The following is a 72,089-nucleotide window of genomic DNA, read 5'->3' as shown; positions in this document are numbered from 1 at the left end:
GTAGAGAGAGAAGAAGAAGGCTCCCTGCTGAACAGGGAACCCAGTGACTCAGGGCTCAGCTTGGGGCTCGATCCCAGGACCCCAGGATCACAACCTGAGCTGAAGGCAGATACTTAACTGACTGAGTCACGTAGGCAGCTCTGTAAAAGTTTATTCTTTTATATTTGTCTTCTTACCATGTTAAAATAGTAGCCTAAAATCACACTCCTCTACTTGCAATAAAAATAAAATCTTACATTAATAAGCTAAAACTACATGAATTATAAACTGTACATAAAGATGGACTAGTAGATTCATCTTTTAGAGAATGATGCTCAGTCAGTATTAAACGTACCATAGCAAATAGCCCAAACTGATCATCTCATTGTATAAAGCCCCCCTTTTTTTTTAAAGATTTTATTTATTTATTTATTTGAGAGAGAGAGAATGAGAGACAGAGAGCATGAAAGGGAAGAGGGTCAGAGGGAGAAGCAGACCCCCAGCTGAGCAGGGAGCCCGATGTGGGACTCGATCCTGGGACTCCAGGATCATGACCGGAGCTGAAGGCAGTTGCTTAACCAACTGAGCCACCCAGGCGCCCCAAAGCCCCTTTTTCTTTTAAGCAATATTTCAAGTATAATTTACCTTTGTATATCAATACAGTATTACCTTTCCAAAAACAGCTATGAAAATAATTATTGATACCACTATTTGTTCTAAATGTGGAAGACACACTGTATCATGCTATTTATTATATATTGTTTTTAAAAATACCTGCAATATTTTCCTGGAAAATATTCTACATACTGACAAGAATAAGCAGCAAATATCTATGTTCAAGGAAAGAAAAACATTGATGACTGGAATCTATTTGAATGAAGCAAAACTTCTCTTCAAAGTATGAATAATTAATCCATTTGATTACTCCCCAAACACCAGGGAGTTAACATTCCCAAGGCCCAAAGAAGACTATTTGCTTTGAATCTCACTCTTATTCTGCTCGTTTATCTGGGCATCCGGCTTAAACATTAAGAAGGATTTCAGGAGTTTAGGAGCAGATCTAATAAAAAGCAAAAGATTCTCAAAATGACACCTTGGAAAAAACTGTGCTCCCTGGCCTTACTTGGTTATGTCTGGCACCCTCGTCTTTTGCATTCCAGAGGCTTTGCATTAGCTCTGTGGGGCACATGTGTGTGCCTCTGTGTGTGTCCATGTCCACGTTTATTAGCATACACTAAAGAAAGGACAAGTAGAGGAAGATAACTTTACACCTGGTGTGTACAGCATCCAGGTCTATGGGTTTGTAACATCACGTATGTCTGTGAAATTGAAATTTTCCGCACCTAAGTACACTTTCACTGCATCAAATGTTGGTACGTGAGAGTAAGCTTCGCAGGTTTGCCTTTTGATGTAAGGGAAACGCAAACATTGAATATTCTGGCAGGAGTGAGGCAAACCATCCCCTTACTTTGTCTTCAGAGATATTTCTTTAGATCCTCCTTTTATGGTTGAAGGTTTTGTTCAACAATTAACAATTTGGCAGTGCTAGTCTGGGCGTACACGGACTATCTATTAGCCAAGAGTCAGGCGGAGGCACAGACTTCAGAGACTTGTAGATTTCAGGAACTAGATCCTTCACCTATGTTCTTTTGCCTTTCCATTCTCCAAGTTATTTTTGCTTTTGGATGGCTCTGATGGGTGCATGGAGCCAAAATCATACAAAGGGTAGATAAATGAAAGCATTCTGGTATATAATCTGAGGAGTTCTCTGATCTGTAAAAGAATCTCAACTATCTCCAGAAGAAAATAGAGATGCAAAGCCAAGTTCTTTGGTTAAAAAAGATTTAGTCTAAAAACTACAAAAAGAAAATTATTACTCTATGCTGATACAAGTGTTGCTAATTCATCCCCTTGGCCATATTAGTTTTAGTGACAGATGACTGCTCATCAGCCAATATGACACAGGTGGCTTCAGGCAGGACTGAAGGTGGTGTTGGTAGGAGTGAATGAGCGGGCAAGGCGATTATTGATTGGATAGTGTGGGCTGAGTGGTGGGTAGCCCACAGCATGCTGAGATTCAGTATGGAGTCGGGGTATAGGGCACAGACCTCTCGCTTCCTGTGCATAATCTCTAACCAATATAGCCTCTCTTTTTTTGCCTCTTTTGGACACTGTGGTATTTCTGGACTCTCTCTGTGTCTCTCTTGCAAAGTCTCAAGGACACTGAGATCAGGGAGGTCTATATGTCCCTTTACTATTTAGCTGTGTGGGAAGAAAAGTCATGGGCATGTGTTTCACTAGTGAGCACCATTCTTCCTTCTGTAGCTCAGAAGAAGGGCCTGTCCCAGATGTGGTTGAGAGGATGACTGCACTTGCATTCATTCAGAAATACAGTAAAAATGGTGAACAGTCAGTAGTTCCTGGTACCATGAAACCAGAAGAAAAAGCTGTGGCTCTTACCCAGGAAACTGGTTTGGCCAGAGGGAATATTTATTAGTGTTACCACTAAGACAGGGAGTGTCTACTTCTGACTCCCTTTTCCACTTTCATTCCCTTAGGCTTTCCACCATGTGGGTGCCTGTGGGTCTGCCTCCAATACAGGAATAAAAGTCTCTTCTTTTTTCCCCATTTCACTGGAATATTGAGGAGTACTGCACTAAAGGGCTTACTATTTCTGTCCTCCTAATAGTTTCCCTGGTAAGACTTGACCATTTTCCCTGTGGGGATGGAGAGAGGCCATTAACCCAATGTTAGTATACAAAAAAACATTTCAGGTTGGACTGTAGGAATCTCAGACTGAATCCAGCCTTCAGGCTTCTGCACATTATTTAGGAAACCTATGACCCTTTCGTTATATAACTCCACTACCAAGCAGAATAGAGCCCATCACCCAGGAAAATTCTAGGCCAATCCATTTCCCACTGAATATTAGAATAATACTCTGTGCATATTTCAATCATTGCCTTTGCAATGTTGGATTGTAACTGTCTCTTATCTGTTATTCCTGAAAACAGGAACTGAGACTTGCTTTTTATACCTTTGTAGCTGCATGCACACAGTCAATACTCCTTAGTTGAAAAATTGGAGGTGGAAAGTAGACATTGGCCCAGGGCATTGTTCCACCGGTAATGCAAAATACCTCCTAACTAATGGCTTAAATCATCTGAATAAAGCTTTTATTGACCCTTTATTTCTATTTTGCTCTGAAAAGATCATTCACAAATGATATATTTTAATCATTGAGTTGGATCCCTGCATCTTAGTATCCTTCATTTTTGCTTTCCACATAATTCATAGAAATAATTAAAAAAAAACAGTAATAGGCAATATTTATGCAATACTTGTTATACCCCAGGTGGTGTTTTAAGTGTTTTATACATATAAATTTCTTTAAGTCATACAACACACACTATGGAGTAGATTCATATAGTTCTATTTTATATAATGAAAATTAAGTCTGGTGGGGGGGCTACATTGACAGTTTTGGTATTTTTTAACAATACAGTGGCATTAGAGTTGCCTTCAGCTAATTAAACCTTACCTTCCTGATTATAGACCTCTGATCTCCCTTTTCCTAGAAAACTTAAAATTGTTAATTCTTTCTCTGTCCCCCTGAGATGGAAATCTTCTACCAGCCTCTTGCCAGTTTTATAACCAAGAGTGTTTTTTTCAAGGACCTGGGATCTATTCTTCTAAAGTGCAATCATCAAGAGAGATAGCACCCCATCTCCAAGTCTCTGTGAGAAGGCAGGGGCCGATCTTCATAAGCAACAATTTGCCAACACAGATGGCCATTGACCAACCTCCCCCTAACATCCTCCAGTACTTTTTCTACTAGTTCACCCCAACCTTTAAAAACTTCCCACCTTTTGTTTCAGCAGAGTTGAGTCCAGTCTCTCTCCCCTATTGCAATAGTCTTGACTCTTAACTGTAATGGTGCTGAATAAAGTCTTCCTTGCCTATTTATCTCTGTACAGTGTAATTTTTCTTTGACACTTTCAAATTTATTTTCAGCTTCCCACAGACATTTTACACAATCTTTCTTTTCCTCTTTGATTCTCATAACCAAGTATTTGCCTTACTGACAGCTATACCTCTCTAGAAATTATATATTCTTACCATCTTCCTTTCTGTCCATTCCAAGAGGGCAATTCTAACAGTCCTTCATTTATTCCTATGTCCCCAGCAGTCTTTTCTGCATCTTCTTTACAAAATCACTTCGACCAACTTCACAGAATGTAATTTTGCTCAATGTACTGTTCTTCGGTCTGCTTTTTTTTTCCTTCTAGAATTTTCCTCCCACCATGACCACTTAATCTTTCCCCACCCTCCATAAATGTATCTCCCATATTCTCAGCCACATGAACCTAGTTTTTGTTCTGAATCATCAAAGTGAAATAGACGAAAGGAACAAAAAAGAAACGATTTCAAAGCAGAAGTTTCCTAAAGCTCTGGATTGCATAAAAATCCAAGCTCTTGACTGCATTTATTTTTACCATTTTGAGAATAATTTTTGAGGATAAAATCTTTAGAAATGTTCACAGAGAAAGGAAATAAAGAGAGTTAATCTGTGTTCAACAAGTGGGAGAGAGGGATGGACGAAGGCTCACGTGACTGCCCTATTGCTCCAGCAGCAGCAGGCTTTCTTTCCTACAACAGGGGGTAGCCAGGCTGCTTACCCTTTTCTCCCGTGATGGATGCATCCTGTAAACACCTTGTATTCCTAAGAGAATTCTTGGTATTCATGACGTTGTTAATAATAATAACAGATGTAAGAAACCGATGAGTCCCCTGCCTCTTCCACATGAGAAGAACAAAGCAGCCCTAATTATCTACCACTAGGAAGTCGGTGCCAGGGTGGATTTATTTCCTTTCCAAACTAGCATATAGCATCACAATTGATTTTCTTTTTCCAATTCTAATTTTCCAGACCTATTAAAATGACTCTAAACCAAACTGCTTTGAAAGAAATAATATTGGCTTTCCCCCATTATTCCTTTCTTTTCTCCCTTGTCTCCTTTTCTACTAAATCAAATTAATCTGCTTTAAAAATAGAAAAGATAAGTGATTATATAATCTTCTAAGGGAGGCAGGAAGCTGTGGGACATAAGGCACAAATGAAATGCTCACACATCAGGCATATTTAGACAATACGCATGTCAATCCAAGCCTTTTGTGGCCCAGTACTGTGGGGATGCGGCAAATGGAGGTGGGGAGACTCTCCCCATCTGAGGCCCTCGGCGATGAAAAGTGCCTTCCGAGGGAAAAGAAATGTTTCCACGAGGCCAGAGAAAAATGCTACGACGCACTCTGAGCTCATGTAGTTCAGAATTACAGCCTGGAGGCAGTAAGAGCCCCTGTGACTTAATCCTGACACAGGAGAGAAAAGGGGAGTTCTTATCAGCCCCGCTCGCACTGTCACTGTGGCTTTAAAAATCTTACTTGGGTCTTGCTTTTAATTTATATGGGGGAAAAAAGAAACACCCCATACACAACTCAATGAGAAAGCAATAGAATCATTTCAGGTTAACAGCGAAGCTTTACTGTAACAGAGACGGAGACCACTCAGCCCCTAACTCCATTCCTGAAAACTCAAGCTACAGTCCTGCCCATCCTGAAAACACCAGACTTTGTCCAAAGAAAAGTCAGCTGAGGCGAAGGACGATATTCTGGGTGAACAGAGTTATTTTAAGAAGCTACCAGCATTTGCATTTCTGAACTATTAGGAGATAAAATGGAGGGAAATTTTTAAAATACATATACATATATATATGTTTTAAAATCTAATTTGGGGTCACAGCTGTAATTGCAAAAGCTTCGGATTGTGTGTCATGCTGGAATAATGTCGTGTTAGTGAGTGTAAAGCATTCAGCATTACTTTATGCCTCATTGCATCCTAAGTGCGATGCTATTTCAATACAACACCTACCACTTTTAGGTCTTTATGCTTAAGTGTGTCTTGCTGGATGAAATCAAGCTACAAATTGGATGAAATTGGGTCCTCCCAGTTGATTCTACTGCTACGAGCTCCAAAACCCAATTGTTTTCTAAGTCCAATTCCATGAATTCAGAATTCAAATTATCGTGATTTCTTGCACTGAAAAATAAATACAAAAGCTCAACTTGCTGCAGAGATGAAAAAGCCGTTTTTTTGGCCATAAAAATAAAGTTGACTTTTGTTCACACAGGCTCAGAAATGGAGCAAGAAATGATAGAGAAAACATAACTCACAGAAATCTGAGACATAGTGTATCCATTGCTTAGGCAAAAGAGGTCTTTCGTTCAATTTCACCCAAAATACTTCACAGAAAAACTGCTCTGTGTTCAGTTTCCTTTCATCCATGCATGATAGATCAAGTCATTTCACTGCCACCCACATTTGTGGTTGCAACAAATTTACCAATTTCTAAAGATCACAATGTCCGTCCACATGGCAGGTAAAGATGCATTTGAGAATATGACCATATCCATTAGGTCTGTCCACTCCACCCTCAGAGGACTTATGTTTCACTAAATCGTACAGAGCATGGTGAAATGGGATACAGATTTTTAATGGAGCAGAGAAAATTAAAATTGAACCTAACTGGAATCGGATCTAGGTTTCAAACGGTAATTATTACTACTGCTGATTTTGAAGATCCTTAAATTAATTCTCACAAATCCTTTTCGTTGTAGAAACAAAAGCATCTTCAAAACAGTAGTATTTTGGCTGGCGATACTTTTCGGGGTAACTCCAATAAGCCAAATTGCTAAAAACAGTCAGACGTTTTTATTCTACACACATATTTTAATTATGCTAAGTGATGGCTATATTTTTGAGAGAAAAAAAATAACTAACTGAAGAAAACTATTGTACTATCCACTGGTGGATATTTTAATAACTTATACAAACTCATGCTTGATTCTAGTTATCAAAAATAATTAAACTTGCCAATAGCTACCTTAAGGGGAGAAAAACAGACTAAAATATGACATTATAAGTGGATGCATTTGTTTTCTTCCTTTTTTTGTTTAAAGATTTTATTTATTTATTTATTTATTTTTAAAAAGATTTTATTTATTTATTTATCTGACAGAGAGAGACAGTGAGAGAGGGAACACAAGCAGGCAGAGTGGGAGAGGGAGAAGCAGGCTTCCCGTGGAGCAGGGAGCCCGATGCGGGGCTCGATCCCAGGACCCTGGGATCATGACCTGAGCCGAAGGCAGACGCTTAACTGACTGAGCCACCCAGGCGCCCTATTTATTTATTTTAGAGAAGAGAGAGGGAGCAGGAGCAGGGGAGGACAGGGAGGAGCAGAGGGGAGGGGAAAAGGGGGAATGAATCTCAAGCAGACTCTGTGTTGAGCTCCACTCGGGGCTCTATCCCACAACCCTGAGATCAAGACATGAGCCAAAACCAAGAGTCAGATACTCAACCGAATGAGACGCCCAGGTGCCCCCATCTGCTTTTTTTTTTTTTTTTCAATGGAAGAGAAAGTAGATTGATAATGTAGTAGGTAAAGGTATTCTGGTAAATGACAGGAGCATTATGTAGAGATTATCCTGTCTCAGATCACACGTTAGGATTCTCTGACATAGGCCTCATCTGTCTTAAGAGAACTTAATAATTCAGACCATGTGATCTTGGGAAAACTAGACTGACTTAAACTAGACTATAAGAAGACTCAGTGTCATCAACACCAGATAAAGACAACTCATAAACAATAATACCATCCATTGTTCTGAAGCACTGAAGAATTACAATGGTAAGGAAAGCCACAGGCACAAATATTTCTGAGGGCTGGAAGAAGGCACTGATAAGATGCAGTTCTCCCCCAACTCATACACCCAAAAGCTATCCCAGTTGATGTTTGGGATCGTGGGGGGTAGTTTATGATTCTTCCTTTATGCGGTTCTGATTTCTGTTCACAGACTATAACTAGCTGTTCAGCTTTTCTCCTTGATGATCTCTGGTCATAATCTAGGAACTAGTTCCAGGCCTATCTTCCCTGTCTTATACTTACATTATCTCAGTCACTGCTGCCAAGCACTTGACCTAGAATCCTCCACACCTAAATGGGATAATCTGTCTTGATGACTTCCCTTACTGATTTAATCTACTTGTCCAGACAACTAACATGGTCTGTTGACCTCCCACACCCAACTCTCAAACCCCCCCCCCCAAAAAAAATTACTTGGGAAAATTAGAGGTGTGAGAGGGAATCACAATTCTGAGGGGCAGGGGAGAGAGAAATGTATGTATTTCTACATACACTTCATACATACAGTCAGTTCTCATTATTTATTCGTGGACTCCGTATTTGCAAATTTCCCAACTTGTTAAAATTTATTTGTAATCTCCCAAATCAATTCTTGCAGCATGTTCACAGTGATTTGTGGTCATGGGTAGAGCAGTGAATTATGTGAGTACCTGATGGGCTGAAGTCCAACAAGGCAATGCTCTGCCTTCCTGTTTCAGCTCTCATACTGCAAACAAGTGTCCCTTCTGTGGATTTTTTTAGCGTCACCATTTCCATATTTTTGCGCCTTTGTTGGTGATTTCGCTGTTTAATATGGCCACCGAGTGTAGCGCTCAAGTGCTGGCTGTCCAGGGTTCCTAAATGCGGGCAGCCTATGATCTGCCAGACAGAGATAAGCTTTATTCAGTCATGACGTACAGTGCTATTTATAACTAAATGATAATAAAAACAGTGCATGCCAAACTTTGTGAAATGCAACCAAAAGGAAAAAAGAACATTGATTAAAAAGTAGAGCTTTAAATACGTACATCTAGAAATTAGATTGAAACCAGTATTCTGTAACTATAATGAAGGAAACTTTAAAACCAATGACATAAACATGGTCTGAATAAATGGAAAGAAAATTTATTTTTTGAATAGGACAACTTAATATTATAAAAATATAAAATAAAAATTAATATATAAATTAAATGCAAGCCCACTCACTTTCAGCTAGATGGTTTGATAAATATATTTAAATTTACACAGAAAATAAAGACCACGAACCTCTGTTAGATTAAAAAAAAAAACAAACAATAGAAAGGACACTTTTCCAACCAGATACGGCATTAGCACAAGAACAGACAAATGGATTAAGAGAGAGTACTCAGAGATAAATGTGTATCTGGGAACTTAATATATAATTTAACCCAAAACAGAAAGGACAGTTTGTTCTTAAATGGTGTGGGGGACAGTGGCTCATTTTGTGGAGTACAATAAAACTGGCTCACAACACTGCACACAAAGTTGAACTCTAAATCAATTAAAAACCTATCAATTTAATGGGAAAAATGTAGAAAAATATCACTGTGAATGAGACGGATAAAGAGGTACCTCTTAAACACAATATAAAAATACAAATCAAAAGCCAAATAATTATAAATGGATAAAAATAAGAGACATATGATAGATTGAGGGAAGATATTTGCACGGTTTAAAAAGAGTACATTTTTTTAAATTTCTTTAAGCCAACAAGAAAAAGATAGGAAACTCCAATGGAAGAATATAAAGGAAATGAATAAGCAGTCTAGAGAAGAGGAAATTAAAAGCAAAAACACTGACAAACATAGAAAAATGCTTGAATTCATTAGTAACTAGAAAATGAAAATTAAAACAACAATATAATACCAACAAGCCACTTCTTTAAACTGGTAAAAATTAGAAACCTAGAAAACACCAAATGTTGGTGAGAATGTGAAGGTGTAGTCATTCTGAAGAGCATTCTGGCATAATTTGTCAAATTCAGTATATTCACACCCCCTGGTACAGAAATCTCCAAAATCTTATACAGGGTTGGGGAAGTTCACCACACTGTAATTTGCTATGTCAGGGCTTTGGAGACAGTCAGCATATCCATCACTGGGAGAGCAGACAGGTTAATTTGGATAAATGCACACCCCAAAGTTCTATGTAGCAGTTAGGAGCAACAGACTAAATATCCACCTACCTACATAGATCTTCTAAAAAACAGTACTGAACAAGGGGGAAAAACAAAACAAAACACCGTACACAATACCACACATTATAAATGCATGCAAGACAAAACAATACACACTTGAAAAGACCAACAATGACAAAGTCCTATGACCTGCAGGGCATAATTCATTTGATCCTCTCCAACTGATTTACACATAATTAAGTAATTTAAAAATTATATTAGAAACAATGATATCATGATAGACCTCTATCCTCCGACGACATGGCATTTTAGTGAGCCAGATAGTTCTTGATAAAAAGAACGTCTGGTCAGAGAAAATCCCTCATTATGTTTCTCACAGATCAGACTCGGATGGAAGTACTTAGTCCAGATCTGAGGCTCTCACTTTATGCAGAACCTTGATGAATGGAAAGCACATCTTGTTTAAAGAGCTTGGTGGCTGAGAGGACTACAAATTACCTAATATGAAGAACAGGGAGGTAAAGCAGAACCATTTTACCTTGAAGTACAGAGCATATATGTATCTCTTTTCAATTAATTTATGAGCTCTCATGTAGAAGAGAGACAAGACATTGCATATCGCTTGAGGATGGGGTGGTCAAAGCAACAGGTGTTCCCCACAGACAAGTAGATTTAAGGGAAGAATAAAAAGGACATTTCTACCAGTGAGAAAAGCCCAAAATGGGCATTGTGACAGAATGAGTTCCTTGCCTGGAGTTTTTCAAGCAAAAGGTATACATCATTTGTCAGGAATGCAGAGAGATCCTTGTCTTTGAAGGGAAGGCAAAGGAGCCTCTAATGCCCCTTCTACCTTTTAAAATTTGGCAAATCTGAAGACCTTAAAAGGCTCAAGTTTGGATCAAGCAATGACTCGCAGCTAAATGAGCTACTGAATTTTTAAAAACAGAGAATAACTGGAAGGTTTTCTTTCTCCCTGGACTATTTGTAATGATGGTGTGTCATCCTTCTTCAACAGTTCCCAATGAAGTTAGTAAAGAGACACTTTGAAGGTTCCAAGTATTTATTCATACAGGAATCTATTTTCATACCTCTGATTACAAGGTCTCCAAAGCCATGATCATGTACCACAGGCATCTGTTTTTCTCCACTGGGTTGGGAAGAACAACCCAAGGTGTGAAATATTCATAGGTGGAAACTCCCCATATCCGCATATGATTCAAGTTTCCATAAAATTAACCACCATGCTTGCAGCATGAGTTCCCTCAGGAACTCTTATCATTGCTCGCATCCCTGGCATTTGAACTATTCCAATGGTAGATTCTCACACTGTGCCTGAAAGACAAGTTTAGCTCATTTTTTTCCTCCTTTCTAAGTCTTATTCCTATTTTCTTTTCCCTTCCCTCAATCAAACTCAAACTGTTCCTTCAGGTATCGAAGGCACAGGTTGAAGCAATTATAACAGGACTGAAATGGCTGAAGTTTAAAATTTGATTTTCTAAATGAAATGAGTAACGGTGAACTTTATGTCTCCATCCTGTATACTCCCTAGAAAGTATACTCATCCATTCTTATTTAGTATTAATGTGATTCCATAGTGAAAACAACTCAAGACCAGAGACATTGTTCTTTCTTCATTTACCGGTCATTCAAAAACACTGCATTACACTTAGGTCTTTTTCACTGCAGGTATAACATTCTTACCCACACAACAGCACTTCCCATTTTCCAAACTTAATGAAAGGATCAGAAACCTATCTGTTAAGGATTTTAAGAAGAAGAAAATAATGATATCACTAAAACCAGATCTATGACATTAGATGCCTAAGCTATGTACACATTCATGAACTCAGAGCTGTTCTAGCAGGTAACCAGCACAAAACTTGGCTGGTTGTCAGGGGTCAGCAAACAATAGATCTCAGGCCAAATCCAACCTATCGCTTATTTTACTAAGTATTATTGGAACATAACCATGCCCCTTTGTTTACATATTGTCTAAGGCTGTTTTTGCACTACAGAGTTGTTGACTAGTTGTGCCTGTGACCATACGGCCTGTAAAGCCTAAAATAGTTACTATCTGGCCCTTGCAGAAAAACATTGTTGACCTCTGTGCCCTAGGTCCTCCAAAGTTCTCGGAAGCAGACTGTGAGATCCCCAGTTAATCCTCAAATAATAAGCCTTAGTAAACTTAGGTAAATAAAAGGTGTCACAGAGCTTGATGGAAAGGAAAGACACCACAGCAGGACAGGGAACTCATCCAGAGGAATAGTCTTAATTAGGATTTTATTAATTCATTTATTAAACATACATGTTTCGAGGGTCTACTATGTGTTAGGCACCTTCCCAGGCCCTGGGGACACAAATGAGAAAACAAGAAGATATAATTCCTATCCTCCTAAAACTTAGTATAGAATTCCCATATTAAATCAACTTTGAAATACATCTAAGACTGCAGACTGTAATGAGTGCTATTACTAACCACAGGGTGTTGTGAGAAATAAAAGCTAACAAGTTTAAGGTGGACGTCTGCTTTATTTTTTCCTGAATTTATTTCTCCCTTCTGGTAACGGTAATCCTCTTTCTTTAGGGAACTATGTCTCCCCAGTCTAAAGCGGGATTTCTGGAGAGGCTTGCAAGACCACCCTTGCTCTACCTGCAGGGTTGGAAACAGGATACCAGCTTGGTTAAATGGAGTAGCCCATGTTTGCAGTTACAGTGATTGGTGCGGGAATAGTTCGGTGACTCAAGTCTAGCCAATCACAGCCCTCCTCGGTATTTATTTATAGCAGAGAAGGGAAGTTATCATTCTTCTTTCCTCTTTGGTCATAAAGCAATAAAGATGTCAGCCCAAAGCTGCCAGAGGTCTTATCCGCCTTCATGTGAACTTGTAGAAAGACATGGACAGACAGAATAAATACACACACACACACACACACACACACACACACACACACACATATTAGAGAGACAGAGACAGAGAGACAGACAGAGGGTAAACTCATAGCATTTGAGATCCGGGATTCAATTGTCCCTGGAGCCAAAGATAAACCACAAATTATCAGAAAAGTGGGATTTCCATGTAAGATCTCAGGATAAACTTCCCCAGATGCTCATAAAAAGGAAAGAGTTGTTCTGAGATTGATGATATTTTGAAAGCAGAAAAAGGGCAAAGAGCTGCTGATGGTATTTGCCAAGTGTGATTAAAAACAAGGACAGTGCATATGTGTTTGTGTGTGTGGTGGGGGGTAAGTATCAGGGGAGAGGTATATAAGAAAAGGAGAAGGGAAGTGAAATGTAATAAAAATTCAAATAGTAGGTAAGTGTACCTGTCTTTTGACAGGACAATGTCAGATATCACTTAGAAATTAAAGACTATATGCATACAAATGTAAACACGGGCATTTCTATTGCTGTGCACCTTTGGATTCTGGGACCCCTCACTGTTCTTGTTTTCCTTAAACTTTTTCAATACATTTCCCATCTTCTTTGTAAGACTAAGTCTCTGTATGCAGCTACTTAATGTCAGAGTTCCTCAGACTGGGTCCCAAGTCCACTTGCTCCCATTCAGTAATCTTGCCCCTATCCACAATGTTAATTACATTCAGTATATGGAGAACTCCAAAATTCCCATCGTTACTTCAGAGTACTCTTCCAAATTCCAGGCACATATATCCATCACCCTATTGACATTTTCTCTTGTGGGTCTTGAACGAACTTCAAACTCATCAGATAAATCAAGGACTCACAAATGCCTCCTCTAAAATTTCAGTTCCTTCTAACCTAGTAAAGGACACCAACATGGTTCAAGCCCGAAATCTAGAAATCATTTTTTTTTTTAAACTACTTTCTCCTTCATTCCCAACATTCAATCTACTAGAAATCCTATGAATTTAAAATAGTGTTTCTTGAAGTGTAATCCCCTGGACAGTAACATAAACACCACCTGGAAACTTGTCAGAAATGTAAATTCTCAGTGTTCACTCTAGACCTTCTACATCAGAAACTGACTTTAAGGCCCAGCAATATGCAAGTCATGCTGCAGTTTGAGAATTCCTGAATTAACCTTTTAAACAACTCTGGAATTCGTTAATTTTTCTCAATGTCACTGTCATCTACCTAGTCAAAATGTCACTATCCCTAGTCGGGACTTCAGAGTAGAATCCTAACTGATGTCTATAAATAGAAACATTACCTCCACTGCATTTTATTTTTCACAGAGAAAATTATCTCTGCTACCTCCATTTTAATTAATGACCAGATCCATCCTCTGTCACCTGGCATATGTGAAGATCCATTCAGAAATGCTGTGCCCTACTCTTGAAGACAGCCTGAAGCTCTCCAATGTTCGAAATCCCTCCAAACACTGGCACAAGTTTCTCAGGAGGATTCTCTGGCTTGCTTGGTCTGTTTTAGCTGCTACTGGTTAGGTTAGCAGCCAGCACAACATTCATTCATTCATTCATTCATTCATTAACAAATATTTAGCACCTACTACATGGCACACATGATGTTCAGTTCTTGGAGTCCAGAGGTAACACAGATATGAGACTTGCCTACACCAAGTTTCTAGTCTCACTGAAGGAGATGGTAAACTGGTGCTAAGAGCTAAGTGGATAAGTGATATGTGAATAAGTCTTCTGAGGGAAACAAACCCATCTACAGTATCATAGGGGGTGCATCATTACATAGAGCAATGCGAAAGGCCTCAAAAAGATGGGACCAGCTATGTGAACCGCAAGGGAAGAAAGGTAGGAAAATAGGTGCAAATGTCCTGAGGCACTTTAAAACCTGATGCAATGAACCACTAAAGGCCAGGGAGGCCGGTAAGAAGCAAAGCAGGAGAAAGAGATGAGATGACGCTGGAGAGCATGGTAGGGCCAGATCACGAGGGCCTCCTAAATCAGTGTAGGCAGTTTAGATTTTATTCAAAAAGCAATAGCTACATTGCACTAAGTGCTCTTCAAGAGAACAGGCATGAAGGAGGCAAGGGTGGTAACAGATAACCCAACTGAATTCCAAGGTCAGAAATCAGAAAACACAGTTTTGTTTTATCGGGTCAGTACATCAGTTCAGGCATATTAGCAATCTAGGAGGGTTTTGTGGGCTAACCTATTAAAGTTATCATAGTTTCTAATCTTCTTTCTATAGTAAAACACATTCCAGAATTTAAAAAATTAAGAAAAAACTTTAGAAACACAATGCATAAAGTTGGGGAGCATCCCGGCAATTCTAAGCATATTTACAAATTACTTGATATCAATACTGTTACCTCTGAAGTTAAAAGTTAAACATTTCTTTAAGTGTTTTTTAAGCCTGTGATCTTCTATCATTCAAAGAATCAATTACCAATGGTTTTTAATCCCACTGTTGGTTCCAGCATGTCAACCACATATTGTTTTTATTTCTATTTTATTTTAAGCTTTATTTAGCTTTTCCCTTGTTCTCTTTCTTTAAATGTGAATATGCTCAGTGGGCAGGTGGTTGTATTTGTCAAGCCTCCCCCTGGTTTGCTAGAAATAAATAAATAAAATAGCTCTTATGTGATGGAAAAATAAATTGTATAAATTAATTAATGCAGTATTTTCTTCCTATGAAATGTCCTTTCCCAGATTTTCTGCCTACTTGTTGGGTACATTTTTGCTGCCTGGAAGGGGAACCGAGAGGTGTAAGTGATATGCACACCCGGTGACTGGTGCAATTTACAGGTCACTAGGTTAACTGCAGCACCCGGTCCCATTTCCTGTTTCCCTGTATGCGCTGAAGGAACCAGATTAGATGCTCACGATCTGTCCGCACACGGGCAGATCTCTGGCTTCAACGTGCTGCAAGTCACTGGCAAGGCCATGACAGAGTCCCAAATTCCACAAAGAAGCATGTTCAATAGGCATTTTCTAACTCACTCGCAGCTATTTCAGCTGTACCATTGTTTCCAATTCAGGAAATGTTTTCCAATGCAAGAGAAGAAGAAAAAAAGTTATTTTTAACAACTCTGCAGAGAGAAACCTTGCTTTTAAACTTTGTTCTGCTCCTGATGTCAAAGCAGATTGCCCAACTAATTAGGGCCCTAAATTCTCAGTTCAGAGCCCTAAGCTTTCCTGGAGACTTTGCCTTGACCTTGTTTACAATCAGCTCAATCTATGAAGATATTCTAATTATCAACTAGGATAATTCTCAGCTAAATTTCTTCACTCTGACCCAAATGGTCGGTCTCTCTTTAAAATCATATGTAATCAACAAACCATGGAGGTTAAGATTTGGGTCTCTGTGGGTCATGCACAGGGTTTGAAACCTGGCTTCTGTGTCATTTTAGATAAGTTACTTAGCCTCTCTGGGCTGCATTGCCAGATAAAATACAGCATGTCCAGTTAAGTGAATTTCAAATCAAAAACTAATACTGTTGTCTGAGAATATCCTATGCCACATTTGGCAAACCTCAAGGTAGCAACCCTACTTTGGGCCTCAGTTTTCCCAAGTGTACAATTCATATAATAATGGAGGAGTTGTGATTACATAAATTAATCCAGTTAAAGCATTTATTATGGTTCCTGGCACACGGTAGGTCCTCACTAATCCCTTAGCTGCTGTGTTGTTGTTGTTATCTTGTTCTCTAGGAAATAAACTAAAGCAACACAATAATGTGTAAATAGAATTTCCTATATTCTGGGCAAAGAGGGACCTAAATATGAGGAAGATACAAACTCACCCAACAGAGACCTTATTAGATGCAAACATGGGCCAGGGATTACGTGTTCTCATTTAGCGATATAATCTCATATGCTCTAGCTGTTTCCAGACCCATTTACAGAGAAAGAAACTGGACTCTGAGAAATCCCATAACTTGCGATCAGATATATGTGTAGTAGCTAGACTTGGTTTTGTGAGACTCTAACACACAGGCTCTCTTCTCTCGTGACCATTGTCCCAGAATAAAATAAAAGTGTTATTACTCAAAATAAAAAAAAAAAAAGACTTAAAGAAATCTTTGAATTTAAATCTAAAAAATCAGACCAATTCCTATTTAGCGAACATCATTATGAGAAAGGTAACCAGAAATAAGTACGTAACTCTTTAAAAGGTACAATGCACCACCACATATTTGTGACCTATCTCACAATGACCTCTTGAGGTGGGACTTTTGAGTTACCTTCTTTTCACAAATGAGGCAGTGAAATTCAGAAGCAGACGTCTCCCCTGTCAGTGTTAAAATCAGGACTAAAACCCAGGTCTACCAGGGTGGCCATAACAACATACCAGACTAGAGGCTTCAACAAAAGAAACTTATTTTCTCACGGTTCTCGAGACTAAAACTCCAAGATCAAGGTGACAGCTCATTAGGTTTCTTCTGAGGCCTCTACTCGGGGTGCGGGTGGCTGCCATTTAGCTGTGTTCTCACAGCTTTTCTCTGTGTACAGCCCTAGTGTCTCTTCCTCTTCTTATAAGGACCTCAGTCATATTCGATTCAGGCCTCCCCCTTGTGACCTAATTTAACCTATATCACTTCTTTGAAGACCCCATTTCCAAATACACTCACAGTGTGGATATGATTTCCACATATGAATTCAGTTCACTGATACTAGGCTTTCTCATTTTGGTCCTATTGGTATTCAGTCATGCTGCTTTTCTGGGAGTACTTTAACAATTCTGTTATTTTTGATGGTGGAAGAAATATGCAAAGTGTGATAAGAGATACATTGAAAAAGATCAATAAAAAATCTTTGAATAAGTGTAAGAATTTTTACAATTCAGTAACTTACACATAGACACTTGGGATTTGGTCTACTATAATACTGTAACAGGATTGTGGACTCAGCAAAAACCCATCTGAGAGGAAAGTCTGATCACAGCTGATGTAATAACTAGCCTCAAGTGTTATAAGTATCAGGAATTGAAAATCCCTTCTATATGTGTACAAGGAAGAGACAATGATAGGGGTACTCTCTTATCCTAATACTTTTAATTTGAAACTTTCGAAAGCGTAGGCAGTACTCTATGGGTCAAAGCAACCTCCACATGTACCTACAAATACCAAGTTAGGTAATAGCTGCTTATGTTGAATGAGTCAATGGATGATTCACTGGACTACCGCTTACTCCTGGTATCAGGTGGATTCTGTGACAGTCTGATTTGTTTGCATTTAGCAACAGTGTGAACCAAGTAAAGGAAGCTATTATGGTAGCAGCTGGAGAAAAAATCTGTAGAAAAGACGCAAAAAAAATCTTTCAACACTTAGTGAACGTAGGTAGAGAGCATTTAATATGGACATCACTATAAATGATTTGAGCTTCAATATTGGTTTTTAAAAACACAGTCTGCACAGTGGTATTTTTATAGTCGGTGTCAAGCACAGTCGTTTTTAGTTACAGCTTGCATAACAGTTCGAGATAAATCAAAGTGAACTGTTCTGAAGAAAAAAAAAATAGCACAGATTTGCTAATACTGTAATCATTGCTCTGGCCAAAGGCTACTTTGCACTGTGTCTACATAACACTCATTCAACAAATATTTATTAAGTGTTGATTATTTGCCAAATACTGTCCTAGGTGCTGGGAATATATCAACGAATAAAACACAGTCCCGACATGCAATATGCCTATAGCATCTCCTAGGGAGGAAAGCAATGTTTTGGAGAAGGAATGGAGAAAAGGGTGTTAAGTGCTCCGTGACATCAGAACTGCAGGCTCCGTGTTCTGGAGGAGAGGGCAGCATCTACACTCATCTTGGCTAGGGGATTAAGGGTAAGTTTCCCAGAGGAGGGTTTGCCTAAAGCTCAGATCAAGGGCCAAGAAAGACACAAGCAGTTGGCAGAGGGAGCCTTCCGAGACAAGGGCTAAGTGTGTTCAGTGTACTGAAGGTCAAAGGAAGCAGGCAGCATGGGAAGCCATTTAGCATGACTGGAAAAAAAAAAAAAGTGGAAAGCAGGGAGTGTTGAGAGATGAAGCTGAAAAAAATCTCAAGAGGATGCGTGCACAATGAAGAGGAGTTTGGATTTCACTCCAATTCACTCTGGGTGTACTATGCAAAAATGGATGTAGTGGGAAGACCAGATGGGGCTGATGCAGTAATGGAAACATAAGACTATGGGAGCCTGAACAAAAATATAAAGTGGACCAATTTCATGTGCTTGGAAGAAGTAATACTGACAAAACCAGTGACTGGATGTGGAAAGTGAGGGAGATAGAGAACTAAATATGTTCCCAGGTGTCTAGATTAGGCAATTTGAGAATCACAGTGTCATTAACTAAGAGCAAGGAACAAGTGGGGAGACAAATGGTCAGTAGTGCGTAGGAAATATTCTTTCCCTTTGTTTATCCAAACAATCTTTACTGGACGCCTACTCTGTGCTTGGCATTGTGGTAACGCTGGATGTAGTGGTAAACAATACAAGTGAATCCCTGTAGCTCATGTTCTAGTAATTTCCATAACTAGGTGGAAAGATCTAGAAGGCAAGTGGCTCACTACAGAGGTTTGGTGGGTTTTAGTACATGGGTGGTATCCATAAAAGAGGACAGATCACCCACAGAAAATGTTGAGCAAAAGAAAAGAGGTTCAAAATTTTTGAGGGACACCACATGTGATGGACAAATAGAGGATATGCAGCCTTGAGCAAAAACTGAGAAGTGGTCAGGGATGTATGAAGAAGAACAGAACAGAATATTGGCTATATGGCAAACTAGTCTTTACCTGATCTCTTTAAAGAGATCAGGTAAAGACTATGGTTACCATGGTACAAAAGAATATTGTGTCTCTCCAAATTATTTGATGCTTATCCTCTTTGAATTGAGCTTCCTAAGTAAGGCTACTTTTTAATATTATGAGGCAGGGACAGAGATATGGACAAATAATGCAACAGAGACACAGAGAAACCTGAAAGGAATGATTCCTTACGCCTCTTACGGTATAAGAAAGAGAATGCTTTTTTCCCCCAGAAGGAAACTAAATTCTAGTCCTAAATGTGATAACTGAATAACTGAATAATTGCAAAAATAAATCCACCGAACTAATAATTCCTTTAAAATTTTATTATATTTTAAGGTTTTTCCTTTTGTTTCGGCCTCAAGTGTTTCTGAATAGAAAATTTTCACCTACTTATAATATTTATGAGACAAAATTTTATTAGTGCTGTGTGTCAGACAGTAAGTGCCCCACATGCGTTTATTTAATTCAATCATCACAACAATCCTTTGAGATTAGAGTTTGAGAAACTAAGGTCTGGAAAAGTGGAGTAACTTGCCTAAGGTCCTATGACAATTATATTAGTGGCAGCTGGGTCTGAACCAAGATACGCCTGACTCCGAATATGTATTACAAGTGGATCTGTTCTGTGGCAATACCTTCATGGAGATAAAAAAGCTTTGGGGTTTGCCTTTCAATGGGGAAGAGCTGTATTATGTTCAGAATCAATTTTAATCTTGTTATAAAACCAAAGAATATATTATTACATTTCATTCATTAAAATTACATAATGCCCTCATCCTGATAAACAGATAAACTCCAGAAATGTGGAAACAACTTCATACGGTATTTTTCTCCTATGAATTTTTTAAAGAGCTAATTTATTCATGAGCAAAAATGAATAAAAGCACCTCCTCACCAGTAAGGTCGTGTTGTTAACATGAATCATTGTTTGCCTGACGGAACTAGATAGTATCCACTGGGATTATGTTTTATTTCATACGCAAATGCCAATCAGGAAAAGTTTTCAATCAGGAAAAGTTACATGTTTAAAAAAATGGTCATTGATCACTCGGTGTCAGTTCTATTTAGGAGCAAAACCAGGACTTTCTATGCTTCCCTTAAATCATTTAGATTTCTCCCTCAGAGTCTTTATTATCCTATTCTCCTCTGTATAACAAGGAGCCCTAATAAAGCTTCCTTCTAGAGGTATCTGTGTCTCTCCCCGTCCAACCCTCCCGCCCCCCATCAAAAATGTTATGAAGTCCTAATCCTACTACCTCAAAATGTGACCTTACTTGGAAACAAGGTAATTGCAGGTGTAAAGAGTGAAGTTAAAACGAGGTCATACTGGAGACGGGTAGGCTCCTAATCCAGTATGACTGGTGTCCTTACAAGACAGCCATGTAAGAAGGCATGTGGAACTATGCAGCTGTAAGCCAAGCAACGCCGAAGATTGCCAGCTAACTGCCCGAAGCTGAGAGAAAGGCGTGGACCTGCTTCTTCCCTAGAGCCTTTAGAGGTAGCATCGTCACAGTGGCACCATGATTTCAGAATTTTATCCTACAGAATTGTGAGATAATACATTTCCACGGTTTTAACCCACCTAATTTGTGGTACTTTGTTACAACTGTTCCAGGAAACCAAAACATCATTTTTTCCCCAGTGTGTTTGGCAACTTTGCCGCATGGAATACTCTTGCAACATCTACAATTAATCGATTCATAAAAAAACAAAAAAACAAAACAAAACAAAACAAAACAAAAACAAAACACTGCTGAGAGGTTGAAGGGGAGCTTCAGGTCATGTAGTCCAATCTGCCGTACCTGAAGCATTCCTTTTGGAAGCCTTCCTGACAGATGATTATGCAGCCCCTGCTTAAATTACTGGTAACCCAATATGCCAGGATAGGCACAATAAGAGATATAGGAGATATAAACCATTCCCCATACATAGAATTCATAGTTTATACTGGAGAATATATTTGTAAGCAAATACTTATTAGAACATCCAAATAGATAGCAGTAGGATTTGGGGGTATGTATGTATCAGAAAACCCAGGGCTAACTGGTTTAAGCAAAAGGGAAAGTAATTAACTCACATAACATGAGTCCACCAACGGGGTCAATTTTGGAAGTAGCTAGATAAAGAAATCAAAATATATTACTAAAATGCATCTTTCATCTCTCCTTCCTCAATGTGGGCTCTGACTACCATGGGCTTCATCTTCTCATGGCAGAACACACAGATGAAGCAATGTCAGGCATTATGGCACCAACCAAGTAAGAAAAAAAAAAAAATTTTGCTTTGGCAAAATATATGAACTTAATGAATAGATTTCCTTGGCTTACACACTCACTTTTTAAATAATCACGGTGATTTCAAGGAACAAAAAGCCCACTCCTGGAGCACATGAAAGTGTTAATGCCCCTAAACTGAGAAAAGAGGTAGAACTTGCAAGAAAAATCTGGGTGCTCTTGACACGGTAAGGGGGACATCATTGGGAAGGTAGCCAACCGATATCCACTAGATAAAGTCAATCAAACAATGATGTAAGAGGACAAGATTTATTCCTCCTGGGCTACTTGAGAAAGTTTCTTTGGCACATTTTTTCCTAGGTCTGAAATGACAGAGAAGGTAGAAAGAATCTATACAGCTATACAAAATGACTGGGGTATCATAAGTAAGTGTAAAGAAACCTAAATGAGTGATAGTTTTAGGGTACAGTAAGTAGGAATTCGTAGGAAGCAAGGATGGAAAGAGAGGTAGGCACCACGTTGGAAAGGGCCAGAAATGCCACTGGAAGGAAGCAATGCTGCCTTTACACTGAGAGCCATTAAGGATCAAACCAAGACAGGCTAAGATTGGTTCTCTAAGAGCGACTTGAGGAATCAACTGAAGAAGAAACCAACTGCAGAGCACAACAATCATTTAAAGTAAAATATAAAGACCTGGATCAGGACTAAGGTTGTGCCAATAGAGCATCAGCTTGGCACTCTGCAGGATTGTTGGCAGGTGAGGGAGAAGAATAGGGAGAAGTACCTCTGAAATCTCTTGAAAAATCAATGGGATAGGACAGTGCCTTTAACTAAAGGAAGAGCTGATTTAAAGAACAAGGAAACAGAGAGATAATGAGTTCAATTTTGGATACACTGATTTTATGGTATTTAAATATATCATGTATAAGATATAAAAAAAAATGCAGTTATAGAAATATAGGTCTGAAATTCCTGAGAAATCAAGAGATTCAAATGTTGGAGTTCTTTCCCAGGCCAGCGCGTAACTTGTAGTGAGAGCAGTCCAAAGGCAAGCTATATGGATCTTTAATTCCTCCTTTGCCACAAACCATAAAAATCCTTCACTGAATTTGTTTCACTGAAAATTTCCCCCAACTCAGGGTGTTCTACATTTTTGTCTTTTTTGTCATTCTTTGTTTTTAGACCCCCAAGCTCCTTGGGGTAAGGACTTTGTCATTAATTTAGCACAGCTGAATATATTACATGGTGCCATGTGTATTTATAGAAGTTTGCTAAGTAATGATGATTCAGATTTGGTAATCAGCACTTGAGATGATCATATGGTTATGCAGATCAACACTTACTATGCAAAAATCATTTCCTATAGGGGCAGATGTGCTGGTCTCCCTCTTGGTAAATTTTTAGATCTGTAAATTTCTTGCACTCTGAAAGTCAATTTAGGATTATGCCTTTGATTGTCTTCTTGTTGCCTAAGGGAACCAAGAACGCAGTATCTTTCTATGATGCTAAGCTGCCGAAGGTAAATAATGCTGATGGGCTTAGCAGCAATTAATTCTAATAATTTAAATGATATAAAATGCCTTTATTGATCTAACAGCAGTGATTTCACTTCTCCAAGTCAAAGAAAGCAGTTGAAACACTTTAAAATATTTAGTATATAGCCGTACACATGCAGTTCCTATGTTAAGGCATATTGCGATTCCATTCGGAATTGGAAAAAAAGAATTTTTGTTACATTTTTTTGGAAGATGACAAATGCTTCCAGATTTCAGATTTTAACTTCTCTCTAAAAATAAGAGGGGGAGTGTTTCATAATCTCTTTGATTTCTTTTAAAATTCCAGAAACATCTGAACTGTTACTTTTAAAATATTGGTAAAGACTATGCATTAATTTACTCATACTCTATGAAGCAGTGATTCTATCAACCTAAGATAGGTGGATACCAATCCAAATTAGTAAAAATGCAACAATGGAATATGGTAGTAAAGGGAGGGGGGAAAGGAAAGAAGGGAGAGAGAGAGAGAAGTTTGGAGAATTGGAATTTTTATTCTGTAATATCAGAATGCAACTGTGACAAAGTGTATTAGAAGGAAGCCTCATGTTGTAAGGCAACTGTCATGCTTAAATCTTTCAATATGCTCTGAAGTGAAATTCTGCTGCAACTTCCTACCTGACCCCTCAGTTCCTCACCATCCCTCCTTGTTCATCATAATCATCAGCACCTGCTGACTGAAATCTTAGTGATAGCTACTGATTTGAAGTTGATAGACAACTCGAAGCCAGATTTTTAAAATCTAGCAATTACATGAAATTATATCACTCATCCCCAAAACAACCTCAATAATAACACAAATATGTTCAAGTATCCAATTATATTCTGGGGTGAACATAAAATAAACACAACAGAGAGTGAACAGCAATGAGGATGGTTCATGGCAACAGCTGCCACAGGCACCAAACATGATGAAATCTGGCCTTTAATGGGTGTCCTCCTGCTCCAACATGGCAAATGCCTGGTGGGGAGGAAGGCAGTAAACATATTTTTTTTTGCTTGTGTATGCATGTATTTAAATTTCTCTTTTTAATGTTTATCTTTGGAATCAATTAGAGTAAAAACTATAAAAAAAAAAAATCCTTCAATACTAGGGTCATTTTCTTCTTTCCTTTGTTGTTATTGATACTGTTTTATACAGATTCATGTGAAGGAACAGCTTGCTATTTACATGGTTTTGGAGAGCTTAGTTGAAAAATGTGGGTCTACATCATTCTTGATGGGGATAAGTGACTAAAAAGCAATGTGAAAATTCAGAGTACCTGCTCCCGTGTACCAATGTGATAGAGAGCATAAAGAGATATACTCAGAAAATGAGGTCTGTGGGCACTCAATGCCTTTCTTCTCAACTTCCCCCAAATTGATCAGATGAAAGATTATAAAAAAAGGGACACATTCAAGATCAAAAGACAAAACCAGACAACTTGTGGGTGGTCCCACAGAGTAAAGTGAAATAGTAGAGCTAGACCACACAACACCAGAACAGCTAGAATATGACGCCGGAGTGAAGGGAAGAGATCTGGCAACTTTCTGATTCTCTCTCCTGAGTATTCCATTCTGTTCATGAGACATTTCTACAGTACGGGTGAAGGGGGAGTAGGACACATTTCTCATGTTTGTGTACTTTTCTGAAGACAACTATGTAGGCAGCATCCATTGTGTCTGAGAGCATTTATGTGTGTCAATGCATGCAACACTGGTTTTTTTAATTTCAAAAGCATTATACAAATAAAAGCAGGAAAGTCCAATCTATTCCTTTTAGTGGCTAGAATGTTGGCATGCGAAAGAAGACCTCACAGGACTTCAGAAGTAAAAATTCTGAAACACAGTGAGAAAGCATTAATGACTTATTCAAGCTCTTAGATGAACAGTTTTAGGGAATTGTTGAAAAGTCTTACAATGATAGTTGTAAATTTACACACACCAAGGTCATTCATTACCTGCCTTGTTTAAAAAGATATGATCCATGACTCTGTAACAGGCTTACTTTGGAACACTCAAAATTAATATTATATGAAAATGTACTTATTTTGTCAGAGTCTCAGAAATCGAACCTGCAATAGTCATTTGTACCAGTTTGCCTGCTGGGAATTAGACGATCCAGGATTTTATACATCATATTCTTTACTTGTTATCATAGAGAAGAGGCGATAAGAGGTGAAACTGTTCTAATTCAAAAATATCTTTGTATTTATTCTGGTCCCCACCCCCAAGTTCCACTCATGAGTTACAATTGTTGGGTAAAATGCCCTTGAATTCCTAAGCACACTAAAGCCAGATCTGACTGTTTATTAGCAACTTGCCTTCTATGCTATAGGTTTCATTAAATAAACACGTCTCATCCTTCCTTTTCAACTGTGAAGCTAAATAATTAATAATGAATAAGTAGAGAATCATGTCCACTTATATAATCTCTCCTTATAATTATCTGCTTATTCATTTATTATTATTATCCCACATATATATGGGAGGGGTAAGAAATGAGGCCAACTGTAAGGGAGATTCTGTCTCTAAAGGGGCCACCTAACCTGCACCCCTCAGTAATTGTTGCTATTCCTCCATGCAGGCTCAGGATTGCCAGGTGTCTCGACTTTCAGAGGAGTCATTTTTTGTTTATTTTGATTAACTCGCAGAGTGTCTCAGCAAAATACATATCTGGGACGAACTCCTGTTGTTATCTCTTGTACACAGGTTCATCAGCAAACAGCAGCTTGTCAAGTTTACAAACCTGGACTGAAGGATCACACCTGAATTCCATGTCAGGAAAAGAGGGTTCTCTTTATGTATTACAGAACTGGTCCTCTTTGGCTCTTGATCCATCTATTTTCACCGTATAACTTCTTCCCTCCCTTTCTCTCCCCATACCTTTCCTTCTGCCTTTTTTGGTTTCTCTACCTATCAAACTTTCTCCTTTCGATTTCTGACATCACTTTCTTTCTTACAAATACATATGAATGTATAAACAACACTTACAAATCAACAATAGATACATAACCCAAATTTAAAACCGGCAATGAATATGAATAGATATTTCTCCAAAGAAGATATACAAACAGCCAATAAAAAAATGAAAAGATACTCAACATCATTAGTCATTAGGGAAATGCAAATAAAAAACACAATGAGATACCACTATGCACCCACAAGGATGGCTAAAATAAAGATGACAAAAACAGGTGTTGACAAGAACATAGAGAAATGGAATCCTCATACATTGCTGGTAGGATTATAAAATGGTGCAGCCACTTTGAAAAACAGTTTGGCAATTATTTTAAATGTTAAAGACAGAGTCACCATGCAATCAAGCAATTCCACTCCTAGGTGTATATACCCAAGAGAATCAAAGTATATGTTCATACAAAAACTGGTACACAAATGTTCATAGCAACATTATTCTTAAGCTAAAAAGTACAAACGACCCAACCGATTAATGGATAAACAAAATGTGATATATCCATACAACAGAATATTATTATTCATCAATAAAAAAATGGAGTACTGATATATGCCACACCATATATAATCTCTGAAAATGTTATACTAAGTTAAAGAAGCCAGTTACAAAAGACCACATATTCTATAATCGCATTTATATAAAATGTCCACAATGGGTAAATTCATCACTGTTCCACTATTAATAGGACTGAGAATTAGTAGTTCCTAGGTGCTAAGAGGACTAGAAAATAGGAAGTCACTGTTAATGGGATTTTTTTGGATTACTGAAAATGCTCTAAAATTAGATAATGGTGATGGCTGTACATCTTCATGAATATACTAAAAACCATTAAAATGTCTATTAAAAATGTCTGTTTTTAAAGTGTGAATGTGTTGTTATGTGAATTGTATCTCAATAAAGCTATTAGGAAAAACATGCACAAGAACGCAAAGAAGAAAATAAAATCCCCATAAACTCAGTATCCAGAGATGATTGCTCTGAAGTTAGAGAAACAGGACAGACTTTAGAGTTACCCAGACTTGCATTCAAATCCTGTCCTTTTCATTTACAAATGTATTTGTAGCTAAGTGATTTAACTTCTCTGAATTAATTTTTTTAAATCTGTAAATGGATGCATTAGTAAGGACAGGATAAACTTGTCACAAGTAAACTGTGAAATTTAATAAACGTAACATTTTTTTCTGGGCTCACATAGTGGTCTAACAAGTTTGGATTCAGGCTAATGGCAGCTCTTTTCAGTGCTCTGGGGACCCAGACTCCTTCTACGGTTCGACTACTATCTTCTAGGGCAGGGGTTGACAAACTTTTTCTGTAAAGGGCCAGATAAATATTTTAGCTTTTGCAAGCCATAACATCTCTGTTTAAACTCAACTCCACTGTTGTAGCACAGAGCAATTACAGGCAATATATAAGTGAATTGGCATACTGCATTCCAAAAAAAACCTCTTTATAAAATACCTAGGAGGGCAGACTTGGTCAATGGGCCATAGTTTGCCAACCCCAGCTCCAGAGTCTTCTATCCAGCTAGCAAAACAAGAAAGGTTTGGAGGAATCTGCCTCTTCAATGCTCAGTCTTTAAGTTATACACATTAGTCTGCCCATACTCTCTCAGTGAAAAGAAGTCAAAACCATAAAAGATCATACGTACCTGCAAGAGGGTCTAGAAAATGCTTATGATTAAGTATTCACTTTCTAGCTTCAACTCTTACTATGAAAGGGAGATGGATCTGGTGGAGAGTTACTCATCTTTAACACACCTTACGGTGCCATTGTGAGTAATAGTAATAGCATCTATAAAGTAACTTGGATGTAAGAATATTCAAAACATACTACAGTTTTTATCATTCTGGTCATGTACATTTTTAACAAAATTCTAATCTCCTTTGGGCACAATTTCTCTGTCTTAATTGTGTTTTAATTATTATTCTCTTTCCTTAAAATGTGTTCTACTTCTATTATCCACACAGATCCTTTCTCCACTCTGTTCTTCACTCCATTCTAAAATTCTCTCAACTCCCAGTTTGCAAAGACAGCACCAGTTTCTATATTCTATGGCCTCCCAAGTTCAAGGCTTCTGAATCATTTTTGGCTCACCTTTGCACACATATTGACTTCCTGCATACATTTCCTCCATTTTTTTCCATGTAACTTGTACGGCTTTCTCTCTATTCTTGTTTGCATTTTCTATTGTAATGTGTATTCATTTCTTAAGGGCTTCTGTAACAAAGTACCACAAACTGTGTGGCTTAAACTAACAGAAATGTATGTATCACAGTTCTGGAGGCTGGGGGTCCAAAATCAGGGTGTTGGCAGGGCCACACTCACGCGGAAGCCTGCAGGAAAATCCTTCCTTGACTCTTCCTAGCTACTGGTAGTTTGCGGACAATCTTTAGGATTCCTTGGCTAACCTCTGTCTCGGTTGCCCCATGGTGTTCTCCCTGCAGGTTACTGTTCACATGACCATCTTCTTATAAGGAGATCACTCATATTGGATTAGGGGCCTACTGCACTCCAGTATGACCTCATTTTAATCAATTACATCTGCAGTGACTGTATTTCCTACAAATAAGGCCGCATCTTGAGGTACTGGGGATTAGAGCTTCAATATTTATCTTTTTGGAGGGGACACAATTCAACTCATAATACCATGGCTTAAGCCTGCATTACCTATTTGCTAGACCACTACTGTAGCCTTTTACTTGTTTTGTTTTCTTCTTAATACTCCATCATTTTCTTATTTCAATATACCTTTCAAGGTCAGAAAACCTTTTTTTTTTTTTTTTAGGATTTATTTATTTGAGAGGAAGAGAGAGAGCACGGGCGTGCATGAGGGGAGAGGCAGAGGGACAGAACCGTCAAGGAGACTCCGCACTGAGCGCAGAGCCTGATGTGGGGCTCCATCTCATGACCCATGAGATCATGACCTGAGCCAAAATCAAGAGTTGGACGCCACCCAGGTGCCCCTAGAAAACCTTTTCTAACATGGCATGAGTATGATGTACTAGGTTTTGAATTAGAAGTTCAATAGCTTTTGGTAAATAACATAATTCCTTAAATCTCAGCTATTTCTTCTGTTAAACTAAAATAATAGTACTTACTTCATAGCATTGTCAAGAGGATTACCTAAGGTCATGCACGGCACCATACCTACTATACATAGTGCCTGACAGTCAAGGGCTTCCTCAATAAATAGTGTGCCCGAAGTTATGATCTTAAATATATTATTCTGTTACTCAAAAATGTTAACATCATGGACTTGTTTTATTTCTTTAAATGTCCCATGTAGATTAGCATTGCCTTGCCCCTAAGAGACACTCAATAATCACTTACCTTATGAATTTTTGAAGGCAAGCCCTTGAATAAGAAGCTTCTAGTCTTCAAAATAACAACTCTAAGCAAGAGAAAAATGTGTGAGGAAATTAGGTCAAAGACAGAAATAAGAAAGTAAGTATATAGGGCAAGGTTGAATTCATTAGGATTCTTCTTTATGAGTCATACCAACAATGTTTAGCTTATATTAGAAATATGTACAGTATTTCAAAGTTGGCTGTTGAAGGTAAAAAATCTGTTTTGTATTTTAAAGTAAGCAAAAAGTTCCTTTAAATAACAACATGGCATTGAGGAATCTCAGCGTTTTCTTGTTTTTACCCCAACAACAATCTGCTTTCATGCATACTCCACACACAGTACCAACTCCTCAACATTCTTGTCTCTGAAAAACCACATGGAAGGTTAAGTAGTATTAGTCTCCTATCTTTTATCTTCTAATGTATGATAATCTGAAATCAAATTATTATTTTTTAAAGATTTTATTTATTTATTTGAGAGAGAATGAGATAGAGAGAGAGCATGAGAGGGGGTAGGGTCAGAGGGAGAAGCAGACTCCCGGCTGAGCAGGGAGCCCAATGTGGGACTCGATCCTGGGACTCCAGGATCATGACCTGAGCCGAAGGCAGTCGCTTAACCAACTGAGCCACCCAGGCGCCCCTGAAATCAAATTATTAAGTTTCAGAGCTGAAAGAAGACTTAGTGATCATTCAATATCCTTTTATAGATAACAAAATATTACCTGGAATAATTATGTGATTGAGATCATGCTGCTATTTAGTGCCCAGAGATTAGAAACCAGGATGCCTGTCAAGTGCTCATTCTTCTTTCCCATACATCCTTGCAGTCAAACTGAAGATAGTGAAGAGGAAATCCATGGACGATCCCTGGGAATGAGAACTCTGTACGGAAGCCCTTTTACTCTGACACACTGGCTGTGGAGTGCCTATCTTGGCAGAGTCATCCTGCACAAAGAACAATAATACTGATTGCAAAATAAATAAGAAATCTGTGCATATATTAAGGCTGACATTAAAGACTTACAGCCAGTCAATTCAGGAAAAAAGTTGGGAAAAGAATGATTAAAATCTTTCTTTCCTTCATACTCTGCATGCAGTGTTTCTCAAGCTTCACCATATATATAAATCACCTGGAGATTTGTTAACAAAGACTGTGATTGAGTAGATCCATGACAAGGCCTGAGAGTGTGCATTTCTAACAAGCTCCTAAATGATGCTATTGTCTATGATCCATGGACTTATTTGGAATAGTAAACCCAAGAATGCTAGTAGATTATAATCTTTTTGGTGTGTGGATAGTGCCAGCTTGGTCTGTAGGAACCACATTGACTGTAGTGCTTGCTATCTCTTGCCCTGCTTTGGTCTTTAGCTCTATTCTACTTTAATACTATATCTAGTTTTTTTTTTTTTTTTTTCTACACAACTAGAAAAAACTTTCTATAAGAAGGTATCATGACTCCTATTTCTTTGACTCTCCAGTGCCTACTAAATGTTGGCCACTTCGAAATGTTTATGATTGATTATAATGTTAAAGAAAAAGAATGTTTGGAGGAAAATGTATTCTGAAAGAAGGAAGTCCTTTTTGAACACTATTTCTTGGCCATAATGGAATCATTTTGTAAGCTAGCCATACTATATGTGCTACGACATTAGAATCAACATCACATTGTAAAATATGTGATTTGTCTTATCATATGCATTAATCTATGGTATAATAGTGTTTTACTTATTTTGAAAGAAATATTTAGTAATTCCATTTATAATTTCATTTCTACTGAAACTGGAAATAGTAAATCATGACTGATTATATGCAAAAAGTGTTTTTCATATGATAATTGTTACAGAAAAAAATACCAACTAAAATTCAATCCATTTCAAATAATTAACAATATTTTGGAAATTTATATTTAAAGATAAAAACAAATTTTTAAATAATTTATCCATTCAATCATTAATAACTTAGTATTCACTGATAATATGTACTAATTTTGGAATAAACAAGGAGTTCTTTTTTGGAAGGAGGCAAATTTTTCCAGTGAAATTCTTTAAGGCAGATAGAACACTTTGATATTTCTCTGACCCAGCCTGATCATAAAATGATATATACTTGAAAAAAATATTCTAGTAATCTATCAAGTTTCCCACGTCCTCTCTTGATTTTTCTGGTATCTCGACATTCTCTTTTGGATGCATAAATTATCCTCATATTTTGCAACTGGTAACTGGTCTCACTCTTCAATATACCCAATGGTCAGTGTTTTTGGCTTGTCATTCCAAGATTCTTCCCTGTAACTTTCAATGTATGACATTATAGAATTTTGCTTAAAATACCTGACATTCCCAACTCAAGAATCTATTAATTTCAAGGAAATGTTTTCAGTTAAGTTTTCTCTTTCCAATATAGTCAACATACATTATTGGTGTACAATAGTGATTCAAGAGTTCTATACATTACTTAGTGCTTATCATGATAAGTGTATTCTTTTCCAAAGAAATTTATTAGTACACATAACTGGAGCTAGAGTGTGCTCAATGACACTATCAAAACCTCATGTTTGTTTTCTCAACCTACCTTCCATATCCTAAGCCTCATCCAAAGGCTGGTTCCCTTGTAGTAGCACGATGGGAGCCCGAGGTATCTGAGTGTTATTTATTGACTTCTATTTGAAGAGAACATGTGAAAGCTAAAACTCCGTTCCTCTCAAAATCTACGACAAAGGTCATTTTCATCTACTGAATAGACAGCTTGAGTCAGAGGCTTATCCCGGTTCAATGATAGTTAAGAGGGAGATGCCAGGCATTTGAATAGTCTAATTAGAATTCCCTTTGGAAATGAGGATTTGTGTAGGTCCCTGGAGGGGGGAAAAAAAAAATCAGAGCTCAGTTTGGAAGGAAGAAGACAATGTGGGATTATTGCAAGACACACTGATTTCATAAGTCTATCTTCTTTTACAAGATTCAGGTTTATGTAGCAATACATTTGTCCTGCCTTTTATTTGCACTGTCTTCTGACAATCAGGTGAATGTGGTCAATAAAAACCTAATGAAAAGCGAACAGGTGCCAAGAGTGGACGCTAGGGACTAGTTTTCCAAGTCATCGTTCCATTAACACATATATTTGTGTTATAAGAATTTTGCTATCTTACCAATCTTCTGATACAGGAAAAGAAGACTTACATATCAAAGACCCCTATATTTCACATATGCTGCATGTTTGACTTCTTAGTTCCAAAGGAAAATATACAAGCAATATTGTGTATCAACAAAGAAGAATGAAGAAATTGACAGTCTAAGGTGACTATTTACATTTGAGTTATAGAGAAGACGACAAAAAGGACCCCAATTTTTTCATACTCAAGAATGGAATGAATTAGAGGTATTCTCTAGAATACTGGGGCATCTGAGTGTCAACAAAGGATGCAAGGTCACTGGGGAAAAAAGCTCTGTCCTTGTCGTTTTTCTCTGGCACAGGAAAAACACGCATAATGACATTGGGGGACAGAATTATACTCAGTTTACACAGGAACTATATACTGTCTCTTACTTGGGTGACTTGAACAATTTTTTTTAGTTCTGATGTGCTATGCAGCACTTGTTAACCCATGTAAGAATGAGTCACATTCTAACAGATTTCTTTTGTATCTTGTGGTTAGAGAGCTGTGCTGAACTGACGGTCAAAGATTGTGGAGAACGATGGGCTTTTTGTTCATATACACTGAGGACTGAATCTGTGAAAGAAGATGACCCTCAAAAATGATACATTGTTTTTCAAGAGTGACAGTCAGAAAGGTGAATGTCAGTGGTGACAGGAACACGGCAGGGACATCAGCCAGCAGCATCAATGCTTTTGTCCTTGATCATAAAGTAACGAGCAGTAGGTAAGGACTAAGGAATGCTGGCTCCTGACAACTAACTTTACATATAACTAAAAAGACTGTAAGATAAAGGTCAAAATGTTGTATCAAAAGAAAAGAATCTCTGTAGACTGGGGACTAAGGCAACAAGTACTGAGGTTCAGAATAAAAGATGTCTGGAAATATTCCCCAAGCATGCCTAGCAACATGCTCTGCCTTCATTTTGACTGTTTTGTTGTTTGCTTTCTCCCTTAGCTTTCTAAGAGCAGCAGAGCCACGCAGGGTGTATGTATGGCCTTCAGTAAGGGAGAGAGTGGTGGGGGGTGGGGGCACGGGGCAACTATGAGTTAGTGAAAATGCTAACCTTGTCCCTTGGTCCCAGGAGTCAAACTGAACTGTGGAGAAACAAGAGAAGTCGACTGTATCTTAGACTCTTGTGATGCTACAGGCAGAATAAAAATCCTCCTCTGTTGTCTCCCACAAGATTAACTTTTCTCCCTTGAGTATTATCAAGAGAGATTGAGCACAAGATAGAAAAGCCAATAGGGTGTATGTCCTTATTCTTATCTGAGCATCTTTTCTTAGTAGTCTCAATTGGAGTAACAGTCTCCCCAGCATAATTTTAAGGAAAACACACACACACACACACACACACACGCACACGTGTGTGTATCCAGATAAAGAGAATGAAACTAAGGTACAGAAGGTTGGAGGAACTGAAGCAAAAATTAAGAGGGAAACTAAAAATAGCTAATTCTGTCTATTTGGGGGCAATTTCCATAGAACAGATAAAGTGGAAAATGATTTAGGGAGCACCTCTCTAGTAAACTGCTTTGGAACCTATTTTTCTCCTAATTCTTTGGCACTAGGTAGCTTTCCGCAGAATCAGCTACACATTCTTGCTCCTCTCAGCCACTGCCATGCCATCTTCCTGAAAAAAGTTCACTCGATAATGCACCAAGTTTAATACATAATAAAAAGAGCAGCTGATTTTGTTATAAGCTTGTTGTTTGCCAGAGATTTTTACAAGTGTTTTTATATTATTAACCCATTTGATCTTCACAATGACATTTTGGAAATGGTAGTTCCATTTTACAGATGAGAAAACCATGGCACAGAAAGATTAAGAAACATACTTAACAAAGGAGAGAGAGAGAGAGAGAGAGAGAGACAACCAAGAAACAGAATCTTAACTATAGGGAACGGACTGACAGTTACCAGAGGCTAGGTAGATGGTGGGATGGGTGAAACAGGGATAGGGATTAAGGAGAGCACTTGTGATGAGCACCAGGTGATATATGGAAGTGTTGAATCACTATACTGTACACCTGAAACTAATATTACACTGTATGTTCACTAACTGGAATTAGAAAAAAAATTAAAAAAAAAAGAAACAGGCTTACACTGTACAGTTCTAAATGACAGAGCTAAGATTCCATCCCAGATAGACTGGTTTTAAAGCCTATCCTAGTAGCCACCATAATTTATAATCCACGACCATTTGTGTATAATATTCGTTGGTAAAACGTTTCCTATTTTGAAGTGTTCTGGGTTTTTTTTTTTTTTTTTGTCCTATTTGCTTCTTCTAAATAAAACAGAATTTTACTTTATCCTATTTTTCATTTTGGGATTTCTGCATGATTCTCAAAAATAAGACAACCCATTTCTTAATTTCTTCCAGATTCTAGATTGATAAATACAATTATTGCACAGATAATTATCAATTTCAATTTAAGAAGTTCTTGTACTTTCCACAAATATTAGTTTATTAGATTATTTACACTCTAGTGCATTGGAAAAATGCAAAACGCCAATCTAAATTGAGGAAAAAAAGAGATCCCTGGTGGCCTTATTCCAAGTGTATGTTCTTGGGTAAACCATGAGGGCTTTAGTTCCACCTTTTATAAACAACGGGATAAGAGGAGCTAAAATATTTAAAGAAGCTTCCAGAACTAAAATTTGATGAGTTTGTACATTATTGGGTTTGCACATTACTGGACCTTTTCCCAATTTTTTGGTAGAAAGGACTTCCTTATTTAGGACATTTAAAACCAGACTGTACAACATATAGCAGAAAACTTTTCTGCCTAACCTTTATTCTAACCTCTATTAAGTTGTTTCAAAACATGCCCTCATTTCTAAGGCTACTATATAATATTCGCTTATGTCTTTGGAAAGTGAACCACTTCTCTGAGAGATCCTGATTTCTCGATACTCTGCTAAATATTTTTAAAAGCAAATTATTATTTGAAGGAAAATAAATAACAACTTTTTCCAGCAGGCCAAAGAAGCCACAATCACGCTAGGGTTTATGATGACATAAACTTTTCCTAGACACTAAAGCAAGACATTGCTCCTAGCACTCTACCATCTGCTGCAGATATTTTAAAATTCTAAAGCACTAACAATGATGCAATTTGCTACATTTTGAGCTGCATTTTACAACTCTCTCTTTGCTGAATTACTATTGATGACATTAAAACCCTTTACAAATCAAGACAACACATTTGCTTGCTAGTGCCACCAAAGAGCTGTCAGCTACTCTCTTTCTAGGAGTCTACCTGCCACCTCCTTTGGGGTCAGCAATGTTTAAACCCTCTTAGAGAATGAGAAGGAGACCCATCATTTTCTACGTTACTTATCGCTCATGGGAGAAAATGCCCAGGGAGAAGACAACATTAACTTGAAGAAGGAGTAACTGGCAAGCAAAGTGAGCAATTTATTATAATTTTTTCATCTTCTCATAGATAAGGAGTAATATTCTCCAGATTTCTGGAAACAAAAGACTAAAAGTTACTAAAATAAGTTATACAACATAGGAGGGTCAAGGAGCCAAAACACTTTTTCATGAGTGCAGATGTAAAACTTAGAGAATCAGAGAACCTGAAGGAAGAAAAAAACTGGCAAGAGTTAAGATTTGAATGTTTGATAAAGATTTAAAAGGTGTTTTTTTTTTTTCTCCTGAAAGTTGAGCAAGTGGGATAGCTTCGTAGATACGTAGGTTTTAAAAAACTCCAATTTCAAATTATTTTCAGTCAGTAATAGTGTGTTATTGGCTCTCTGCAAAAAAGTTCACTTAGAGGGACAGGAAGAATATACATCGCTAACAATTATGAAAGAAGTTTCAGCTCAACTCCACACCTGATGGACTGTGGTTATCAGTTTCAAACTTCAGAGATTATTAGCAGCTGTTACTTTCTAAAAGTACCTAAGATATTCAAACATTTGCCCTGGAAAAATGACACCTGTCAGAAAAAGTAACAGGATGAAATATGTCTTCATTCATTTTAAAGGATGTAGTTTATAAGAGATTTTCATCTAACTGAAAAAATCATTGCTGGCATTTGTAGTTACCTTCCTAGCCCCTTTCTTTCCCTTTATATTAGATTCTTTTTAAAAGATCTTAAATTCAAATTCTTCACATTTTTATTATGTTTCATTGCTGAAATAATTTTAACTGTTGTTACTCCTGTTCTAAGATCTATATCTACAAAAGGCCTGGAGCAGTCGATATATGCTTATTTATTAGACAGAAAATATACTTGAATTTTGATGTTAATGATAATTTCTGGATACTTGTCGAATTCCCCTTTCATTTTTTTGTAACAAAACATTATTTCACAGAAAAGACAGGACGTGTTGAGAAATATTTTCTTTTTTTAAGCTTCAGGGTAAGAAAAAATAAAGTTTACATTCTCCAACATCCTTAATTCTGAAGGTTCTGCTGCACAAGCGAGGGGAAAGTAGGTGACTTAACAGGCAGAGCTGAGGCCTGAGTCACCACGCTTGGAAGTTGCAAACTGTCACCTTATTTTTATTACTGAACACTTAATGAAAGAGTGGTGAGGTTACAAGCAGGTGGCCAGGCAAGATGCGAATGAATCACTTGGAGAAAAGACATAAACAGAGTTTGCCACAAGAGCAAGATACTTGAAAAAGATCAGCTATCCCATGACCCCCACACCAGTCCTCACCCAGACAGTCTCCTTTCGCCAGAGACCTTGCCCCCACACACCAACAGTAGGAATGATAATAGCAAGAATGTCCTCCGTGCACGTATTAAACACTAGTTCCCAAGAGAGACACTTTACATGTATTATTGCTAAACACTAAACTACTCCTACAAAGTGAACGTTACCACTTTTGCTCGTAAATGAGAAAGGGGAAGCTCAAACAAGCAGGGCTGTCTATGATCCTAAAACTAAAAAGTATTGACCTCAGGAGTGCCTAATGTCAAAGCCCATACTCTAGTCAACACACTTCGCTGCTCCATCTGTGATTGTATACAAAGCTGTTTCTGGGAAGAATGGACTAATAAAAGGGGATCTAATTTTTAAATTTGAGTCTTTAAAACTCAGTTATTTATTCATCTACCCAGGAAAGAAAGTGGAAAACAAATATAACTGGCATATGAAACATAAACAATACACAAGCAGATTCACTAAATCAGAAATTTTGATGTCGTATTATATCCTGCAGCACTTACTTTAAATGTATCACCTAAGATACTGGATAGTCTTAATGAATCAAACGAATCCCCACCCTCTCTTTTACTTCCTTACTTTGTAAATGCGGAAGCAGGCAGAAAATGAACTTATTCTAGTTTTGATCGGGATTTTGGTTAGAACCAAACCATCCACAGTCCTGAGGGTAAGAACAAAGTTCAGATGAAGGGAATGAAACAAGGCAGGCCTTTCCCTCCCCCATAGAACCTGTAATTGCATTTTATTAGCCCCAACCTGTGTCGGACCAAATAGGAGAAGCTAGTCTCTGGCTCCTGGGACCCTTCTTCCCTAGTCCTGATGCCCAAAGGAAATGCTTCTGGCTTTGCAGAACTTGCCATATGTAATGCATTAGTAATAATAACCATGCAATCACTGCTAGTTCAAAATGTGGTCCTGAACATTTTCATCAATACGCAACTGGAATTTTAAATGATTCTAAAAGTTTTATTGAGGTAGGATTTCTAGCTTATAATCAAAGGTGGCCAAATATGGACTTCAAGAAATATTCCAATTACTTGGAAAATTCATGAACTCCCTAGAAACATTATTATAGAGTGACAATCTGAGGGAGAATCCTACAACTTCATAGAATAAAGGGTCCATAATTATAAACAGAAAGACCCCCCTTGCAGGGTACGCTGAGAAGGCGGCAGCTTTCTCTGCTCATAAGTGCTTTCCAGGAAAGGGATATTTGAAGTTGAACAATCCTTTATCTTTCATTCTGTTTTATTTTACCCTTGTTTTTCTTTGTAATTACTCTATAAACAGCTCATTGCAGAAATCTGTTAATATGCTGCAGATGGTGAGGGGATCATACAGTGCTTTATTCTTCAGCATCTTGGTCACTTACCTCATCAAAATGGGTCCCAGTGTTACATTCAAGAAGAGGTATTTATTTTCTAATGACTTTCCTATTGTTCACACGAAAAAGGTATCATCCCTCAGAACCAAACAACAGAAACCCAACACCTGGGTTCTCTTTTTGACTCCCCTTGAAATTGTATTTGACTGTACAAAACATATTTACTTTTAAAGTATTTAAAAATGTTAAAAAAAAGACAGTTTTTTAGAAAATCGTATAAAGCTTAATAAATTAGCATTTACAAAATAATTTGAACATCTCGAAGTTCCACATAGCTTCTCAATATTAATATATCATTTCAGTATCTACTTCTTAATCTTTTGGTTTTATTTAAAATTAATGTTCTTCCCCCAAAATATTAGTAAAAAGCTATCAGAGTAAGCTGAGTAACAGATTTCAGCATTATCAGTAAGGCAGTTTTTGTATGCCTTGCCAATATCTTTGTAGGTCTCCTTGTTAATCATTTTACTTTATTATTTATTCCATATATATTTCCATGAAGAGTTCTTAACTTGATGAAAATCTGATTTCTTGATCCACAATCAAATCTTACTATGGCCAGCTGCTATGTCTTCATAACTGTGAAAATATTATATCTCTTTGCAAGTTGGCTCTAATACAAGGAAGGTTACTAAACTAACCCAATTAAATTGAGCATATCTGCAAGTTTAGATGATTATTGCTGTTGTCTGGGAGGGCTGGGATCCAAAGTGATGGATTGCTGGCTACCCTAGTGAATTCTAAAGGGGAAAAATATCCCATTCTGGATTAGCTTGAATTGGCTTACATAAAGGTTTTATGATGCAAATTGGAGATATTGGACTTAGTAACAACCTACACTATCTGTTATATTCTCCTGTCTCATAGTCACAGGAAGCTTTCTTGAGTATGACGCTCCATCCTCATTAATAAGCTCTGTGTTGTACATCTTTGTCTGATATGAAGCTGCCATACCTTGTCACCAATTATAGACTCTGAAAAGACCCATCTCATTATAGTACTTAAATTGCTTGTTCCTGAAGGTGATGCTTGGTGTGTCTCTTCTGCCTCTTGCCAACAGGAAAATCACCCTTGAAGTGAATAGATGTCAGTCAAAAGCTACAAAAGAAAAGCAAAAAGAATTAATAAAAAAAAAAAACCTGGCTAGAATATTTATCAGCTTATGGCACAGAAAAAAATATAGATCAGACAAATAAAATGCAAGGCTAAAAGAGACACTTTTAAACATTTTAATCACACGAAACGTATCTGTCCACGAATTTGGGACCAAGCGAATATTTTGAATGCAAATCACACATGTGGACCAAAGCAGACTATTTACCATTCTGTCATTGTCACACTAAGGGAAGGATGCAATGTTGGAAAACACTTTTTCTCTGTTTCTCATTGCATCACTAGGTGATAGGAAACTGAGCCTCATTCAAGAGAATTCTCATCCTTGGATGGCATCACTCTGTATTGCAAACCTGGTCCACCAGGGGTTTTAGATAAATTGTGATTGATCAGTAAATTGAGATATCAATTAATATCAATTGCTAGGTCAGCTGAGCAAGACAAGGTGTAGCAGAAAACTCTTCTGCTAAAGGAAAGCTACCATATTAGTCTTGAGCAAATGCAAAACACATCTGAAATGCATTCAAAGGATGTTCATCCCCAGGTACAATAAAAATCTATTCCATTTCAAAAGAAGAAAGTATCTTCACAAATTCCCCTTATTAACAATCAACCTCATTATAATCATGTGTAGGGAAAAATGTTTATACTTTTATTTTTGCCTCTTTGCTTTTGGAATGTACAAGTTTATTCACAAGTTAAGCCAGTAAAGACTCTTTTAATGGTGGGGACTCTCCAAAGGCAATCTAGTTCATATATCTGTCCCACAACATCCCCAGAATTGAGTCAGCCAAGGGCAAAATGAAAAGGCTCACAAAAATCCTCAGAAGCTAGCATGCAGTCCCTAGCTCAGCCCGTGGAACACAAATATACCCTAGTCTTTACAATATGTATCAAAAGTGTTTGTAGGTCTTACGGTGTCATTCAAAACGTAAGCCTCATTTGGAAAGAAAATGTTCAATATTAACACCATCAGTCTTCCCTTTCACAAGAAGGTCAATAAATTATGCCCATTTGTTTAAGAAGTCCCCTTAGTCTAGTTAACTATATGTTCAAATGTAATGAGAACACGTTTCCATTCAATATCAGTCTCTGTGTACGTATGTACCCATACACAAGCTTTCAGAAGAAATAGAGAAAAAAAAATAATCACATCAAATAGAGAACATGTATGTTGAAAAAAATACTTGGTACAGCACACCTGTACGAGATATAACACGTATTTCTAGTTCCAGATGCGGTATTACCACCGCCATTCCTTCCCGGCAGTTTGCAGAATCTCGTAATACATGATCTGAATCTGCGAGAGAGAGAGAGAACTCCTCTGCTCACTCCTGGACAAAAGGGTAACGGGATTCTGGCATATTCACTGAATTCAAAAGAACCTTCCATTAATTGCTGTTTAGGAGCCTTTGGCCTTTTTCAGCACATCTGAGAACTGAGAATATTATTACTATTATCACTATCTTTTTACTATTCCACTACAAAGTTCATTGTAAACTGTAAATAATCAAACATTTCTAAGTTCTTATTACTAACCCAGCTCCTCAAAGAGAAGTTAAGATACATAGAAAGACATTTTGACATTTTGAATATTCTTTTTCTGCTCTGTTATTTAGGTATTTTTAAAGGAAACTTATTGAAGTATAAATCCACAACACATTTTGGATTGAAGTTGAAGTCACATTTCCCCAGGTATCAAATAAACATAAAAATGTAAGTGGTAAACATGATAAAAGCAAAAAGTTAAGCACACTTTATTTACTGCAAAATATTTAAGCTCTTTCTTTGAAAAAGGTTACCTTCTTTACCAGATACCAATGACGGAGGGATTTTTTAAGTATGGGTACACGGAAAGGATTTCTTCTTGAACACATCTTTTTAATCTGTGATGGTGGTAGCAATATACTGCTAGGTGAAGACCATTTGAGTCACTATTATTTTTTCTCTATGTAAATCAGTTTTGAGACCATAAGCAAAAAAAAAAAAAAAAAAGTTGTCCCTTTCTGAAAAAAATGCCAACTCAAAAATGAAAACAAGAAATTGCATTAGGCACAATTTTTTTTAGAGAAGGAAAACTGAGTAATAGGAGGAACTGAGTTGATTTCACTGCACATGACTTAGGTGCCTACACATACTATACTTGAGTTTGTAAAAGAAACAACCTGTGATAATATTTTTCTCATCCTGTGTGGCTCTTGATAAACTCTGGTTTAATGTGAAGACTCTCATTTCCTTTGCTTCTCTTAAAAGCACTTAGCTCTATCCTCCCCTTTAGGTTCCCAGGTTGTCCTTGGTCCTCCCTTAACAGAAGATATGCTATTACAGTCACTGTTTCACTAGTCCCTCATATTCCACTACGTGCTGCCTTCTGTCCCTAGCACTTTTCAGAAATGTATATGGGGAATTCAACTTCTTCATTATAAAAAGATTCAGCTACTGATGTTTGCAAATCTTAATAATGAAATGAGCCAGTATTAGATACCTAATATCATAAAATACCCAGAATCTAATGTCATTCAGGTTGGTTTCATTTTCTGCTTAGGTCTTGAAACTGGAATCACCTTATTTTCAAAACATAGGAACAAATTTTTAAATAGTTTGGTAGAGTTCAGTAATTTTATAAAAGATAGCTCATTATAATACTAATACTTTTTAGAGTTGTCATGTTTGATTGGCACTTTGGCATTAAACTATCTTAGGGGACAGGGGTGCCTGGATGGCTCAGTCAGTAAGCATCTGAATCTTGATTTTGGCTCAAGTCATGATCTCAGGGCTATGAGATCGAGGCCTGCATCAGGCTCTGTGCTGGGCGAGGAGCCTGCCTGAGATTCTCTCTCTCCCTCTCCCCCCACCCCCCAGCTCATGCTCTCTCTAAAAACCAGAAACAAAAAACAAACAACAGCAATAAAAACAAACTATCTTAGGTGACCCTATTCAGATAGACAAGGTGAATCATCCCCTATGTTCCTGCAGGAAACAAATGGCACTACTGTGGGTCGGCAGCCCTGGGTTGCAGGACGGATAAAATGCAAGAGGGCTTGAACCTCTAATCTCCAAAATGGAGGGCTCTCAACATCTTTAATAACATGGTTACTAGTATCCATGGGAGTAACAATTGATATTTTTAGAGTGCTGATTATTATGTTTTAATATTAAAGAGAACTGCAAACATAAGCCCATGGGTGTCTCCTGAAAACAGTGCACATTCATAAAGAACAATTACTAAACAGCTCTGTTTGCCCCAATCTGGCAGTCTTGATCTGTTTCAAACAGTGAGTCACATCAGATAAATAAAAACAGAAGATATCTTTACTCTCCTCACACAGGTAAAAACCAACCCGTATTGAAAATGTTAATAAATGTTTTTACTCTGAGGACTTTCATGAATACAATCTTCCTCTCTCACTGCATGTGTAAAGCACAATCTATCTGATCAATCAGGTATACTCGCTCCAAGACCAGTTTGGGCCTTTGACTCTTTGATTATGTAACTGGTAGTGAGTATTCAAATATTACATGTAAAGTAAAAAACAGAACACTGTATTTGAGAAACAATTTTTCTCTTATTCTTTAATATTACTAAACAATTCAAACTAATTTCCCATCACTTTAGTTTCTGTTATTATATGCTTCTAATGGGCAAAACATAAATGAAGTGAACTAGCAGCTTTTAAGTCCCTATTCAGAACCATTTTTAATTGAGATGGTGCCTCCTTGCTGAGAATACAAAACCATTTTCCTTTTTTAAAAGAAAAAAAAAGTAATTTTCTCTCAAAGCGATATCTGCTTCTGAATGCTTTCATAATTCTGTGTAGATTTTTTTGTTATGGCTCACTCATATTTACTTAAAAAGCAATAAGTAAAAACAAATTGTTTATTTTTATTTCCCTCAAAAATATACAAAGGGATTTAATTTCAAAATATAATTTAATACTTATTAATGACTGAAAAATTTTTAAATCCTACAAAGTAGACCAGAGCTTAAAGTTAAAGCTTTTTCCTTTACTAGGTAAGTAGATGAATCTTCAAAATTATCTTACTATTCACATAGCATTCAACTTAACATTTGCTGGAGTACAATAAGAATTATTTAGCCGATGCATAAAATATTATGCAAATGTTCTTAACGAGGCAAGTTATAAGAAATCAAGTACATGGGGGTGAATACTTCACTCATATTTTTGCTTTTAGGGAAGAGATTATCTTTGGTTTCTGTCAAGAATAGCCTTAAGAAAACTTCTGGTTCTTAAGGTTAGTTCTTATATTAATTCTGCCTTTCCTTTCATTTCTAAAGCCCCCCAGTTTTGAATCAACATAACTAAAAAGACACTCATAATTTTCTGAAGTATGGCAGCAACCCATTTCCACAATCTCAATTATATCCAGATTCAGGTTCCAACCTCACAGGAAATAAATAAGAATGCCTTTGGATGAATGAAGAAAAATGTTGCCATAAAGCCCATGAGCTTAGCAGAGGAGGCATGTCCAACCCTCAAAAAACAATCAAATGGCTTGGCAATTCATGCAGAGTTAACTGTATTCACTTAACAAACTTTTCCATCTGGTTCCTTCGGAAACCTTGATTTCTTACCAAATGACACTTGTTAAGAAACATAAGAAGGATTAGCAGCTGATCTACTGTGAAGTGACACTTTACAAAGAGGGAAAAAAAAAAAAAGGTGTATAATGGGCTTCAGAATCACAATTGACCTATCATCATTACTTTAGGAGCAAACCTAACCTCAATAGCCCTTGGATCAATACTGTGTTAGAATTACTACAGAACTACTGGATGTAATTATCAGCCCAGTTAGTTGAGAAAATATTAAATGTTACTCTTACAATTTACTTAATAAGGGAAAAAATGGTCATAAAATTTTAGATAAGCATCTATGAAAAAAGTAAATAATTTTGAATATTAGCTTTTAAATGGATGTTTTAGGTTTAGAAATATTCTTATTTGTTGAAAATTTCAATCTCCCAAAATACTAAATATGAGCCAACTTTATTTTATACACAGCTTAATTAAAGAATTGTATGAAGTAAATCCTGCAAATGAGAACTCATTAACTAGGAAACTATTCTTCTCTTTTGATATTAAAAGCAGTTTTTAATATCTTGACTATTTCAGGTGACCAGACTGAGAATAAAATATATATTATGACAAAAGAGCCAAGAATATGCAGTGGGAGAGGAGACAGCCTCTTTAATAAATGCTGCTGAGAAAATTGGACAGCTTATTGCAAAAGACTGAAACAGGACCACTCTTTCACCATACACAAAAATTAAGTCAAAATAGATTACATACTTGAATGTAGGACCTGAAATCACAGAACTCCTAGAAGAAAACATAGGTAACAAGTTGCCTGACATAGATCTTGGTGATAATTTTTTTAATCTGTTACCAAAAGCAAAAACAACAAAAGCAAATAAAGAAGTGGGACTACATCTAACTAAAAAGTTTCTGCATAGCAAAAAAAGAAACAAACCAGGGCACCTGGTTGGCTCAGTTGGTTAAGTGACTTCCTTCGGCTCAGGTCATGATCCTGGAGTCCCAGGATCAAGTCCCGCATGGGGAGTCTGCTTCATCCTCTGACCATCTCCCCTCTCATGCTCTTTCTCACTCTCTCTCTCTCTCTAAAATAAATAAAATCTTTAAAAACAAACAAAAGAAAAACCAACAGAAAACCCAAACAAAAAAACATCAACAGAATGAAAAGGCAACCTACTGCATGGAAGAAAACATTTGTAAATTACGTATCTGATAAGTGACTAATATCCAAAACACATAAAGAACACATACAATGCAACAGCAGAAAATCATGTGATTACAAAGTAGGCAGACGACTCTAAAGTAGGTATACGGATAGCCAACAGGTACGTGAAAAGATACTCTACACATCATTAGTCAGCAGGGAAATCTAATCAAAAACTCACAATGGGATATCACCACACAGAATGGTTATTATCAAAAAGACTGGAAATAACAAGTGTTGGCAAGAATGTAGATAAAAGGGAACTCTTGAGCCCTGTTGGTGGAAATATAAATTGGAACAGCCACTATGGAAGAAAGTATGGAGGTTCCTCAAAAAATTAAAAATAAAACTACAATATAATCCAGCAGTCCCTTTGGGGCACCTGGGTGGCTCAGTTGGTTAAGCGGCTGCCTTCGGCTCAGGTCATGATCCCAGCGTTCTGGGATCGAGACCCGCTTCAGGCTCCCTGCTCAGTGGAGAGCCTGTTTCTCCCTCTGCCCCTCCCCGCTGCTTGTGCTCTCTCTGTCAAATAAATAAATAAAATCTTAAAAAAAAAAAAATCCAGGAGTCCCACTTCTGGGTATTTATCTAAAGAAAATGAAAACATTAATTTGAAAAGACATATGCACCCCTATGTTCACTGCAGCATTATTTATAATACCCAAGATATGGAAACAACCCAAGGGTCCATCAATGAATGAATAAAAAAAAATTGTGTGTATATACACATAATATTATTTAGCCACAAAAGAGAATGAAATCTTGCCATTTGAGAAAATATGGATGGACATTGTTGGCATTATGTAAAGTAAAATAATAATATAGGTAATGTTAATAATTATATATAATTAAATATATAATAAGAATTATATATTTTATGTATATTAATAAATATATTTTTATATATAAAATAAGCTCATAGATGAAAAGAACAGGTGGGTGGTTGCCAGAGGTGAGGGATGGGGAGTGGGAGAAATGGGTGAATTGGGTTTTTAGTTTAAATAAGTTGAATTTAAAAAATAAGTGAGAAAATATTATGTAAATATATATATATGAAATTTATGTATATACGGTAGAGTTAAACAAAAGGTAGTCTTGATTCCTTTTGTATTAAATGAAATCAGTATGTAAAGCAAGGTGTGGCCCTGTGTAATGCTGTCTTCTATGCTGTAAGTAGTTTCTGCTTCTGTGAGAACAAAACACCTGCTCAAGCCTTTTTTTTAATGACGCTAGCTCCTGTTGACAAAGTAATCTCGGATGCTTTTTGCCTATTTGCTCCAAACTCACTCTTTCACATTTTCACTCAGTTGTCCTTTTTTCCCCCACACTTAAATTCTACTGATCTTGTATTATTTGTGTTTCTGTCACCTCTAGTCTCTTTGTGAATTGTCAAGCCCCAGGCAATAGGAAATCATCTTCAGTTAAAAATGGGAAATATCATCTGAATACACTTAGCAGACTGGTACTATAGGACTCTTTTTTTGTGTGTGTGTGTTATGGGACTCTTAAGGGAAAAATTTTCATTCTTGACCAAAACAACTAAAATAGATTGATGCAGAGATAGAGAAAACAAATGGTTGATTCCAAACACTGGTAATATTCGATAGCAGTGTCATCCAGTAGAACTTCCTGCTACAATAGAAATGCTCTATCCGTGAAGCACTATAATATAGTTGCTAGCCGCACACGGCTATTGAACATTTGAAATGTGGCTAATAGGACTGAGAAACTGAATTTGAATTGTAATTTGTTTTTAATTAAAGTTAAAATAGTTTCATCTGGCCATTGGCTATCATTTTGGACAATGCTGTTCTATAATATTAACCATGATATCATGGTTAATTTTGTTTGATTTCAAAGTCTAGAATGTTCACTACAAGAAATCGAACAGAATGAGGAAGATGCTTACATAAACATGTAAAATACATAGTTTTATACTCTACATTTCCCAAGAGATTACTGAAGGTTATTTATAATGTTCCTTAGCTAGATTTATGTAAATATAGTTCTATAAATTAAGAATTTCTAAATATCTGGTATAAGATTTTTAAAAACTTCCCCACATTTACTACCTAATTCAAAGTGGTTTAAAACATCTATTCTACTTAAAGCAGAAAATGATAGAATATACTCATTTTTAACTTTTTGTTACAGAAAACGTCATATCTATTTTTTTAAAAAACAGTCTAATGAACCACCCTATGCTCTTGTATATTGATACCTCCACCCATTTCTTTTTTTTAAGATTTTATTATTTGAGAGGGGGAGCATGCACATAAACTGGGGGGGGGGAGGGGCAGAGGGAGAAGGAGAAGCAGACTCCCCACTGTGCAAGGAGCCCGATGCAGGGCTCGATCCCAGGACCCTGAGATCATGATCTGAGCAGATGCTTAACCAAGTGATCCACCCAGGCACCCCTCCACTCATTTCTCTCAAAGCCCAGATTATTTTAAAACACATCTTAGACGTCTGACTTCAGAGGCCAACCTCTTAACAGCTACACTATGCTATAGTAAGAAATTGAATTGTGTATATGTCTGAGGAGGGAAGACACAAATGCAAATTGTTTTCTAAATAAAATGACTGATCTGTGAAGAATAATGAAAATTGTCTTAAATAATACAAAGGTGGGGGGCTTGGGTGGCTCAGTCAGTTGGGCATCCCTCTCTTGGTTTCGGCTCAGGTCATGATCTCAGGGTTGTGGGATCAAGGCCAACAGCAGGCTTTGTGCTCAGCGAGGAATCTTCTTGAAGATGCTCTCCCTCTGCCCCTCCCCCCACTTGCTTGCCCTCTCATTCTAAGATAAATAAATAAATCTTAAAAAGAATACATAGCCAAAGAGTAATATGAGTATACATCATTGTCTCATGACAACAAATATCCACAGCCTGAAACATGAAATAAGCATCTAAGAGTTATGGTTCCATGCTAAATTATGAGTGAAAGAATTCACTCATGGAAAAGAAACACATACACTATTGATAACCAATGTGACAAAACTTCGCCAAGGCAGAAGAAATTTAGAAAGTAGAAAAATAATAATAACAGTACAATTTGAAAGTCTCCTTTTAGAGCTCTCCTTCCATTCCTCTACTTTTCTAGGTCAAAAAGTATAGCCTCCTCAGAATCAGAGCATTCTCTGTGAATAGAATGTCTGCAGCTTCTTGAAGCATGGATAGTGACTTTTCTGGCACAGAATGTCTGATGGAGGTGGACTGCACCTTTTTAAATCAGTGTCTGGCAAAAAGAACTGTCAAGGTGTTTGACACCATGCAGTATTTAGCATCATTCCTCAATGTCCTCAACAATCTTTATTTCCCAAGGTTCACTTTACAAAGGTTTTGTTTTTGTTTTTGTTTTTTGCAGTTGATTCTTGTTTTTACTTCATGAGTTATCCTCAGTTTTCAATTTCCAAACATCTTTCTTCCTACTTACGTATCTTCAAGACCATGTTATATTATCAGTAAGCTTAATTACCATGACTATGTCTCAACCTATAAAATGAAACTAAATACTTTTATGCCAACAGAGGTGAGGAATTACTGTATAAATTATGATTATTGAAGTTAAGTTTCTAGGGTACTGTTTATACTGAATAATAGTGCCTGGACATTATAAAGTCTTCTATTTTTGGAGAAGTGCTACCCCACAATACCTTACAGCAAAGCTTGTAATGGTTGTTAAGAATGAGAGAACAACTAATGTGTTCAGAACATCTCATCTCTTTTTAAATATAACTGGCTGAAAGGCAATATACAGGAAAAATAAAATATAATCTTAAACTATGGTTTATTCTTGCAGTAGAATACTAGTCATCATTTTAAATGAATTAACTGAAAAAGGAACTATACTAGATTGTCAGCCAGGTCATATGTCAATATACATAATGTTGAGTAAAGCCAAGGAAAGTACCAAATTACATAGGGTTAATAATGTCACATATGTAAATATTAAGATACCCAGAAAATAATATACATATATATTATATATAAATAAATTATAAAATTATATAAATAATATATAAGTATTTATATAGAGATTATTTAAATATATTATTTATATATGTCATAATATATTTTTATTTATATATATATATATATATATATAAGTTTAAAATACATAGAAGTCAGAATGGGAGATATTTTTGCAAATCATATATTGATAAGTAACTCATATCCAGAATACATAAAGAACATTTATAACTCAGCAATAAACAAAAACCCAATTTTAAAACATATAATGGATTTGGTAGACATTTCTCCAAACACATCAAAGAATGCTTAACATCATTAGTCACTAGAGAAATGCAAATTAAAACCACAAGACATAACACTTCACACTGACTAGGATGAGGAGAAATTGGAACCCTCATACATTGTTGGTGGGAATAAAAAGTGGCAGAGCCATTTTGGAAAACAAGTAATTCCTCAAAATAGTAAACAAAGAGTTATGATATGATAACCACAATTCCATTCCTAGGAATATACACAAGAGAAGCACAAAACATATGTTCAACAAAAACACGCATACATATGCTCAGAAAATTTTTCATTAATAGCCACAAAAGTGGAAATGACCCAAATTTCCATGATGTAATAAATGGCTAAATAAAAAATAGTCTATCCATACAGTGTGATATTATCTGAAAATAAAAAGAAACAGTACTACAACACAAATGAGCATTTGAAAGTATTATACTAAATAAATATAGCCAATCACAAAAGACCATAAAACGTATTATTTCACTTATATAAAATGTTCAGGATGAGCAAATCTATGGAGACACAAAATAGATTATCAGTTGCTTAGGGCTGATGAGGTTGCGGGGAAATGGAGAGTGACCACTAATGGATCCAGGTTTCTTTTTGGGGGACCAAACAGGTTTTAAATTTAGATTGCAATAATGGTTGTATATCTTCTGAGCAGACTAAAAAACATTGAATTGTACACTTTAAACAGATAGATCATATGACAGGTGAATCGTACATCAATAAAACTGTTAAAATATATAATATGAAACAATTTTGGAGTCATACCTTGGTTAAATAAAAAGTAGAAAGGGATGCAGGTGTTTTGATTCACCTGTGCTACTTTTTTTTATGCACAATGTTAAGATTTCTTAAATGTAATTATCTGTATCTGTTAACATGTTTTTGTTCTTTAAGTTGTAAATGGTTCACACTAAAATTAAATATTTAAAACATTTTAAAAATAGGTGTAGGTGCTTTCACATGAATATTACTTATTCTTCATAATTCTCTAAGTTATGTCCGCTTTGCATACAATGAAATGGAGACTTGGGAGCTGAGTTCAGCGAAGTTGCCAAGTTAATAGAAAGTAATACCAAGATTTGAACCCAGAGCCATCAGTTACACAGCATCTGACCCCACACCATACCGCCTAGCCATCTATCTAATAAAGGAATTTGAAAAATAAATAACATTAAGGGGCGCCTGGGTGGCTCAGATGGTTAAGCGTCTGCCTTCGGCTCAGGTCATGATCCCAGGGTCCTGGGATCGAGTCCCGCATCGGGCTCTCTGCTCCTTGGGAGCCTGCTTCTCCCTCTGCATCTCTCTCTCTCTGTCTCTCATGAATAAATAAATAAAATCTTTAAATAAATAAATAAATAAATAAATAAATAACATTAAGGAAAATTTGGCCAGATTTCTACTAACATTTAATTTTAAAAGTATTTAATGTCACTCTGAAATAATACTCAATAGTTTATACTCAAGTCCTTCCAGACAGTTTATCTTCAACCTTCAAAATAGTTTGGCATCAAAACATCTCTGGCTGTTTAGCCTGGCAGGATCTTAATTATCTCTAGCTTTCTCAGGGGTAGTTGTTAAATTTCCCACTTCTCCTATTTAAAGTCTGATGGCTTGTCAACCTCTGCTTCCATCTTAATGCTGAAATGCTCCAGCACACACAACTCATCGTTTTTCTTCCGTGTCCATGGTTTCCTAATGCCAACACACTTTCATAGCATAACGCAGACAACTGGCATCTCCTCCCACTTGGTTAGTTTCTAACCTCACAGTTGCCAACCTCAACTCACATTAGAGTCACCTACAGAATTTTAAATACATTAGTTCCCCAGGAAAAAATTTTTTTTTAGTCTTGCACCTTCTTAAATTTTTTATATTATTTTTCAGTTTTCTTTAATCTAGAGTTTTCTCCTCCAACCCATTATTTCCTTAGACTCGATCTGTTAAAGACCCAGTCCACTTCACCTACTGAGTTTTCCACAGTTTAGATCTTGCATGCTGCCAGTATAGGGTATAGTTAAGCACGTGTCTCTGTACTCTGCGTTTCCTGTAAATTGGAAACTGGATATAGAAGCTTTGTTGGACTCAAATTTGGTCTTTTTGGCAATCTTGTCAGGAGTACTGCATTCTTAGACCAGGAGGCATATCATGTTTGTCTTCCTCTCTGTGATGTTAGAATCCATTGATACTCAGTACGTAGACCTCTAATTCATTGAAGCTTGCAAAATGGTGATATTCGAATTCTATCATTTTTTTGATCTGTTAATTGGAACATATCTTATAAAGAAATACTTCTCCTTATCTACCACTTGGAAAAATACATGTTTGGTTATTTTTCTCTATTTACCTATTTTTAAGATAATGGTTTCTTATCTTTTGAAATAACCAATTATTCATTTTAAAAATTAAATACATATATTTAAACATATTTTACGTGCTTCAATCTATTGCTGTTAATTTTTAGAGTTAAAATGTCCCATCTTTGGCCAGTGGAAGCCTCTTCACAACTAACAGCTCCTGTGTTCCTCTGATAGGGCTAGGAGTCTTTGATAGTTTTCATTCTTCCCAGTATGAAAGGTGATCCAGATTAATCTCACATATTTCCTACCAGAGACATGGAATCATCCATTTCTCCAAGACATCTTGATTTCTCTTAGTAGAATACTACCAGATCACAATCTGAGGATGAGAGACGCTACTGAATTTGTTATTATTTCTAGGCTTTTTTAGTAGTAAAGAGATACAGTAGCAAGAGATATTTAAGTGTTTAAGTAGATAATTTAGAGATATTTTAGTAGCAAGAGATTTATAAACAGATGTAAATAATTTATTTAAAATATAATATTACATAAGTTTATATTGATTCTTTTAATTCAAATACAGAACAATGGGGATTTAACTTCCTATTACTACAATATTTGCTTTCATACACAAAGGATGATACAATTAGACTATTCCATAATTACTCATTGGCTTTATCTAACCAAACAAGTCCAAAAGCGCCAGTGAAATACTACTAATGCTATCACTCCAATATGATCATGGGAAATAGCTAAATTTTTTTGCACTTGCAATCTACATTTTCAATAAATATGCTATATTGTAATTAATGGAGCATATAGTTATTAAATGCCAAATATATCCCTTCTAACTTTTATTTCATCTTAGTTCTACAACTATGTATTTTTTTGCTCACAACTGGTCCTATGTATGAACATACATAGTCTTCACGGTTTTGTTTTGTTTGTTTTTAAGATTTTATTTACTTATTTTAGAGAGAGAGAGAGCGTGCGAGTCGGGGCAGGGGCAGAGGGAGAGAGAAAGAATCTCAAACAGACTCCATGCTCAGTGTGGAGTCCAATGTGCGGCTTGATCTCACGACCCACGATCATGACCCAAGCCAAAATCAAGAGTTGGACACTTAACTGACTGAGCCACCCAGGCACCCCTTCATAGTCTTTTATGAAGGAGTATTTTTGTTCAGAAAACAAAAGCAAAAACACTTGTAAAAACATTAAGTATTAATTTAAAGATTAAATCTGTAAACTTCACACTTGATATTCCCTGGATTTTCATAGAGATTTTGTTTCAAAAACATAGGTTGTATCTCAATATATGAAAGAATAGATGCTATTATAAAGAGTGTTATACCCACCATCTAAACCCTCTAATTTCATAATCTATCTGTGGAAAATCCTGTGCTGTTTGCCTTTGTCTTTTAGAAATCTTAAGATCCCATTTATAAAAAAAAAACGCCCGGAACAGTTCAGTGTTCACTCCCCTAGGTCGTATTCTCTCTCGTTCTAGGAGTGAGCTAAATACCAAAAACCACGCGGGACAGAATACATCTCGATGGTCTCATCCTGTCTCTTTCAGAGTCTGCGGGCCCGAGATTCTCTGCAGTCTGCCTAGTGTCTGACACGCCCTACCTACACTCTGCGGCGGCTAGCGCCTTCCAAAGGGCAGGCGGCACTCTGCTAGCGTATACGGGCTCTGGCGCCGGCTCCAAGTCTCGGCCTGCTTGAATTTTAATAAAGATTCATAGGCAGTTGTTATGAAGCAAACACCATAATGACACCCGGACAGGCTGTAGAATTATTTTTGGGTGGATGATGTGTGTGGCCCATGCCTCAGGCCCACCAAATGATAATGACAGTAACACTATGCAGTAAGCAAAGAGAATATTTTTCATAAAAATTGCATAAATCAAAATGTTTCCTGCCATCCTTCCGCTTCCTGCTCTCCTTCTTCCTCTCCACACCATCAGGAGCTGCAGGGCTTAGTATCGACTACCTTGCAGAATCCAATAACAATCTAAAGAAAAATGAATCCATAATTTTGTTTCAGTGTTCATTAGAGAAAAACCAGGAATGGCCTTACACATGTACAATGGAAATGCCAAGCATTACGTGGCTTGAAAAAAAAACTAAAACCAGACCTGTTTGCCTTTTTAAACAGGGTCAGAAACGACTTCTTCCATATCTGACATCTCTCTTCATATATGTAAGTTAATACACAATAGTGGCATGGGACCCAAATTAATGCACTTCAGAAAAGAGCTGTCACGTTGAAAACGCTTAGAGGGAAAGGACCACTCTTGGAAATTTAAGAAATGTTGCTCTCCTAAGGAGAATAAAGAAGTCCTTTATGAAGAATGCTATGTTTGGCTATTGATAAATTTAAATTGCCAACGCTGTTTCCAAATCTTAGAAGTCAGAGAGCCCAAATTTCGGTTTCATCTAGTAGTTAAAGAAGCGAATTTTTTTTTCTTAAGCTCCCTATTTGCTCTTCCGTGTACTGTTGAGAACTGCAAGATTGGCTAAATATGGAAACCATTTAAAGGAATCTTATTAAAAATCCAACTTCCTAAAATTGAACCTTAAGTGAACTCCGGCATCAAAGGAAACCAGCAAAGGGAGACGAATATGTAGCAAAGTGCAAGACAGAATCTAGAGGAGGTTATAGTATGAAGATCCGAGATAAGAAACATTTTAAATCTGTACATTTAATTTGCTACATTTTTGTAAAAACAACAACAACATCTCAGAGGGGACAGGTGGTGTGACAGACTCGGATACATCTGGGTCAAAGTCCTGGCTCAGCCCCTTGTGGATGCCTCACCTTGGGCAATTTTTCTTTTTCTCCCCGTTCGCTAGCTATGAAAAATAGCAAGCAAGTAAGAAGCAAAACAGCGAGGTTTTTCCTAACTAGAAACTAGGAGAGAAAAACAAAGAAGGGAGCTATAATAAAACTATTTCAGCTGAGACTTTGTTTCTTTAAAAAGATTGCATTGATGTCAATTTTTCTGTTTCATATATTTAATTTTGTTTTCTTCCATCTCGTCTCAATTTTTGACTCCTAAGTATTCCTATTTTTTATCCTTGCTTGAATTTTTTGTATTTTTCTGGGATTTCTTATTTTATGCCTATCTCTAAGTATTTCATTTCCTATCCATGCCCAGTTACTCTCACTTGTACTTAATAATAAAAAAGAACAATATCAGATTTCCCCTCTCTCTGTATCACCTGAAGGCTCATACTGTCCTAACTTAAAATTATCTCTCGAAAAGCATAAACGGGTGATATCCTGAGAAGCACATACATTGTAAGCTTTGTCAGACCCATCAGAGGAATGGAGAAAGTGAGTACCTATGCTACATCCTTTTCCTAATTCCAGCTGCTGATCCATGCTTCCCCAAACCTTTAGGGTTACTACAGCTTATTGTGGTCCAGACCATCTTCACTCCTACACCTTAGAAGGCTGAGATCTCTGCCAATTGCTCCACTGGGTCCTAAAGCAACTTCTCTAATGTTAAACCATTATGTTAAAGCTTTGAAACGGGGGAAATAGCCTCAACATTAGAGGAATGACAAGTCAGCATCGATGATCTCTAAACATCTGAAATTCACTCTATAAAAAGTCCCTACCAGCAGGAAGGGAAAAATGAAGGGGGGGGAAATCGGAGGGGGAGACGAACCATGAGAGACTATGGACTCTGAGAAACAAACTGAGGGCTTTCAGATGGGAGGGGGGTGGGGGGTTGGGTTAGCCTGATGATGGGTATTAAAGAGGGCACGTTCTGCATGGAGCACTGGGTGTTATACGCAAACAAGGAATCATGGAACACTATATCTAAAACTAATGATGTAATGTATGGGGATTAACATAACAATAAAAAATTAAAAAAAAAAAGTCCATACGAACACCTGTGTCCCAACACATGTTACTGTATTCTGAGAGATCCCTTGCTGGTACAAGCCTTTCTTCTAATTCCAGGACAAGACAACCCTTCTGAGTTCAGTGGTGTTCTCTACTTTTTTGATATTCAAGTCAAAGGCCAAACAATTCCCTATGCTAAGCTTTAAAAATATATATAAACTCATGAGAGACTATGGACTCTGAGAAACAACCTGAGGGTTCTAGAGGGGAGGGGGGTGGGGAGATGGGTTAGCCTGGTGATGGTATTAAAGAGGGCACATACTGAATGGAGCACTGGGTGTTATAAGCAAACAATCATGGAACACTACATCAAAAACTGATGATGTAATGTATGATGACTAACATAACATAATAAAATTTTTAAAAAGGCAAAGTAAAATATATATATATATATATATATATATATATACACTCTAAATAGAAACAAAAAAAGTAAACTGAGCAATAAAAAATTGTCAACAAATTAAAAATAATTAATAGCCAAGACAAAATCCCTGGCTAGTAACTAGTTTCAATTAAGTCAGTAAAGATAGAAATTCTCTTGCCAACCAATGCCCACGAGGTTCTTGTTTGGCTGCTCTGTTTCATTTGAAGGTGCACCTGTTTAATATTTTTAACAGCTCTGAGTATACTGTATTTTGGTTTTTGATGCTCTTTTAAGTCTTCCTCAGTAGACTTTGAGGCTTTTGAGAAAAGAGGTGATGTTTTCTTTGTTTCTGTGTCTCTGAGCACCTAGTCTAGTGACTAGAAAGTAGTAGGAATAACAGGGTAAATGTAATAATAACTAACACTTTTGGGGAACCTATAATGTGACATATATTTTATAGATATTTTATATATTATATCACTTGTATGAGTGCCCCATTTTTTATATAAAAATAATCTCATGGAACTTAACTAGCCTCCCCATGTTTCACATAGCTTATAAGGTGATATTTTAAGTCCAGATTTATCACTAAATAATGAGTAGTGATTTTTTACCAAATGAATGAATAAATGTATAAATACATGAACATAGGGATGCATCCATATAAATACGCTCATATATATGTCATTTTATTCTCTTTTTCCTTTATATATAATTTTCAGACACGTATAAAGAGGTTTGGGGTGCCTGGGTGGCTCAGTCGTTAAGCATCTGCCTTCGGCTCAGGTCATGATCCCAGGGTCCTGGGATCGAGCCCCGCATCAGGCTCCCTGCTCCGCAGGAGGTCTGCTTCTCCCTCCCCCACTCCCCCTGCTTGTGTTCCCTCTCTCGCTGTGCCTCTCTCTGTCAAATAAATAAATAAAATCTTTAAAAAAAAAAAAAAAAAAGAGGTTTAAGTTGGAGGCAAGGAGAAATTGGATATCAACTTACCTTTTTTTTTTTTTTTAATTATGTGCTTGGTGAAAATGAAAACCTACCATGGTGTACAGGTAGTTATGACTCGTTGCAAAAGAGAAGACATGATTACCTTAGCCCATATTCTATCCATAAAGGCTCCAGGTAAGGAGAAGAAATTATGATCACTGAATTTAGACATAATTTGGGAGGGAGGACAATTTTCAGATTCAAACTCAAAGGCACACCATCAGAGTGGGTGTTCTTGCTGCTTCTGGAGAGAGGAGGAGAGGACACTGACTAACATGGGAAGTGCATCATCAGACAAATCTTTTCCTGTTATAATAAAATCCCAATCATAAGACTAAGGCTCATGGAGGCAACAATTCATTTTAGGAGATGAAATAAATTGTCTTAACCTAAAATACTATAATCTCTCTGGTGAAAAGTAGTGACAGTATTGCCTAAGACATCTGAAAAATGCTTCCTCCTATCCTGGACACTTTCATTCAAGGAAATGCTTGTCAAATCATGGTTCCATGTCTGTTTTCTGTCCCATTAAAAAAAAAAAAAAAAAAGCACATCTAGCAGTTTTAGAAAGATAACACTCATATGCCTTCTGGCTATGTTCTTCCTTCTTAGACATCTAAAAACCCCAAAAAACCTGCATTAGGAAAAAAAGAGAGAGTAGAAGTAATTTCAAAGAATGGCATAAGAGTCCTTCCCTGAACCACAAATTATAGACCCCAAGGGGTCAAAACTAAGCCTTCTGTTTCTTCCTTCTTAGGACTAGCACCCTCAGCAGTTTTTAGAGTTGGGTGCTAAATACATACCATAGTAGGACATAAAAAGAATCCAAAAGGCCTGCAAGCATAAACAACTTTACGAGAGCTCAAGAAGTTATTTGGGGTTGCTTACCCTAAATTTCTGTTTAAGGACTTCAGCTTTAAATAACAGTGGAAGAAAATACATTTCACCCATTCAACGCAGCAAGACATGGTCTATATGCAAAGAATGGAAAGAGTAGCTTTAAGGATTTTGTGCTCTGCCTTAATCTCTCTATGTGCAGCCCACTGTTGACTGTACTTTTTAAAGAAAATGTCCTTTCAGACTATCTTCCATTTGAGCAAAAGAAATGGTTCTATACTTCTACTTTCTTGCTTAAAGTAAGTAATAAAGCTGAATGATACAATGTTCTATGGTATAAATTCAATGAAAAGCAAAGCAAAGTGAAAGAAATGAAAATTTACACCTCATATGTGAATCAAAAGGAAAAGAAGAATGTCACATACAAGAGAAACAATGACTTGAAATCAATGTCTTAAATTTTAAATATGGTACTTTTTTTAAGTACCCAGGAACATAGTAGATTTGTAATACCTGTCATTGCTTTCTGAGATCTTTCTACAGGCACATAATTTAATCATTCCACCTGAAGTGTCAGGCACATAAAGGTATTATTAGTTAAGAGTGAATAGTAGTTTAATTTGAAATAGGAGACTTGAATTTTGCTTTTAACTATTAAAAACAGATAAAAATTAAAGTGAATAATTTCATAGTTTTAAATAACCACATTTCTTGCTATTTTAACTTCAGCCAAGGAGATCTTCCAAAATGTATGACAACATTTATTTTGAGCTTTATTATTAAGCTTTAACTTTTGTAGCAAGATAAGTACAATACACCACAGAGACTTTTAACCTTTGAAATTCCTATTGAGAATCAATTTTAGAAACAGAGATTGAAATCAATTTGGTAAATGCAAATTCAGTGATTATTACATGTTGAGCATCACTAGGCATGTATAGAATGATATGGCTAAGCCCCAATTCCTATTCTCAAGAATCTTGTGGACTAATGGGTAAGATACACATATATAAATACATTATTTGCAATATGTTAAATGCTAAGGTAGGTGTATGCATACGGTTTAAAAAGAGTATATGAAGAGAGTAATTCTGAGTGATGGAAGTTTCTGAAAGAAGTGGTAGCTGAACTGAATTATAAAGGAAAGATAAATGTTTGTTCTGTAAACAAGAAATAAGACTAAGGCCTGGGGCTCTGAGGAAGACTACTTGAATTTGAATCCTGACTCCAGTATTTACAAGGCACATGGCCTTGAGAAATCACCTTAACTCTCTATGGTGCAGTTTTCCCATGTGTATAATAGGATTAATAATAGTACCTAATTTGTAGGATAACTGTGGGGATTAAGTTAGGTAATATATTTAAAGCACTAAGAACATCACCTGCCTTATGATAAGAACTCCACCAACAATAGCAGTTGTTATGACATGACACCCTATGGACTATTGTGGATACTACCCATCAGTTGTAAAACAAACATTTAGCAATACATAAAAATAAGAACAGTATATCAATTAATTTTTTAAGACATTAAATGAACATTGATAGGGTACTAGGATGTACCACATCCATTCAGGAAGTACAAGTGATAATTCCCACCATAGCAACTAGGACAAATTTTAAAATGATAAAACATACATACACCCAAACACACATATATGTACATATTTAGATATATGTATGTATAAATATATTTAAGACTTCAAGGAGTATTGTAGAAAAAAAAGTCTAAAACAACTAGCTTCCTTTCTAGAGAGGAAAGAGACTTTTTTGAGCCAATACCAGTGTCACGTCCCTCTCTGTGAGCATTAGCCATTTCTGAGAATAAATGGGTAAGAAATGGGTCAGTCATGAGCAAAAGAACTTGGATGGAGTAAGTAGCAAGAAATACAGCAGAGTTTTTAACAGGTGCGTGAGCTGGCATGAAGGATTGGAATCTACTATATCCCCCTACTCAGTGCTGATTCCTCTGGCCAACCAATGCTTCCCCAGAGGAATTTGGTTCAGAGTATGGCACCATTGTATGCTATGGGCTGGTCTATAAATCAGGGGGAAATCTCTACATTTTATAGTGCTTCAATCCCAAATTTCCCCTAAAAGGTGCCTGCAATCATTCAGGATAGCTCTCACTCTTAAGACTTCTGAAATTTGAGGTAAACTGAAACTCAAGCTGCAACCCAGACATAACCCACCTGAATTCCTATTTGGATCAAAATAATCAACTCTTCACCCTAGCTGCCTGACAGAGAAAGGGTTGTGCCCTCTCAGAAGAAAAGTATTTTGTACCAAATTCTTTGGTTCATTTAAATATATAATCACACCTCTGTAAAATATGCAAAAATGCAAAATATGCAAAAATGACAAAAAAGGAAAAAAATAGAAAAACAAATCTGTAGAAGCAGACCCACAAATAAATTAGGTGTTGGAGTTAGCAGATTATATAGGCTTTAAAATTACCATCATAAATATATTAAAGATATTAGAAGATAGGCAAAATGGGAAAAAATCCATCTCCATAGAAAAATGGAATCTCTCAAAATCAAATTGATATTCTAGAATGGAAATTTTTTTAAAAATGTGAAATTAAAAATTTATTGGATATGAAGCTTAATTTCAAACTGAATATATATCGTAGAAAGAAGGTCAATGAATTTTAAAGTAGAGCAACAGAAATTACCCAAATTGAAGCAAAGAGAGAAAAAAAAAAAACTAAAAATTCTAAGAATAGTTCATAAAAAACATGTAGGACAAGAAAGCACTTGTATAATCAGAGACCCAAAAGAAGGGGAGAAATAATTTAAAAAATTTTTAAAAACCATTGGGAAGATGGCAGAGTAGGAGGACCCTAAGATTGCCTCATCCCATGGATACAACTAGATAATACTCACATCAGCACAAATAACCCAGACAATGAGGGGAGGGGGATAGGGAGATGGGGTAACTGGGTGATGGACATTGGGGAGGGCAGGTGACATGATAAGCATTTGGTGTTATATAAGACTGATGAATCACAGACCTCTACCTCTGAAACCAATAATACATTATATGTTAATAAAATAAAATAAAACAAAATAAAATAAAAAATGAGCAGTTGATCTTAAAAAAAGAAAAAAATAATAACCCAGAAAATCACCCAAAGACTGGCAGAACCAACTTCACAACTACAATACCAAAGAGGCCACATCAAAGAAGGTAGGAAGGATGGAGATGCTGTCTGGCAGTGACATGTGACACAGACCATGGTCAGCCTTGGTCGAGAGGGAGCTGGTGGTGTGGAGAAGGGCAAGAAGCAGACTATCACACTGTGGAGCCTGCATGGGGAAGATGAATCCCCATAATATTTGCCTCGAAAAGTGAGAGGAGCCAAATTTCATAAGTTCTTACAACCAGCAGGACTTAAAGCCTGGAATTTTAAAAATAAGTAGGCTTGGTTCATGCAGATACAGCATGGCAGTTTGAAAAATGCCAGGGGCAGCTGGGAGGGAGAATGATTTGCTCATCTCAGTGCATGGCCCAGAGAGACAAGGATCACAGGGAGACCTCTCCAGGAACAAAGGAGCTGCCTGGCACCATTTCCCTCCCCTGCCCCCAGCAAAAATAATGGCCACCTGCAGGAACGAGTGGGGAGCCCACACTCACTACCTAAGCCCCAACTCCTCATGTTTCAGTGAACCCATCCTTCCCAGTCACATTTGCCTCAGTCCTGGTGCTGCAGGACTCCTCCCCCAGAAGACTGGCACAAACCCCACCAACACCACATTTCCAACCCTGGCGTTTTGAGGGGCCTCGGTTCTGGCAGCAGTGGCAGCAAGTTTCATTTTGCAAGCAGACCAGCACACACCTTAAAACACACCCCACCCCAACCAGAAACAAACAGTGCCCACACAGGTAAAGAGAACCTCTGTAAACAACTGGACTGAAGGAAAAAGCAGCCAGGACACAATGGCAGGGCATAGGCAACACACATAGGAAAGATTCCCTGAAGTGCCAGGTCGTGGGGAACAGTAAACACTGAACTACAGGGCATTACAGGACCTCTTCTTCATAAGGACATTACCTTCAAGACATAGCTGACTTTCCTAATGCACAGAAACAGACACAGAGAGGTATACAAAAATGAAGAGACAGAGAAATATGTCCCAAATGAAAGAAAAGAACAAAACCACAGCAAGAGACCCAAGCAAAGCAGATATAAATACACCTCATAGAGAATTTAAAGTAATGATCTTAAAGGTACTCACTGGACTTGAGAAAAGAGTGGAGGACATCAGTGAGACCTTTAACAAAGAGATGAAAAAGAACGAATCAAGATGAAAAACACAATAAATAAAATTAAAAATACTCTTGATGGAAGAAATAGCAGGCCAGCAGAAGCAGAGGAATGAATTAATGATCTGGAAGACAGAGTAATGGAAAGCAATAAAGCTGAGCACACAAGAGCAAAAATATATGCAAAATGAGAATAGATTTAGGGACCTCACTGACTCCAAGTGTAATAACATTAACATTAAAGGGTTCCCAGAAATAGAAGAAGAGAGAAAAGGGGGCAGAAAATTCTTTTGACAAAATAATAGCTGAAAACCTGTCTAATCTGGGGAAGGAAACAGAAATCCAGATCCAGGAGGCACAGAGATTCCCCAACAAAATCAATCCAAGGAGGTCAATACCAAATACACAGTAATTAAAATGGCAAAAAGTAGTGATAAAGAAAAAAAAATTAAAGCAGCAAGAGAAAAGAAGATGGTTACATACAAAGGAAACCCCATAAGGCTAGCAGCTAATTTTTCAGCAGAAACTTTGCAGGCCAGAAGGGAGGGTCATGATATATTCTAAGTGCTGAAAAAAATATATATATAGGCAAGAATACTTTATCCAGCCAGGATATCATTCAGAATAGAAGGAGAGATAACAAGTTTCTCAAACAAAAACTAAAGGAACTCATGACCACTAAACCAGCCCTACGAGAAATACTAAAGGGGACAAATTGAGTGGAAAGGAAAGACCCTAAGTGAGAGTATGAAAAGCAAGAATCACAAAAGCAGTAAAAATAAGGCTATCTATAAAAATCAGTCAAAGGATCCACAAAGTAAAAGGATGTAAAATATGACATTATATACTTAAAATGTGGGAGGAGGGGCGCCTGGGTGGTTCAGTCATTAAGCGTCTGCCTTCGGCTCAGGTCATGATCCCAGGGTCCTGGGATCGAGCCCCACATCGGGCTCTCTGCTCAGCGGGAAGCCTGCTTCTCTTTCTCCCACTCCCCCTGCTTGTGTTCCCTCTCTCACTGTGTCTCCCTCTGTTAAATAAATAAAATATTTTTTTAAAAATGTGGGAGGAGAGGAGGAAAAAAAATGGATTCAAATTTAGCGACCATCAACTTAATATAGACTGTTATATGCAGGAGATGTTATATATAAACTTACTGGTAACCACAAATCAAAAACCAGTAATAGGTTTGCAAATAATAAAGAGAAAGGAATCCAAGTATATCACTAAAGAAAGCCAGCAAGCCATGAAAGAGAGTAGGAGAAGGATTAAAAAAAAAAAAAAAAAACTATAAAAACAACCACAAAAGAAGTAACAAAATGGCAATAAGTACATATCAATAATTATTTTGAATGTAAATGGACTCAATGCTCCAATCACAAGATATAGGGTGACAGAGTGAATAAAGAAAACAAGACCCATCTATACATTGCCTACAAGAGACTCATTTCAGACCTACAGACACCTGCAGATTCAAAGGGGATGGAGAAACATTTATAATGCAAATGAATGTCAAAATAAACCCAGGATAGTAATACTTATTTTGGACAAAATAGACTTTAAAACAAAGACTATAACAAGAAACAAAAAGGGACATTATATAAAACTACTAGGGAAAATCCAACAAGAATATTTAACAATTGTAAATATTTTTTTACCCAACACGGGAGCACCTAAATACATAAAACAGTTAATAATAACCATAAAGAAACTAATCAATAATAATAGAGGACTTTGCCACTCCATTCACATCAAGGGACAGATCATCCAAACAAAAAAATCAATGAAGAAACAGGGGCTTTGAATGATACACTGGACCAGATGGACTGAACAGATACACTCACAACATTCCATTCTAACACAGCGGAATACACGTTCTTTTCCATGCACATGTAACATTCTCCAGAATAGATCACCTATTAGGCCATAAAACAAGTCTCAACAAATTAAAAAAGACTGAAGTCATCCCACGCATATTTTCTCACAACAATATAAAACAAGAAATCAACGACAACACAGGATGAACAGTATGAAACATAATATGAAAAAGAACTCAACCACAAGAAAAAAATCTGGGAAGACCACAAATACATGGGGGTTAAATAACATGCTACTAAGTAATGCATGGGTCACCCAAGAAATCAAAGAGGAACTCAAATAATACACAGAGACAATGAAAATGAAAATAACTGAAATTAATATTATATTGCATGTTAACTACCAAAAATTAAATAAAGACTAAAAAAAACGGCAATGAGGTATCACTGCACACCTGTCAGAATGGCTAAAATAAAAAAATAAAAAAATAAACACAGAAAACAGAATTGGTATATGGACTCTTATTCAGCCATATGAAAGAATAAAATTTTGCCATTTGCAATGACATGGATGGAGCGAGAAAATATAATGATAAGCAAAATAAGTCAGAGAAAGACAAATACCATATGATCTCACTCATATGTGTAATTTAAGAAACAAAACAAACAAGCAAAGGAAAACAGAGAGAGAGCCAAACCAAGAAACCAACTCTTAACTTTAGAGAACAAACTGATGGTTACCATGCGGGGGTGGGATGGGGATGGGTGAAATAAGTGATGGGAATTAAGAGTACACTTATCATATAATGTATTATTTGTTTCAGAGGTACAGGTCTGTGATTCAACAGTCTTACACAATTCACAGCGCTCACCATAGCATATACCTTCCCCAGTGTCCATCACCCAGCCACCCCATCCCTCCCACGCCCCACCACTCCAGCAACCCTGTTTTCTGAGATTAAGAATTCCTCACATCAGTGAGATCATATGATACTTGTCTTTCTCTGATTGACTTATTTCGCTTAGCATAATACCCTCTAGTTCCAACCACATTGTTGCAAGTGGCAAGATTTCATTTTTTGATGGCTGCATAATATTCCATTGTGTGTGTGTATGGATATATATACACACACCACATCTTCTTTATCCATTCATCTATAGATGGACATCTAGGCTCTTTCCATAGTTTGGCTATTGGGAAATTGGAGGGGGAGACAAACCATGAGAAACTATGGACTCTGAGAAACAAACTGAGGGTTTTAGAGGGGAGGGGGGTGGCGGGATGTGTTAGCCCAGTGATGGGTATTAAGGAGGGCACGTATTGAATGGAGCACTCGGTGTTATATGCAAACAATGGATCATGGAACACTACATCAAAAACTAATGATGTAATGTACAGTGATTAATATAACATAATAAAATTAAATTAAAGAGTACACTTATCATGATAAGCACTGAGTAATGTATAAAATTATCAAATCACTATGTTGTACACCTGAAACACTGCATGTTAACAATACTGAAATTAAAATTAAGACCTTAATTTAAAAATTTGAAAAAGCAGTTATTTAAGATGCTCAATGAACTCATGTAAGACAAGTGCAAATAAAATTATATTTCATCATAATCAAATTACCAAAGACCAAATTAAAAAACAATTCTTATAAACAGACTGAGAAGACACTACACAAAGGGGAATAATAAAAGGGATGATTGATATCTCATCAGAAAAAATGCAAGCCACACGTTCATGGAATGCCATCTTTAAAGTGATAGAAAAAGAAATGGCTGTCAAAATAGATTTCTATACCTAGCAAAAGTCTCATTTGATAAAAGGAAGACATTTTCAAACAAAAGCTGAGAGAATATATTGTCTGTAAAGCACACTATAAGGTACAATAAAGAACAATACTAAAGAAAGTTTATCAGGCTGAAATGAAATTATCACACACAATTTATCCATTTCTGTTTCTCCTCATTGGTTCCTGCGAATTCAAATTACCATGTAGTGTCATTTCCTTACTCTACTACAGATTTGTTTTCACCCATTTCATAGTTCTGTTATTGTTAAGTGTATTCCTATGCACTACAAGCTCAACAATAAAGTTAAACATAAATAAAACTTCATAATGATATATATATATTCACATATCATCTTATGCAATTGATTTTTAAATCAATAGAGGAAAAAAGAAAAAATATGCAATTATTCTTTCACAATTGCCTACATAATTACATTAAGTGGTGCTTGTTTTTTCATGTGATTTTAAATTACTCTCTGATGTCATTTGCATTCAGGCTGAAGAAGTTATTTTAGTGTTTCTTATAGGGTGGGTCTGCTAACAACAAATTCTATAAGGTTTTGTTCATCTGGAAATGTCTTAATTTTACCCTCATTTTTGAAAAATAGTTTTCTGCATCTGTAATTCTTGGTTCAGATTTTTTTTTCTCCTCAGCACTTTGAATATGTCCTTTCACTGTCTTTTTGCCTCCATTATTTCCGATGATAAATTAACTGTTAATCTTATTGGGATTCCCTTGTATGTGGTAACTTTTCTGATTGCTTCAAAGAGTTTCTCCCTATCCTTGTCCGTCAACATTCTGACTATCATGTATCTGTGTGTTGATGTCTTTTTATTTATACTATTTGGAGTTCATGAAGCTTTCTGGATATTCAGAATAATGTTTCTCAACCAACTTGTCAAGTTTTAGCCATTATTCCTTCAAATATTGATTGATTGCTCCTATTTTTCTTTCTCTTCTTCTCTGGTACTCCCATTATCTATGATGGTACACTTAATAATGTCCCACATTTCTTTGAGACTACTCATTTTCTTTCATTTCTTTTTTTTCCTCTCTGTCTTCATATTCCATAATCTGTACAGATCTGTAAGTTCACTGATTCTTTCTTCTGCCAGCTCAATACTGTTGAATCCCTTTAGTGATTTTTTTCATTTCAATTACTGTATGTTTCAACTCCAAACTTATATTATTAAAAAATAATTTCTATCTTTTATGAAAATTCTCTATTTCAGGAGACATTGTCAACCTATCTTTAATTCTTTAAACATAATTTCCTTCAGTTTTTTTTTTTAACCTATTTATAATATTTGCCTTGAAGTCTGCTAAGTCCAATATCTGGGCCCTCTCAAAGGCAGTTCCTATTACTTGCTTTATTTTTGTATGGGTTACACTTTATTGCCTCTTTACATGTCTTGGACATAAATTTTTAACTTCTTTTGCATTGGTAATGCATGTGTTTAGCCATACAACATACAGTATGAATTATATGGCTCACAAAAATCCATCTCTATTACAGAGAACTCAAAAATCTATAGTCATGTCTTCATATGCTACCATCAAAAAACCTCAAGTTATTGTTGCTAGAAACTTATACAGAAAAAAAATTATAAAATTCTATTAACTTCCATGAGTTTTCTCTGTATAACATGGACCAATAGGAAAAGTTTTCCAACACCTGCACTTAGAACATATTCAAGGTTCCTTGGGATGTATCTGGAAACATTTCTCCATGCAATTACATTCCTAGCCTGTTTTTCATTACAGGTCCACAAGTATTTATCTGCAACCTGATGTTTTATACCACGTAATAAACACCTAATCTGGTTACATTCCTTGGCACTAGAACTAAGCTCAGATGGTGACCAGGGGTTCATGATTCACCCATGCACACACCTATTTCAGACATCTAAGTTCACTAGCTTGATATTTTGAGGTATTTTGTCTGTGTAGCAAATGCTGCTTTATTTCCAGGATTTTTGTTTTTCTAATTAGTTTTATGTTTTAATTTAAAAAATCACAGCACATTTTTCATCAAATTGTATATAGGAAAAAAAAGATGATTGATAAAAATTACAAGTGATAAAAGTCACTTGATTACCATACATACATCTCTAGATAGTGTTTAACTTGGCAATATTCTACCAGCCATTTTTTGCTCTTCTATGCAAAAGATGTAAACATTTCTAAGATTGAACTAGCCTTTGTGTAATTCATTTAGGGGTAGTCTAACAGATTTTGCAGTCCAGCCTACTAGCATTCTAAGATTTCCGTAATGTAAGTTTTTCTAGGACCAATAGTTGTTAATTTCCCAAGAAATTCAGAAAAAAAAAAAAAACCCTGAATGAATGGCAAGAGAAACTATGTACTTAGATAAAAGGGATAGTATGAAGATCTCAAGTCTCCCCGAATTAATTTATGAATTTAATGCAATCATAAAAAATTAGTAACTCTTATTTTTTCATACCTGACAAAATTGTTGAAAGGATTTTTTGGAGGCTATATATGAGAGAAGAGTTACATAGTATTTGAGAAGTAACATTGCATATGCAAAAATAACTTTAAAGACTTAGTAAATAAAAAAAAGAAAAGCAGAAACAGACCAATAAAGATAAGGAAAAAATAAAATATATTCAATAACTGAAAATATAATAAATATGACATGCCACATCAGTGGAGAAAGAACTCAGTAGCATTTGGAAAGTTGTTAACCCTTAGGTAAAATAAAAGTGAATTCCCATGTCACACCATACACCAAAATTCTAGATGAATTAAAGATCTAAATAAAAAACACAAGAATAAATACAGATGCTAATTATGTAATTTGGAATGAAGAAAATTTTATATATGACACCACCTAAATAGAAAGTATGAAGGAAAAGATTGGATTCCACTATACAAAAATACAAAGTAAAAAGCCCCATCATAATTTTGGTGGATCTGAGGGCAAAGAATCAACAGAATTAACATGTAAATACGTTTCACAAATCAAGAAAAAGTCACCAATAAGTACATGAACAAAGGAGGAACACCAAAAATTAATGAGAGGAAATGCAAAGGAAAAACATTCCATAACACCAATAATTAATAGATGCAAGTTACAACAACGAATTTGTTTTCTTATCAATCTAGAAAAGACATTTGAGGAGGCTCAGCATTTGGAGAAAATAAGATCTCACAATACCAAAGCAGATGCAAATCAGTACATTTTAAAAAAAGAGAATCGATCATACATACCAAAAGTGTTCAAATATTTATTACTTATTGATCTTAGTTCTATTTCCAGAAATCTATCATAAAGAAACAATCATGAAGGTATGAAAGATTTAACTACAGGAATACCTATCATTACAATAATAAAATTTTCAAAGTACCTTCCATCTCTGCAACAAGTCTTACCCTGGTGTCGACAGCTTGTATGCCCTTTAGCCCTAAAAGAACGGACTGATTATACAATACACAGCACATAGATATAATAAATAATAGGTAATCATTAAAAGTAAAGCCCCAGATGATATTAATGGACCATGGCATGGAAATATTTGTGTTAAATAATACATAATATAATCAACTAAAGTGTGTGTGTGTGTGTGTGTGTGCGCCCAGTTAACAGTGGGAAAAGTATGCATGTGATTTTTTTCTCCTTTTGCCTACCTGTATTTACTAACATTTTAACAATTAACATATAAAATGAGGGAAATGAGTTATTATTAAATTAATTATTAATATATGCCTTCTTCATCAAGCCGCAAATCTCTGGGTAGTGTTTCTCTTATCTGTGCTTTTGTGTCAGAGTTTGGATAACAATAGATCTAATCCTCAAATCTTGGAAGGATTTTATCTTGTCCATCTCCCTGCCCACCTGAAACATAGTACAGGTTTTAAACAAATTTCTAGGTACCTTCAGTTAGATTTAATCTCCTTCAATTTGCTTTTACCCTTGACCCACTCAGCTTAATTCGCCCTTTAGTCGTAGTAAATTCCCCAGTGATCGGGAATGAGATGGCTTCTCCATGCTCCACTGTTCAGTCTCCCTTTGGTTTAGCTAGAGATCTAGGCAATGACTACAGCCCTGACAACTCCACAGCTCTTCTCCTGCTTCAAAGGTGACATTTTGTTCTTTAATTAGAATATAAGCTCCTTGAGCACTGGAACAATGCAAAGTTTTTAGATCCTTTTTTTTCTCTAATGACACCTGTGTTTTACATAGGATGGACAAAGAAGGCAGATACTTGGGGGGGAAATCATGAAATGGATCAGAAAATGTCATTTTCTTTTGTAATATTCTATCTCCACAAGAAGAATTTAGCACTCACTCTTGTATCTGTGCTCCCCTGGTACAAGGTAAGATGTGTGTACTGTATTTTTACCTCTTCATCATAATTTCTTATAACATAACTTCCACCTCTGCCAGAAGTAAAGCTTTGAGATCAGGGCATTGGCTTTACTCATCTCTCTATTTTCAATCCCCAATACCTCAGAGCATACATATTCAATAAATGAATTCATGAATTAATGTGTCAACTGATCATTCTAGGACTGGCCCTCCTGCTTAACAACTCCTTAACTTTAGCATGGTCAACTAGGTATTTGAACTTTTTTTTTTTCATTTTTACAATGAAGATAATACTATCTACTTCATAAGATCATTGGGAGGATCAAATGAAATAAGTAGAGCATATATTGTTTCTTTCCAAAAATTGTATTAAATGTTAAATAAAAACACAAAATGACTCTATTATTATTGCTGAATCCAACTAGACTTTTCTTTTTTTTTTTTTTTTTAAGATTTTTTTCATTCATTTATTTGACAGAGAGCGAGAGAGGGAACACAAGCAGGGGGAGTGGGAGAGGGCAAAGCAGGCTCCCCGCTGAGCAGGGAGCCCGATGCGGGGCTCGATCCCAGGACCCTGGGATCATGACCTGAGCCAAAGGCAGACGCTTAACTGCTGAGCCACCCAGGTGCCCCTCCAACTAGACTTTTCATATATAAAAGACCCCATTTGCAGCAAGTCCTAACCTGGCATCAATAACTTGTATGCTCTTTAACCTTTTTTTTTTTTTTAAGATTTTTTTTATTTATTTGACGAGGAGAGACACAGCGAGAGAGGGAACACAAGCAGGGGGAGTGGGAGAGGGAGAAGCAGGCTCCCTGTTGAGCAGGGAGCCCAATGCGGGGCTCGATCCAGGACCCTGGGATCATGACCTGAGCCGAAGGCAGACACCTAACAACTGAGCCACCCAGGCACCCCGCTCTTTAACCTTTTTTAAACGTCCTTCCTAGCCATGCTACCAATGATGGTGTAATACTTTCATATCTTTGTAAAGAGATCGTACTCTCATTTGTAATACTTACATATACAGAAACTTGGCAGTTTTTCCTTCTTTATTAGATTGTGTTGTCCTCCAGAGCACATTGTCCTGTTCATATTTGTGACCTCAGGATTAAAAGATGTGCCTAGGTTAGTCTAACACATATGAGATGCTTAATACATTTTTTGAATGAAAAAATTCAATAAAGAATTAAGGATAAGAACTATTCAAATGCCCCTCATACCCTCTCCCAAAGAATAGAATATTTGCATATATTGGCATAGTTTGCAGCATCAGGAATGCTATGAAAATAATATATATGAATTATACTATTAGAGCTGACCTAAGCAGTTTTCTAGGTTCTGTTTTCCTAGTCTTTGTCCTAGAACTGAACTTCTGGCAGGTAGGAAGTATGCTCTAGTTAGTCACTTTTATCCGGTGGAAGGAAGACCATGGGATTTCAAAA

The sequence above is a fragment of the Phoca vitulina genome, unplaced genomic scaffold, assembly GCF_004348235.1.
Source record: "Phoca vitulina isolate PV1807 unplaced genomic scaffold, GSC_HSeal_1.0 scaffold6, whole genome shotgun sequence".
In the NCBI taxonomy this organism is placed as follows: domain Eukaryota; kingdom Metazoa; phylum Chordata; class Mammalia; order Carnivora; family Phocidae; genus Phoca; species Phoca vitulina.
Note: the sequence above shows the minus strand (reverse complement) of the source record.